Source organism: Diceros bicornis, chromosome 4 (assembly GCF_020826845.1).
Source record: "Diceros bicornis minor isolate mBicDic1 chromosome 4, mDicBic1.mat.cur, whole genome shotgun sequence".
NCBI lineage: Eukaryota > Metazoa > Chordata > Mammalia > Perissodactyla > Rhinocerotidae > Diceros > Diceros bicornis.
The window spans coordinates 79,445,420-79,517,508 of record NC_080743.1 but is presented as its reverse complement, the minus strand read 5'-3'; the positions used below and the strand labels follow the sequence as shown (position 1 = coordinate 79,517,508).

Below are 72,089 nucleotides of genomic sequence, written 5' to 3'. Positions count from 1 at the left end.
CTCCTCCTTCACTTCCTCCTCTCTTTTCTTCATTTCAAGACTGGTACACAAGAAAGGCACCAATTAAGTTCTCAGTTACTCATTCTGTTAGATATATAAATAAATATAATTTTAAATATAAATGCAATTATATAATTTACTGTATTTCATAAAATGTAAGATGCATCAATTGTAAGGCATGCCATCCTTTTACGTTTTACTAAGACCAAAAAAATACTGCCTATTATAATTATTAGACACTGTTGATTGCATTGTGCATCACAATTTCAGAAGTGTTGATATGTGAAAAAAATGATTTTTAGAATCAGCAGAATACAGTACATTATACTGTTTCTAGACTTTTTTAGTTAGTAATTTGTCTTGGAGATCTTTCTGTGTTGATATATAAGGGTCTATCCCATTTTAAAAATCATTCTATAGTATTCCAAATAAGGATATAAAATAATTTGTTTAATCATTCATCTACTGACAGATTCATTTTTTGCATTTGAAAATAATGCTTTAGTAAAGATTCTTATATATTTTTGTGCATTTTGTGAATATTTCCAGTTCCTAGATGTAGAATTACTAGATCATATTAAATTTTGATAGTTACCACCAATTTGTCCTCTAAAAAATATCTATTTATAATCCTGCAATAATATCTGAGATTGCCCATTTCCCATGCCCTTGTCAAAACTGGATAATATCAATATTTTCTATTTCTCTAATCTAATTGGCAAAAAATGGTATTATGTTCTAATTTGCGTTTCTCTGATTGCCAGTGAAGTTAAGCATATTTTCAGATATTCATCAACCAATTTTATTTCTTCTCTTGTGTTTTGACTATTCATGTTCTTTGACCATTTTACCATTGAGTGGTGCAGTTTTTTATTGATTTGTAGATGATTTTTATAGTAAGGGTAACAGTCTATATGTAGGTAATATATATTTTCTCCTTGTTTATTTTCTCTTTTTGCATGCTTTTCTTGTTATTGTTGCTGAGACGTAACTTTTTATGTAGCCATATCTTCTATTTTACTTCTTTGTGGCTTCTGGGTTTTGTGTTGCTTAAAATTTCTGCCAAACTGCAAGATGGTAGAATTAGTTTTCCAGAAAGTTCATGTGTGTGTTAGGTGTATGTGTACGTGTGTGTGTGCACAAGTGTATGTGTATGAATCTATAATTGCAACCTTTTGTCTGCTGATAATTTATTTTTGCATATGCTATGAGATGGGAATCTAACTTTGCTTTTTCCACATCATTAGCAAATTATCCCAGTGCTCTTTGTTGAATAGTTTATCTTTTCCTTCTGACTTGAAAGTAATCTTTATTCTAGACTAAATTCCTATGTCTGCCTGAATCTGTTTCTGGACTTTCTAATCTGCTTTCTTGAACTATTTTTCTCAATCCTTGTGCTAATATCGTAGTATTTAATTACTGTGACTTTATATTTTGTTTTTGTATCTATTGGGGCAAGTCACAGAAAAAATAGATAGAAATATAGATTAATTCTCCAAATATTTATTGAGTGTCCTCTATGTGCTGGGCTCTCTTGTAAGTCCTTGAGGGTATCTAATAACCCTACTGTACTTGAATGTAATTTTAATAGTTTTTTAAATTGATTCTCTTTTTATTTTTCAATACTTTCTTGGCTTTTTATTTCCTAAGCATTTTCTATTCTAGGTGAACTTTAATATTGTTTGTTAAGTTCCGTAAACAGTCCTCTATATTTGATTGGGATTGCGTTAATTTACAGAATAAAATTATTAAGCAAATTAGGCAAAATAAACTATTTATCATTTTCGCTCTTCCCATTCAAAAAGTTACCTTACTTTTATGTGTTCTAGTTTCCTTTTTTCAAAAATGAGGATAATAGTATTTATACCTCCTAAGATTTCTGAGATTAAAGAAATCATCAAGATAATTCCTGGCACATTAAAAGAATCTAATAAATGTTAGTTACTATTATTATCATTATTGTCTGACTCAATTTTTTTAGGCCTTCTTTATGTCTTTACAGTATAGTTTTACAGCTTTAATCCTAATATTTTGTAGGCTTGTTATTTTATTTCCATTGTATGTTCTAGTTGATTATTGCTAACAGGTAGAAAAAATAAATTGAAATATACATTAATTTTCCAGACATTTATTGACTGTCCTCTATAGTTTCTTCTTATTCTTTCCTCCAGTCTCTAGCTCTGGTGATGTTGGGCAGAACTAAGAGTGGAGAAACAGAAGGCAGATTCAGGAGTTACTATGTGACTTCCTCTCAAGCTTGATGTGTTATCACTCCAAAATCAAACATAAATACATTTTCAATGCTCAATTGTTTATATCTTCCCTCTAACCAGGTTGGGTACATTGGAGAATGGACTGTATTGCATATGGAAGTAATTATTGCCATCAGAACCTTTGCATACTGGCTTATACAAAGTACACATTTGACCGTCTCCTTTGCAAAGAGCCATTTTATCTAAAGGTTAGGAAGCAACTTTGTTTTGAGACACCTGGGAGAACTCAGGATGCCCAACAAGAGGATATAGCTTGGTAGATTCCAGCCATTCTCATGATGCTAAGAGAGGAAGTGCATAAGGGTTACATAATCTATTAGAATTTTTAGATATGGTAGTTTCAAACAAGAGATAGTGTGTGGGGGCCGGCCCCGTGGCTTAGCGGTTAAGTGCACGCGCTCTGCTACTGGCAGCCTGGGTTCAGATCCAGGCGCACACCGATGTACCGCTTCTCCGGCCATGCTGAGGCCGCGTCCCACATACAGCAACTAGAAGGATGGGCAACTATGACATACAACTATCTACTGGGGCTTTGGGGAAGAAAAAGGAGGAGGATTGGCAGTAGATGTTAGCTCAGGGCCGGTCTTCCTCAGCCAAAACAGGAGGATTAGCGTGGATGTTAGCTGAGGGCTGATCTTCCTCACAAAATAAATAAATAAATAAATAAAGAGATAGTGTGTGGAACTCTAGATAGAACTCAGCAGCTGAGGCTGCTATGAGTCTAAAAGAATATTACTTCTCCCAGGAACAAACTCTCCAGGAGATTTATCAGCTCACTGGGTAACTGAGTCACATCATTAATATCGAAGGAAGAATGTGATGGCCTCTATGGTGTTTAGATAAAAATTCTCCCCAAACAAAGGTCTCCACGTGAAGGGTTTTGTTGGCTGTGTCCAGGTCTAGGAAGCAGTCACACAGCTTCAGGTTTATTTATATATTTGCATTCTTTCAAATGTCCACAAAGCTCACTCAGTTTATACAGGGATCATTTACAAGTGAATATTGCTGTCCTTGACATTGTTTTCTCTACTCATTCTTACTATGATGGTATCCCCCACAGTGTCACTGGCCTGATTCCGCTCTGTCAAATGTATGCAGCAGAGAAAGGGGATACACCAGCAGCTGGAGGAGCTGAGCGGAAGGAAGGAGACTAAAACATATTAATCCCATTTTAAGCAACAGGCCTATGTTAAATGCTTTCAGATACAATACCACATTTAATCCTCATGGTAATCTTGCAAGGATCAGCATTGTGATGATTATTTTCACACATAAAGAAAGTGAGGCTCAGAGAAATTAAGATTTGAACCAGGGTCTATTTAACTCCAAAACCCATGGGTCAGAAGTGCCAGTTCATTCTGAGTTCCAGCTAGAACTACCAGAGATCTTAGGCTAGGTATCCAGGAATCCTTGAGACAAGACTTGTGTAATATTGAGGCCAAAGATGAGTCTAAATGAGTTGGACCTATCCACTTAGCAGTAGGTTTGTTTATTGGCAAAATATTCCATCAAGCTGTCCCCTGATGGGCAAGTCAAAATTCTTTCCAACAGAATGAAGACCTATGGTCATTATGGAAATGCTGCTATCCTGTTCTTTCAGCTCCAAATTCGACTTATTGGAACCAGGTCACAGACTTGCAAAACTTTCCATCTATAATTTTGCTTAGTGTGTTAAGATCAGATGAACAGGGCTGAGGAAGCTGTAGGCAGACAGAATTAGTGGTAATTCTTTCCCACAATACTGCACTCCATTCTTCTAACATACCTCAAGTGCATGCCCTCGGCCAAAACAGATCTGGCAAGAGGGAGATTAACAATGATGACAAAAATAGTCCCTGACTTGATAAAACAAATATCAACTGGGTCAGGGGACAAGAACTGTCCATAACCAACCTTGGGATTTAATACGTTCTTCATTAGGACAGGATTGCACCATCTTAAGTATTTCACCTCGTGCTAACTCTGAAGTTAGACCTTATACCACTGCCCTTGAACTTAGTCAATATTTGCAAACTGCAGAGAAAAAAAGAGGATATAGATCAGCAAGAGGGGGTAAATGTAAGATATTTTGGAATAACTTCTTTGGTTTTCTGTAACCTCATCATTCCTTATTTGTTGATCTTTCAGGACTGACCTTGGGAGACCAGGTTCCTCAGGCAGATGTTTTATGAGGTATTGTGTGCATTGTGGGGAGGGGGAAGGTGGTGGCCGTGGAGGTGGTGGTAAATTTTCATTGAATAAAATGTGGCTTTGTCTTGGTCTGGGTTCCCTAATTTCCTTTCAAGATAAAGATGAGCTCATTTGAACCTATCCAGCTCTAGATCAGTAAACACTCTGCATGGGTCAAATTCCAGCCCCAGGCCCCGGGCTCCTGCACTTCGGGAGCTCATTGATTTTCCCTTCCTGAGGCTTCAAGGTGAGAGGTTAGGGCAGGTGGGGGTGTGGGTGGCCTAGATTTCCTCTGCCTTCAAGCTCTGCCTCCATACACCCTCTGCCCAAGTCTCCATTTCCCAGAAGTGTGAACATTAAACCTCACTAAGCCCAGAGCAAGTTTCAGCATCTGAGTGTGCCTTCTCCACCATCTCCCTCTGGTCCCCAATCTTGCCCTCTATCCAGACATACAGCATGATTTTTTTGCCATCTGTTTTGCAAGTTAATATCTTTTATGATCATTCACCCTGAACTCTGGTCTTCCTAAATCAAGTTCCCCTGCCTCTTCCCCACTTTCTCCTTACACGTGGTGGGGAACTGCAAACCCTTTATTACACTATCCCAAACAACACAGAGCATATGCCTTCTGTGTATTTAATGCTCTCCCTCTCATCTGTAACACACTTGCCTACATACCACCTGGAGTGTGCTCTTTTCGAGGACAGGGCACACAGCTCTCTCCTTGCTTCCTTTACTAGGCACTCAATGAGGGTTCATTTGGGTTAAGTTGAGAAAAGAAAATGAAAAGGAATAAGGCACCCATGGTGGCATTAAAATGTCAGTGACCACCCTGTGAGCGCCACCATGTTTCCCACTCCCCAAGGAACAATAATTTTTCCTACCCACTTCCTCCTCCTCCTACCATGTATTGAGCACATTCTATACCAAGCACTTCACATAGCACATCCCATCTACTCCTCAGTTTGAGAAGTGGGTGTTATTCTGTGAAAGAACAATGACTTGAAAAGATTAAAAACCTAACAAGTCAGACTAGGCTTCAGGCGCAGGTCTGTCTGGCTCTGGGCCTCCTACCTTCTTCAGGCATCCCCAACAGCTGAGGTGAGCTGGGCAGTGCAGACTGCCCACTGGAGAACACAAACAAGACCAGGGGACGCATCGATCCCTGTCAGGAATTCGTTTCCTCTCTGCACACTTTCCCTCTGTGCTTTTGTCTCCTATACATATACCTCTTACAGACAAAATTTGTGCTTGCTCCCTGAAAAAAATTCAAACAGTATAGAAAAGTGTAAAGTAAATGTGAAAACTTCCCCCTCACCTAGACGCATCCTTGCCTGTTTCCACTTCTCAAGAGTAACTTTTACTATGGAGGTGTGTTTTCTCCAAATTGTGTGTGTGCGCGCACATTGTAGATATAGACAAAGATATATCAACTTAAAAAAAACAAAGACGAGTCATGATATATAAATATATTCCCATATTTACTTTTAAAACTCATCAACATATTATAGATAACTTTCCATTTCACTACATAGCTATAGCTCAACCTCGAACTTTTAGTGGACGTGTAATATTTCATAGGCCACGGAATTATAAAACATCTTACGACTAAAAACACAAATAAAATCTAAAAAAAAACAAAACAAAAAATTTTTGTGTGGCTGTGGTAACACAACAGGGAAACAGTTATTCTTGGGATCAGTTCTACCCAAGTTAAATTTACCTTAAAGAGGTGTAAAGTAACATAATTTGTTTTAACAGTTTATACAGTGATGGACATTTAGTTTGTCTACAATTTTCCGCCATTACATATAATTCTGCAATGAATATTCCTGAACATGCCACATAAAATTTAGACACACTAACTGAGGTCTTCCCAGCTTCAAACCAGTATTTATGACTCACTCTGTTCAGTCAGCTGCAATCACTGCTTCTAGAAGAATTCATGGAGCAAATGCAGAGAATAAAGAATCAAAGTTTTGACTTCTGAATTTCTAAATAGGGTCTTAAAACTCAGTGTTGAGACAATAGTCTTGAAAGTCAAGGTTTTTAATTTGCCAGAGTCTGGCTTTTTTTGTGTTAGAAAAGACTGTTTTTAGTTTCGAAATTTAGGCACCAAAGAAATCAAGGCATAAAGCTTCATCCATAACAAAGAACAGAGCGATAACAGATGAGGAGCCAGCCTAACTCACTCTCACTGGCTGGAAGTTTGCCTGGACTAGGAGACAATATGGCTAAGAGAAGAGAGACTTAGACCTTGTCCCTGCAAAGGGACCCTACCCCTTGTGGCCTGGGCTGAGCCTAGAACTTGGGTGGAGGTAACAGAACAGCAAAGTATGTTTGGGGTCTAGAAGAAGGAATTTGTATCTATGTTCCACCTGGCACCTAGAATATAGTAGCCATGCAGAAATGCCCTGGACCCGCATGGCTTGGCTACGGTAGGGTATAGACTTTATGAGTGCCAGGGGTAGAGGGCCTCAGCCTCAAAGTGGCTTAAGAAAAGAGTCAAACATTCCTTTGTCCACACCAAGACACAGGACAAATATGATGGGGATAAAAGTGAGCCAATGGTGGCCTGAAGATGTCTCAGTGGAAAGTGGTGTGAACCCCAGAAGCCCAATGCAGTAAAGGCCATTGTAGCAAACAAAGCATGGTGTCATGATGACAACTTGGAGTGCGATGCCTCAGCACTCCCTGCTCAAGGACCAGAGGGGAACATTAGCCTCTTTAAACATCAGCCAAGAACCAGAAGCCTCCTCACTAACACCGGGGGACTTAGATGCCCACCCTAAAGGAAAGGAGCAGAAAGGGATGGAGCCTGGTCTCAGAGGGTTGATCGTACCTGAAAGTGACTAAATTATTTTCTACCATCAGACAGAAAAAGGAGCTTGAGGTAGAGATTAAGGTGAGTTGTAGAAAAAGAAAAAAAAATCACACATTTAACCTGACTGAATATGTGCCTTTGTGATTCCTATCTGTTCATAAGTGCAAATATTTCTAAAAGGTTGATTGCTAGACGTGGATTGGTGAGGATAAACATGATGAATGTTGCCGTGCTCCTCTCCAATGTCCTGTTACTTCCTTTTTTTTTTTTTTAATAATTTTATTTATTTATGTATTTTCCCCCGAAAGCCCCAGTAGATAGTTGTAGGTCATAGCTGCATATCCTTCTAGTTGCTGTATGTGGGACACGACCTCAGCATGGCTGGAGAAGCAGTGCGTCGGTGCGCACCCGGGATCCCAACCTGGGCCGCCAGCAGCGGAGCGCACGCACTTAACTGCTAAGCCACAGGGCAGGCCCAGTCCTGTTACTTCTAATGGCAATTCTCATAAGCTTCACAAATTGCCTGGGGTCAGAGCTGCCCAAATCAACACTTCTTTAGAGCCTGGTATCTTATCTTTTCCTCTTAGAATATAAATAAATTAGTTTTTATTTTAAGTCAATATTCCAGAAAATAAAAATATCATGCTTCCTTTTATGTAGAATGAATAGACTATTATTAATTTGCATTACTTTTCTGGATTTCTTTTCTTTTTTTTTAAGTTACCGAAGGAAATTCTTAAAGGTCTACTAGATGAATCTGGCTTTTTCAAGTCTCAGAGTTCCAAAAAGACATATTAAAATGAGACATGGCCTCTGAATTAGGTAACCTGGCAAACTAAAATGGTGGAAAGAGCAAAGGCTACTTGGCTCTAGTAAAAGAAAAAATTAGGAGGCAGTAGCACAGAGTGGTTCAGTTAGCTGACAGCCCCAACAAGAAATATTTGTTTCCATTGTCATTAGGAGGTAGGAAAAAAATCACCATATCAAGAAAATTTTTCCTGCTTTTCATCCAGAGGTAAGTCCAGGTCTTCCTTGATCCCAGTTTGTTACAAGTAACGAGACTTGTTTATAGTATAGTATTTTGTAGTATAGTATAGTACTTTTTTTTTTCTGGACTGCTGGACTGGATTTGCTTATGTTTTTATTTACGATTTTTGCATTTTAATTAATAGATATACACTTCATAAAACAAATGAGGTAATCATATTTATATAATGATCTGAACTGTTTACCCAATATAATCTGTTTTTGAATATTTGATAGAATTCACCCATAAAACTATAAAGGCCAGGTGCCTTTGAGGGAGGAGAAGAGATTTTTTGGTTTTGTTTTATTTTTTTGGAAACTTTTTCGATTTCTTCTATGGCCTTGGTTCTTTAAGTTTTTTATTACTTCTAGATATCAAAATTTATACCTTCTTTTTTCTATGCCTATGCCTATGTATGAAAGGCATACACTTCACTGAGATGTCTCACATACCTAACCATAGTGTCAATTCTATAAATTCTTGAATATCAAATGGAGAAAAGGCATAAATAATACTCAGTTGGTAATATATAACTGTTCTAGAATGCAGATACCTACACTCAGATGCATATGCCTAAACCATGCTTGGGTGCATGATCATTTACCCTCCTCTGTGTCAGACTTCAAGATTCCCTGGCTCAACCTTATGTCAGTTGCTGAGCTGTGAATGAGGATTCAGGGAAAACATTTCTTCTGGTTACCAAAGAGTTTCCAGTTGAGAATGATTGGAAATAGGACCATTGATTTTTGGAATTATTTCCCAACAGTTCGAGGGTAACACAATGACAAGAAATCCATAGCTCCAATTTTCATGGTCTAGAGCTACTCACACCAAGGAATTTCCAATACCAGCAAAGCACAGAGTACTATTTACACAAGCACTGGGGAAAACCCAGTGCTTTCTTCACTCGTAGATTTATTTGCAGAGACACAGGCATTTTTTCCAGGGTGGCTGCCAAGCTATCTCCTGAGCCTGTCTAGCTAGCACCTGGGCCACTCAGCAGGGGGCTTTGCAAATAATACCCTCCCCTTTGCCAGGGTAGAGGCAGCCTGAGTGATTCTGTTTCAATCTATTATGGCACATTAATCTTTCTAAGCTGCTCCACTCCTATTCTGGGGCCTACCCAAGCATGGCTGGTTGGAGGTGAGGACACAGTAGCTATACACCAGAGGCTGAGGGCAAGGGCCTGGGGAAAGGATCTTCGTGGGACAGAAGCTTTCAGTTCCTGGAGAACTTCTGTGTTCTTCAAAATTTGAATGTCCTGGGACATTGGGATGGGTCTGGGTGTAATTCTTAGATCACAACTTAAAACAACATGGCAAGATGACAAAAGCCACCAAGTGGCGGAAAAGAAAGGGAACTAATAGCGATTTGACACAAACCCATGTGCCAGGCTCTGTGCTATTTCTGTGGTATAAAAGTTATCTCTGTTTTTGAAGGTTTGATAGAACTCACATAAGCTATCATTTATTTTAATTTTTACATTCATCCTTAAAGACATCTTACTGTACGCAATGAGTACTGTAATGGTGTTCAGCAGAGAAGTTCTTTCTTTAAATGAAGGTTCAACAGAACTTACTCATTATTTAATACTCACATTTGTACTTAGAGATCTGTTCTATTATAACCGATGAGATCATTGTTGTCTGAAGCAGAGAACTCTTGTTTCTTAAATGAACATTTTATTGCATCCCAATATAAAGATGAATCTCTTTTGGTTAAAAGAAGTCCCAATCTGGTGCCCCATGAGATAATACCACATTACCCTACAGGGCTAGGGATAAAAACCACCGAGTTAGATTATCTCTAAAATTTCTTCAGTGCTAATTATTTCCTCTGGACCAGGAAAATAAACCAATATCCAGTGGAGAAGTGTCCCTCCTTCTGTGAGTTCTTGTGAACAATTTTGGGGACATTTGGAAAAACTCTATGACCATGGGCAGGAAACAAGTCCTGGAGAGGAAGGGGAAGGAAGCCTGGGAGGTGGAAACGCCTTGACAGAGGGTGCTGAATTCAGGCAAGGTGCAGCCACGAGTGATATCACTCAAAATACCTGGGCTTATGCTTGGTGGGGAAGGCCTGCAGCCCCTACTCACTCACTTGCGGGTCTCCTTGGACCTAATATGAAAATGTAAAATGTATTCCTGTGTGCCATGTATCTTTTTATGCATATACCACTGGAAGAGAGACACACCAAGTCAGTGATACCCTAATGCTAGCTGTACTAGGTGGCTCATCCCCATGAACAGAGAGAGGGCAGGGGCAACACAAGAGCACTGAATACTTGGCAAGGGGTAGAGACTTTTACTGAAGGGAGAATGGATCATGAGCAGAGAGAAAAGGATCTAAAGTCACACTTGGCCAACTTCAGAATTTTGCCCATGCTCGCCCTGCAACTTAAATTGCCTTTCTTATGAGAAGCAAGAACATTTTAACAAACCTTTTTCATTTTTCCCATGTAGGAATCATTTGGAGAAAGTCAACATGGTGGCTGCACTGATTCTAAGAATCACCCAGCCTTTTATAATTCTTTTGATTCTCCTGGGCGCTCAAGGCGTAAGTGACTTGCCTCGTAAAGACTTTTAGAAGCGAACTGATTGGAGCCAGGTCTTCTGACACCCAAAGCAGTACTCTCTTGATTATTTTTCCTTCAGTTTAAAAAGTTACCCTTTAGGTTTTTACCCCAGTGTCTTGACTCTCCCTCCAAAGGGTTATATTGCTGGTGAGGGGAGTGTAGCAACAAAATCAATTTTTTTCTTTAATATTCTTTCACAATTTTGCTTAGACAGCGTATCTGCCATTCTCCTTTATACGTATTTCCCTTGTATTTTATGGCTTTTAAAATACAGGAGTGTTCATAGACCCCAGAACTTGGCAATCCATGGCAAATATTTGATGTTTTCCTATGACTTTTATGCAGGGGCATCCATTTCTTATGTCAGCATATGGTAGTAAACTAATTGTGAAAATGTGACGAATTTTACTTGTTAGTCTTTAAGAGAAACTTGTAAATCATTTATGGTGATAAATGGAGATAGCAATGAATAAAACCAGCCTTTTCTTTATTATTAGGTTGTGAAGCTTATCCTTTCAAGTATAACAGAGGTCCTGGCTGACATTGAGACAGATGCAGGTGGAATCAGATTTGTGATCAGGGTTCAGATCAGTGTTGACAATGGTTATTTTAGACCAATGCTCAGATAATTTAGAGTCACAAAGGTAATGATTTGAAGCTATATTTTTAATAAACCTCCTATCAGAAAACATTACCACCTGCTGCAATTTAGTCATTTAGTTGCTACCTGGATTATCCAGTCTTGTTTAATGCAGATCCCTGTTAAATAAGTACAAGAAGATGGGAAGAGTTATTATATTACTGCAAATGCCTTCTCCCTTTCAAGAGCAGGTGGAGGGCAGGATTCCTTTTTCTCTCCCATCAGGGAATAAATATTTTGGCATAGAGGGACATAGTCATGCTCTTTTGCACAATTTAGTTAGTTAGGAAGACTGGAATTTAAATTTGTGCCATTGATAGAAAAAGAGCTGAAAGTGGGAAAATACTTTTATCATTTAATAGTGTTGATATTGCACTGATTCTAAGCACCCTCGTGTCAACAGGGTTAAACTACAAAGTTTTCATCACTTAGGTAAAAGCAAAAGAAATCTGAGAGATTAAGAAGACTCAGTCTATGACCATATGGAAGACAGAAAGGGAAGTGCCGTTGTGGATGGTAAGAGGCCATCTCAAGTAGGCAAATGATTTCTCCTAATTCTTCACAATCTCGATTCAAGGATAAAGGAGACATGATTTTAAACCAAAGCAAAAAAGGTAAAGGAAATTTTCAAAAGCCATACAACCAATAGCGTTAGTATGAAGCATGCTGCCAATCATGTCTAAAGGAATATTTTAGAAAGGATTTTGGAAATTTACATTAGTACTTAGTTCTGAGTCCAACCAGAGTAGAAATAATACACGCTCTCATTCCCCATATTTCAAGCGATATATCTGCCATTCTGTGCTTTGGGAAGCAGTTCTCCTTGTTCCTAGAATCATTAAACATTAGCAACTGTTGAATTTAGCTCACAACATTGTTTTCAGCCAAAGCTTTTGCTGTTTTTAAATTTTGAGGGCTAAATAAGGTTAAATCTGTCAGAAGAGGTTTCAGAGAGAAATCTAGCCAATTGCTATAAGCATCTGAGGTAAAAAAGATCATTTCTAGGACTTGTGTGCATGGATGTTAGGTTTGTATAATTAAGAATTGCAATGAAAGGAAAACTCCATAATCGATACTACAGTCACAACTAGCCTGTTGTCCTACAATTGGACACAGGTCCAAAAATTAAATGCCACATGTTTAAAAAAAATCAAACGGCACTGAGCTTGTAATGTATATTTTATTTTGCACAAGCTTGCATATATACTGCACATACATTCAGTTTAAGAGAAGATGGAAGGCACACAAGGCAATTGGACTACTGTATCCTTTAAGTGGTACAAAGCAAAAGGTAAAAGTTTGGAGAGTGTACAAAAGCTTAAAACACACAAAGAAAAACCCCCTCCCACCCTCCCCCAACAACATTTTTTTTTCCTCTTTTAAAATTTAGTAGCTGCCAAACTAAATTTTTTACTTTTACTTTAAAATCAATTGTCTACTGCACCTTTTATTTTCTTTTTAATATGGACAGGGAGTCTCACTGTTTTTGTTTATCATATCAATTAATATTACAGTACATCCTTGGTAATACAAAATTGTACACCTTCATCAAATAAATTAGGATAAATTAAACCAATAAATTATGCAAAGTCTTCAGAACAACAGACAACAACAAAAATCCACAATTGAAATTGCCTCTAGCTAAAAAAAAAATCAAAAATTGACTTTATCAGTTCAGTTATTGTACTATATTCAAATCAAAAGGGTCTTTATTACAAAAAAAAGAGCTTAATAATGCTATTTACAACATATTGCTAAATAATATAAAGGCAGTGTTTTGTCACGGTTTATACTATATACATATGAGAAACGGCTGGGACAATATTGGGGGAAGCCACGACCTTTGATTCTTCTAGGTAGTGCTGAGACCAACCCCAAAGACATTTGTTTTTCTAATTCTAATTTTGAAGTGGTAATATACAATTTTAAAATGCTTTTTCCTCCTATGTGGAGGATTAGAATATTTTTAAAATACAGAATGAATACATTTTCACAAAAGAGGGCCAGTCTGTTTGCCTTTTCTGCTCATGTTTGTGCATTTTAGGGGGTGTGAGAGCTGAGAGAAGGGCTCAGTTGAAAAGACTCAAAGTCCAGATGCTTCCAGATTCTGTTATATTCTTAGAAGGATAATTATAAGAAGATGCAAAGGTTAAACACCAGTTTTGATCCCAGCTCTGAATATGAGCATTTTAGCTTTAGTTTTATAGATGGTTTACAACCAACAGATCTACAGAAAACAAAACGGCATTTCCTTCAACATAACATTTAAGTGCAATACAGTAACTGCTGACTCATAATAAACCAGTTACATTCTTTTAAGGGGAGCTTTTTGAAAACAATGCTTCTTGTAATTTGCAAACACAGAGTTTGTACCAGGAGGAAACATTTGTACTATTCACACCAATGAATATTCTATAATATACATGGCAAAGAGATTTTGCTCTATCCTCACACGTACACTGCATCTTTCAGGGGAGTCTGTAAATCACTTTTTCTTTGATGAATTTATGATTGCTTCTGGGGGATATCCTATTTTTAAAGCCCCCAAATCTTTAGCTTTATGACTTTGTATTAACCTGTATGTGTATGTATGTGTGTGTGCGTATGTGGGGCGGGGGGTCACTTACTAAACGTCTTCATGTACATAGAAAAGAAATTTCATAAATTTACAGAAACTGCATTACTCTTGCCCTTAACATCTGATGAAAGAGACTGTTGTCTTTTAAAAGTAGAGAGCAGGATTTTCAAGAATGCTTTCAACTGTCGATACAGTCACTGTAGTGTTCCTAATAAATTCAACAGATGTTGTGAGAATGTAGTTATTTATTAAAATCTCATGTCTTACGTAACAACAGCCATGAGGTTAAATATTTACATTGCTTTATAAAAGTTCCCCTCTTGCTTTAGTGTTTTTGTTTTGCTTTTTTTTTGTTGTTTTTAAAATTTTTAAAAATGATATTCACCCACCTCCCTAGCACAGCAACAAAGATTTTGCAAACATAAAACACTGGAATTAAATAATACTCGGAGGCACAAAGCAAACTTCAGGAATATGTGGGTGAACATTTCCTTAAATAATGACTACATTCTACCATCTTCCACGTTGTTTTACCATTTAATGTGAAACGTCCTCATTAAACAGCCAGAGATACAGTAAGAATTAAATGTTTTGTTGTTGCAAATAGAACATTCTTTTCACAGAACATAACAAAAGTCTAAAATAGGTTCTTAAATCTAGATAGGAAAAGGTAAGCTTTCCACTTCACACGCATATATATATGTATATTTTTACATGTGTGTGTATGTGTGTACGTGTTTTTATATTCACACATCTGCACACACATACATAGCACGTGGTATGAAATATTGCTTCTATACTACTTTTCATTAGGCTAAGAAAACACAAGATTTGCACCACAGTTACAAAAAATTGGCTTCTACAAGAATTTTCAAAACTCGAATGCTGCTCAAACAATTGAGGAAAAAATAATTTGCGGTATCAAACTGTTCTAAAAATTCTCTTCTTCAAAAACGTATTCTCCCGCTTTGTTTTAAAAAGACACAAAATATGCATAGCTATCAACGTTATGTCAAACAGCCAGAAAAGAAATCTAGTGTTTATTGCAGCTGTAGTAATTGGAAATAAAGTCAAAAAGATGAAATTGAAAGCCACAGAAGGCACAAGAACAATTGTACTTTGTGGGAAAAAACTGGTATTTTGAAGGATTTTTAAAAATCCCCCCGCTGGTGCATTTTAGGTCTAGGCACAGACTATAACCTCAAGTGTATATGCAAAAATAATTTAGGATTAGCAGAAAATAAGTGGTAATGTGGTATTTCAACATGGACTTTAGACTTTTTTTTTCCCTATGTAAACTGTCCCTCATCCTTCACCCTCCCACCATAGAAAGTTAACTTTCTCCCAAGCAGCCAATTTTCACTTGGTGAGCATTGAGCTAAGATTTTAAAGATGGTGATTTAAAAAAACCCTGTTAAATAGGAGTTTTGAGAGACAGGCTTTTGTCACTTTCCAATGCACTGGGAGGCACAAGATTTTATGATTGCAAAAGGGGAAAAAATTCACCTAAAAGCAAAGTGATCAAGTTCTAGTTTCAGAATGAGGTGAGTTTATCCTCATGCTATAATATCTTCTCTGAAATAATTTCTATGCCTCAGTGAACACTGAGAGGATATTATCGTAGATAAGCACATCAATATTTGGTTGTGAACACAAACTTTTGCTTCATTTGTCTATTTAAATTAGAAAGGCAGGGGAGAATAATACTAAAAATCCAAATAAGTCTGGAATCAATACTGAATTTACCCCAGACCAAGAAGATACTAGCAATCTGTCTATATAGGTGAATACACTACAGTTTTGCCTTTTACCTTGCAAATGGCAACACAATGTTGATACGAATTACATGGAACAGCAAAGACCCAGTTGTACGCTGACGTGAACGATGAATGTCACACTCTTTTACACGAAGCAAAGCAAAAGAGTGTGACCACAAGTTGAGATTGCTTCCCTATTTTGTGCTGATTGGATTTTTTTTTGGTTTGCATTTTATTCCAACGTAATGATTATCTGAACATTTTTTTTTTCAAGCAAGCTGGAACAAGAACAAATTGGATCTGATGGCTCTGAGTGCACTGTGTAAGGAGAGTGCGAGCCAGGCAATGTGTTTGGCTGTGGGTGCAGAGCGAAGCCGGTGGTGTTCCAGCCCATGCCGCTGCACTCTGTCTACACTGCGAGAGCCTGTTAGTCTCCTGAGCAATGCAGGGCATCATCATAAGACTGCACCGTTTAATTTAAAGTCAGCAGGTTTTCAGGCTTTGCACTGACAATAATTGCCTTCATACACTCCTGTCCATCAGCACAATTTATAAATGACATTAAATTACAGCGACTGGGTCAGTTACAGTTGACGTGGGTCAACCTGCATTCTCCAAAGTCAAATGTATTTTTATAAATGAAGGAAAAATGGTATTTATGTTCTATCTGATCTAAATACCAGGTTTGTTACTGTGTCATTTTAGGAGGTGTATCTCAAATTACCTATCAGGAGGGAAGGGTCTGGAAAAGCCTATTAGAATGAACCAGGAATTCTTACTGCATCTGCAAACAAAACCCATCTAAGAAAACAACAAGTGGGAATGCCATATGACTTTTTAAAAGCAAGTATGGGACATTGTACACTTCTGAGAAACTGGAAAAAGAGAAAAAGAAAAAAGAGGAGAACCATTGAAGAAAGCATAAAATAGCAGCTAGCTTTCTTGTGTGTGCTGAAATTGTGTCTTTTGGGTTAACCCCCAAACTTTCCTATGCTATACACTCTTCTCACATTTTGGTCAATACTAGCTTCTAAATTAGAAGAAACTTTATCAATTGCTTTAAAATGCTATATCTAAAATGAAGAAACACTTAATTAGACTGTCACCACTTTGAATATCCATCAGGGTAGTGTGGAATTGTCTATGAAAATAGGTCATCTTCATATGTGCTCCTCTCAGGAGGTGAAGATCAAGTCAGCTAACAGCTGTCAACTAACTTCTAGCGTTGGCAGGAATTTTATGGTCAAGTTGGGATGTCCTGTATTCCCTACTATAGAAAGATATTCAGAAAATAGTGTTTTTTGAAAAAAAGTGTTAAGTAAACAGAAATAATTCTTTTAAGCATATAAACAAAGTTGAACAAAAAGTAAATTTGAAACTTATGTGCCTTTTAATATCTGAAGCAAGATAAATAGAAAATGATAACAAGTGATAGAGGTTTTTCTCTATGAAGAATGATATATACTCACTTATTATGAAGAAGAAATTATTGTAGAATTTAGAGAGGTGACTAGAAGATCATGCATGAATTTCCAGTCTCATCTTGAAAGACTCAGTTTTGTGCAAAATTGCTTTGCCTCCCTAAGAAACGGGTACTAGTTTGAGGTGTTCGCCACTTCTCTTAGGAAAGGCTTAGTGATTTTTCTTTTTTAAATTTGGCCTTTTGGGATACTTTTGAAAAGTGAGATGTTCATCTGCCATTGGCATTATTTTTAAACATATTTAAACATGAGTTCAAACCAAACAAAATATTTAAGTTTATGACGTGGTTTCATTGAGTTTTCTGAACTTCTTAGCAGTAAAAACAAGAGACACATCACTGTCTGTGGAGTTGTGCTGTGTCGGGGGTCTCCCTCTGCCAACCGCCATTTGCAATAAACCATCAATCAAGCAGAAGCATCTTTAACAAATGCCCTTCCTTCCTAATATAGACTTTACACAGGTCAACATTCTTTTTCCCTGAAAATTAACCCTATTTTAAGTCTCCGAATGTTAAAGGTCTTGGGCAAAAGTAAATTAAAGGCGAAGGAAAATAACCATCCCCTTGCAATGGAAAACAAAAGAAAACAAGAGAAAGATGATGAGGAGGAATTACCAGCTGACTTCACAACATATCTATGCCTCCCATACACATATATATGAAATCAAAATCCAGACACATACAACTTGGACATCCAACGGGGACTGCTACTATTCATACATTCCGAAAGAGTTGTTGAAATTTCTACTCATGAAGCAGCTCTTGTAGGCAGTTCGGGGATTTGAAAATCTCAGGGACTTCACTATCCAGCTTGCAGATGACCTTGTATATGGCCTTCTTCCAGGAAGGATCAACATCTTTGCCTGCGATAATGGCATTGAAAAACTCCCGTAATGTGATCTGCGCAACTTCCAGGAATCTCTCTGGAACCTGCTGATACAAGGAGACAATGGCATTAATAAAGTTTTCAGTTTCAAGTCTCCAGTTCTTCAAAGGAAATTGAGCTAAGTTCTTTCTTTCAAAAAGGGGCTTACATGGCACCTGCATTTTCTAAAAATGGCCAGCCTCTATTCTCTTATGTAAAGTCGTTATATATAGTAGCATTGTAATGCGGGGTTGACAGCTTTGTAGAGTTTTTGAAAGAGACTTGTGCAAAGGATACATGGAGATCTATTGAAAAACTAGGATTCCACTGTGAATATTGGGGTAGAAAAAGGGGACACACTGTTGGGATTCCTCACTTCATTAAACAGGTGTATTCCAGAAGCAAGTCTCCAACTAATGTTTCAGAATTTGAGTCACATTTCCTTTTGGTTTCCATTATGAAAACAAAATGTATTCTCAAAAGTAGAATAATAAATAATTGGCCTTTGATATAAATTAAACCCACACTGTAAATGAAGAAAACCTAAAATCTCAGTTTCCTGCTTGTATCAGAGGATTGTTGACTCAATTGCTAAATTGTATATTAAAGTAATATGCACTATAAAGTACTCTACATACAAAAAGGAGTAAGATAATGACATTAACACTGAGTCCCAGAACACAAAATTTGTACTGAATCCTAAAATTCTACATTAGAAACTACTTTACTTTGAGATTAGAACTGCTTCATAAGAGAGTGATTTTGGTAGCTGATAAAAATAATAAAAATTAACATTTTTGGAGTGCTTATTATGTGTCAGGTACCGTGTTATGCACTGAATGTGAACTACATCATTCAATTCTCCCAACATCTCTATAAGGTGTTATTATCCCCATTTTACAGTGAAAAAACTGAAGCTCAGAGAGATTAAGGGAATTTTTTAATGTCATTATATTCCAAGATAAACATTCTCCAAATACTCTCTTTAGAATCCTTATTTGTTAATTCTTTCCTTCCACAGCAATTAATATATATGTGTGTTGGTGTGTATGTGTGTGTATCTGTGTATGTGTGTGCTCTTACTTGTTTATTTAATAGTCTGACCTCTTATCTAGGGAAAGGAGTAGCTATTGATGAACTTTTTTAGTATTCTTTATAAGTTACTCATGATAAAGCATGGCCTATCCTTCCCCAGGCCAAGACAACGGATTCACAGAATCATTCTGTGAACTCATAATATTCCAAGTACACACTAACACTCAGTAGATTTCTTTTACTGGGTACTTATGCATTAGTGATTACTAATGAATTACTAATACATTACTAAGGAAACATTAGTAACGTTTCATTTTTACAGTAAATGCAAACATATGAGGAAGTCAATGCACTGTAGTTGTATGTGTAGACAGATCTATCTACACATATATGAGAGGTGAAAGATTTTCATCTCAGTTCAGACATGCTACATAACAAAGCAAAAGACAAGTATTTTCACATTGAACATATTTGATCGCTTTCTCCCACTTTTTCTCAATTTGTGCAATGGACTTTTTTATAATGATAGTAACTGTTTAAAAAAACTAGAAAGATCACCAGACATCCTTGGTTTACACATTTAAAATAGGACAAAAAAGTTCACTGCTTCCAATGGCAAGTCACTTGTCCTTTGTAAAGAAACCTAATAAGTCCTCAGAAAAAAGGGGCCCCCATCTGGGGTCAGAGTCTACAAAAAGTGAAAATTTTGAGTAGCCCTTCCCAAGGACATACACATTGGGCAGTTTCTCAGGAACTGGGAAGCACAGTTCCCAATGCTACCTGGAAAATCTTCCAAGACACCACCTTGTCCCCTGTGGATGTGCAAATCCATATATCCTACTGGCCATTCCCTGCTGAGAATTCACCTGGATTTTCTACAGAACTTTGGTGATTTTCCCCCAAATCTCCTGCATATACATGAGTATTTGTGGGGTGGGAGGGGCCTGGAGGAGAGATTAGCACTCTCACTCACCTTATATGAAATAAAAAGTCATTAAGCAGCCTTTTTGATTACTCTCCCCACTTCCCCCAAAGATAAACCTTCACATTTCATCAAATGGGCATTAGTGAGAGAGAGAATCTGCCTGGAGAACAGTTGGGGAGTGCAACTACTCCCTCTAACTACTCGGTTTGGGAGCTGTTAGCCAAATGCTATGGAAACATAATCACAGGCATTTATTAAAATAAACATTTCAAGAAGTGTGGTTTCACTGGCCGTTGGCGACAGATCCATGACGAAGATCTATGTTCCTTGAACACTCGGGGACATGGCATCGCATATCAGAGAGCTGTGAGGAACAGAGGGTATGGCAGCTGCTCCAGATGAAGTTAGAGAAGGCCGGGACCCCCGCCCACTCCAAGGACCCCACAGGAGGTCTGGGGAGCCAGGGGCCAAGGGATCAGGGGCGTGTTTAAGATGGTCAGAGAGGGAGACGCATCTAGAACAGCATCAGTGCTAGAGGAGGGAGGGGAGTGTAGTTCTAGCATTTGCCTGGGAATAAATCAAAGTAACTTCTTTGGGGGTGTGTGCAGCCTCCACCCTGTTCTTCTCATTCACCATGCTTGTTAATGGTTTTTATCCTGTTTTAAACATTAATTTCTTTTGGTAGTAATCTTGGGCTGTCCTTTAACATCTTTTGTATTTGTGTCTTGAGGTTATTTAACTTTTCTCCTACTTATATCTAGTTGTAATGAATTTATCATAACCTGCCTTTTGATAAAAAGCCATGGTTTCTATTCTGTGTAGCCCCATGATGCTTAGCAGAGTTCTTTTGCATAGTCTTTGACAAATAGTTCATAATGAGAGCTTGTCTTCTGCTTTACTCCATATTGCCCTAGAGTCACACTTATCTTCTCCCTCAATACTTAAAAAAAAAAAAGGAATTTTTAAATAATGATAAAAAAAGATAGAATTTAAAGAGTTGGAATAGATCTCAGAACCATTTTATAGATAAAGAAACTACGAGATTCTATGAGATGAAGAAATTATGAGATGAAGAGACTCATGAGAAATAACTTGTCCAGGTGTCTCTCCATTAAACCATGTTGCCTCTTTTTTAATGCATTTTCAGTAATTTCTACTTATAGGAGCATCAAAACCTTGACAAGCTGTGGATCTGTGATTGAGAAAAACCACAGAAGAGCTAGCAACTTTGAAATAAATGAGAATGGTACAAAAGATTCCCAGGAGGAAACTTTGGTTATTGGTTTATGTTTGGGAAGGGATGAATTCTTTGTGAACAAATGAAATGGTTTGCTAATTTAGTTCTTACTTTGAGGCAATACTCATGCAACAGATTGGGCTGGATAAGAGAAAGTTATAACGAGAACCTTTAATACTAGAGCAGTTACTCTTTTTTGGTAGCTCCAGAGAAGTAAACTTATGGGTAGCAACTGATCTTCTGTGAGAGTGCCAAGGAATTCCATCCACAGGTAGAAATACCACCCATGATAAAAGATACGCTTACCTCTCTGCTAGAAAATTTTCCCCAACTCCATCTAATAGAGGGAAGGGGTTCCTTTCTGATATTTTTTTTGGGGGGGTGTCTTAGAATTCAGGCTTATAAGAATGGTGTTGCCCATATTTTTCTGTACCTCTTCACACCTAATGGATTTCCAATCACTAATAAACATCTGCAGAAAATCCCTTAGTGACAAGTAATCCCTTATCTAGGTTTCTTTTAATAGAACCCAACAATCTGCAGAATGAACCCTGGAGTATCTCCTCAGCATCAGGTGGCAACAGTCAATCAAGTCCCTGGAATGCAAGACAATGCAGGCTGCTGGGAGGGGGGAGGGAAGGCCATGCCTTTGGACATGCCACAGGGGAAAAACAAAAGGCTTCCAAAGTCTCTGGCTGGAACTCTGAAGCTATTGTGGGAGCTGCTGTGCTGAGTGTTCTTCAGGAGAGGAGAATGGAAACTTTGCTTTGATAAAAAGGCATCCCAATATAGGAACCTCACCCCAAATGGTCCTGCCTCTCCTTGCCTTGATGTTTGGCAGAGGAGAATATAATTGCAATGAGGTACTTGAATGCACTCATAAATTTGAAGGGGGCTGGCTATCAGCATCTACCAATTTCATCACAATTGTTTGTACTTGAGTTTCAGAGCAAGCGAGGGCCTTATGGGCTTCAAGAAAATGGAGAAAATGGGAGGATGTTTTCAAGTCTGCTCAGTCTGTGGCTGAGTTGTGCGTGTGGGTACACACAGGCACACACATGGTGTGTTGGGTGGGTGGGTGTTTTGCTGTTCTTTTTTTTTTTTTTTTATCGGAATGAGTGGCAAAGACACATTTTCCCCCCGTCTTCCTCCTCCTCTTCCCAGTTGCTTTACCTTCAAGGATGATTTGTTTTATTAAACTGACTGTCCCTAGCCTCTGCAGTACATAATAAAAGCCTGACATAGCAGGCTGCCTGCCTTCTGTGTCCTGCAGACACTCATCATAAGTGTCAGGACATACCAAGGTTAGCGGTCACTGGAAGTGTGCTCGCTGGCCCAAACCTTGCCAAACGCTCTTGGCAGCTGAATGAATGTCATAGAGAATGGAAGGGGAATTACAAAGGTTAAAAAGAAGACAGCCTCTCCTATTTTCTGGAGACAGAGAAGCTGATTTTTCACACCTCTGAAACAGCCACAAGCTCATCCATCGGCCTCTTGCAGAGGACCTAAACCTTGCCCCTTGCACAGCTCCCCATGGACACCTTTACATCCTCGATCCCCTTTAAAAATTGGTCCATAGGTGTAATTTCATCAGTGAATTGATCTTGGCTGAAACGGATGGAAAATGAAGCAGACATAGACCTCTCTCCCAAGCCCCTCCCCAATAACCAAAGGCTCAAGTAGCTTATCAAGCTTATCAATAGATTACAAACTTATCGAGGGAGGTCATCTTTTCAGTTCATCTTTTAAACTATTTTTTTTCAAACTTACTTCAATGGGGAAATGGAAAAGGAGACATATGTTTGGGCAGGAGTGGCTAACTGATGAAAAAGTCAAATCTTGGCTAGTATTTTGGTGAATTAGTTTGTGTGTGGGTTTTCTTTCTTCCTCCTCCTCCATTTTTTTTTTTAATACTATAAAAGGGCAATAAAATGCTGACTGTAAGAAGACAATGTCAAGGAGAAAAGGGTACTGGTATTTTGGATACTCTTCACTGCTCGCCTTGGAGAGAGAGTTATTCTTGTCACAAACCCTTTTGTCTGCATCTGCTGACTGCTTGCCTGTAGCCAGCAGCATACTTTAACTGTTTTGTCACCTCCTAACATCACATGCATCAGCTGTTGGGCTTTTGTTACGGGTATTGTAGAACTAATCCGCTGTGGCTGTTCTACTGTGCAGTAAATAAAACAGAAACGGGCTTCTCAGACAATTCTGCATGAATATTTCAGATGGCTTTTACAACTCCGATTCACAAAATCAAATAAATAAATAACTCCACCAGCCCCCCCCCCAGCCTCTACACACACACAGAAACAAAACCCCTCCAACTAGACCCAGATGCCTCCAAGTCAACTGCATTGAAGGCACTGACTTGAGCCTTTAAACAATTGTTTCAGAGAAGTTGAAAGAACAGCGCTCTTTAAACTTCAGCTCCGTGGTATTCATATTTATTATTAGAGTTAAACACATTTAATTCCAAAAACTGGGTAAGCGGCTTTGAAAATGTGGAGAGCTACTTCCCTCTTTGGGCTTTCTAAAAAAAATATGTAATGCCATCAGAAATGTATAGTTAGAGTTGCCTTGTCCAATTGCTTTTATTGTTTCCATCTGCATTTTCTTCCCTTCCACTCATCTGAAAGGGGTCAAAGGAAGATGCTTGTGCCTCTAGTTCATCCTAAGAACCTTTCCAAAATGTTTAACCTGTGTAGGAGCATAAAAGGAAAATCAAACTTTGGGCTGGGTTTTTCAAAACTGAATGTACATCATGAGTTCTCTTATGGTATAAACTAATCATATATAGTGAGGCATTTTTCTAGATGACTTCTAAGTGTCTTTGGAGAAGTTAAAAGGAGAAAGGGCATCTGCACGTGTACACGCGCATGCACACAAGCACACAAAGATCCTAGGAAAGGAGACAAAGTTGAAGTACTTTCCCGAGCATTCATTCACCCTAGCGTGCACATGATTCCTCTGAGCAAACTCTCCCATCCCTGCTGTTTGTTAAGTAAATATTGATCAAGGAGAGACATATCTCCTGACGGCAGTGGCACAAGCTGGGGACTTAGACTGCAGACAGAGTGGACTTAAATGGATAAACTCAGATGCTTTAGTAACTCCTCACAGAGATTATCAGATGAAAAGGCAAGAAGAACAGATACGTTATTGCTGCTCCCCTCCACTGTCTCAATCTCACTGAATTCTCCTGCCAGAGGCAGAAGAGAAGAATCATGGAACTATGAAATATGGTTACAAGATGTTGTTACTATGGGTCTCCTTTGCAGTCATGCATGCATTTATCCTGTGTGTACAGCCGGGGACTAACCGGCCCTTCAGAAGGGAAGAAATGGTACAGGAAGCTACACAGGGTGAATCATGGGATTGTATTCCAATGCCCTCTCATTACGGGAAAGGATCAGATGGGAAAGCAAGCCTGAATGTGCTTTGGAAAGCATAAAATATCATCCCAATGTAAGGTAGTGGTTTGAACCTTTAAAGAAGAGCCCGATTCCTGGGAGGCGTTTCACTGTGATTAATAAATGTGTGCAAGGCAGCCTTTTGAGAGATGCTTTCAGGAGGTTCGCTTGGGCGATTTTATTGGCTGAGTCAACAAATTGAGAAAAGTTGCTTTGTGTTTCCTAAGTTGTATTTTGGTCACTTCGTGATTGTGACCCGAATCCCTGTCAAGAGCTGAATGGCCATGTGTGCTTCCCTGGGAAGGCCAGTTGTAAAATCATCTCTAGAGGTTAGGTTTTGGTCAAAGAACAAGGTGTTATATATTTAGAGTTCCCATCAAATTGCTACATGGAGTTTAAATTTTATTAGGATGCTCACATCTATGTTTGGAAAAACTGGCATTATCTGGGGAGCACTGGCTGCAGTGGCAGGCAAGTACACCAAATGAGGCAGAGAAAGATTCTGAGGCAACAACCGGGCTGCAGACTAAAGTCTCTTTCACTCTGATGCTCCAAGTGGCATTCAGCTTTGGGGGACCTTACAGGATGAGATTAGTGTAACGCTCGTGCAGTTTTAGGCCTAAGAGTGGGCTTACTTCCTAGTTACATGTTTTGCTACTTAAACACGTAAAGAGTAAACGCTTATAGGAAGTGGCTATAGTTCAAGGCTGTCCTTAAAAAACCCCAAGAAAACAAAAAACTCCCATGCTTCCTCGGTCTAAGCAAAGGAACACATGGCAACAACGGTCTGAATCATTTTTTTTTTAATAAACCTTCAAAAGAACAATGTTCTGCTGAGCAAAATTCAGTAGCATTCTGTAAACATTAATTTAAGGAAATCAATAGACTCAGTGAGCTAAAGCCATATTGCAAGATAAACTGGCCAGAGTGCCACTTTGTCAAATAGATTTTCGTTTTCTCGGCTAGATAAAGACGGTTTCAAAACGGGGCAAACGTGTTGCAACCAAGGTTTGAAAAGTATGTGGCCTTCAAACAGTCTGCTTGTTCCTACTACAAAGCTGGATAAACATACTTTAAAAATGATAAGATGGTTTAGAATTGATTTGGCTTTCAAATTTTACATGTAGTAGATTTCTTGGTTGTCTCACAGGAAAAGAATAAAATGAATACCGCGCATTCAGAATAGAAACCGTACTTGGGAGAAGGGGTTAAATTGTCTTGAGAAACGGAGCTCTGGGGGCAGTGTCAGTTGATGCTTGACTTTAAAAAAGAAAGGAAGAAAGAAATCTTTATTCATGCTGACCTGATGGGCAACAGGCCTTCTTGCCAAAATCCAAAAGCCAAACTCTCTAGTGGGTTTGGGATCAGAGGTTTCAGCTGGTGGAAGCTGCTCCCGTTCTGTGCTCACCATGCAATGTCATGTTAATGTGCGAGGGGATGGGGGAGGGGAAGCCAACCCAGGGAAAGGCTGGGGAAGGAACGTGAAGGAGATCCACACAACTGCCCCCAGGTTCCTCTCAGCCAGACTGAAAGAGCTCCAGGGATAATTAGAAAAAGTGGCAAAAGGAAAGCATGTCTCTCTGTCTGTCACCACGGCAGGGACCTACAGTGAGCTGATGACAGTACACTTCCAAGTGAAATGGCCTGACATCCTCCAATGCCATACAGTCCTTATAAATGCCGGCAGAGTAGCAACCAGCTACGACCTGGCGGAAATGGCTCACTGGAGGAAATGTAATAAAAAGAATGAACAGTCATATGGAAACTGCAAGGAGGGAGGCTAAGGCTCTACCTTGAATGGACAGTGGAGTCCACGAAAAAGAATCAGAAGAAGTGGACTTCGGTCTATAGAGTGGGCAGTGAGGGGCTGCTACTGGCCATCATCCCTCATATGGACTTCTCTGACAGCAGCATGAAGGAAGGGCAGAGACATACCCTGAGTATTTTCTGTTTCCTCACCTGAATTTGAGTCTTTATTTTTTCCGTGAGGAAGATTGGCCCTGAGCTAACATTCATTGCTGATCCTCCTCTTTTTGCTTGAGGAAGATTGGCCCCGAGCTAACATCTGTGCCAATATTTATTTTTTATGTGGGACACTGCCACAGAATGGCCTGATGAATGGTGTGCAGGTCATACCCAGGATCTGAACCTGCAAACCTTGGGCCCCCGAAGTGGAGCTCGTGAACTTAACGGTCACACCACCGGGCCAGCCCCAAGTCTTTATCTTTTAAGAGTAGGTATTTAGAAAAAAGAGAATTCACAATAAAATTCCTACACTTTTAAGATCTAGATAACATATGTATTAATAAAAACACCATATGATTATCAACAGTGTGCTAGCAATGAGCATTGTGAATAATTGTGACTTTTGGTAATAAAAAACAATGTCTTAACGTCTACTCTACCTGTTAATAATTTGTGTATACATTTTAAACTACATAAACATTTCACTGGCAACTCTGCATATAGATATCAAGATAAATAAAACCATCTCTCCCATAGCCCCACAAAAGGACATACTAGCTTGCTGGGAAGAGAATGACAAATGTCATTATAACAAACTCTATGAGATTGTCAAAATTATTTTGTGGGACTGAAATTTGGTTCACCAAATATGATTAAAATGGCTAGTTATTTGCTCATGCCTGAAAGTCCTGGTGTTGTAAGTGTTAGGAAACACGATGATTGTCATGTTATTTGTTGTAATGGAGTCAATTTTCTTTCCCTCCCAAACTCTGCACATTTCAAAGGATGACTTAAACAAACAACAAAACAAACAAATAAAATGAAATAAAAACAAAATCAGAGAAAAAGTATTAAAAGCTAAAATCTAATACTTTCTTCCATCCCTTTACCCCCGAGATACCACAAAGATACTCTCAGATCTTAAAAACAACTGGAAGCTCTCTGCTGGAAGCACACATCTGGTAGGCTGTTTAGGAACTAGCTGGACCAAGACTATTCCATCAAAGAATCATAGTTTTGGAACTTCAGATCTAGAAGGGGTCTCAGAGAGTTCACGTTCTCCGAAAGAGCCAAACAACCTCAGCCAGGGATCAGCAAACTTTTTCTGTCAAAGGCTAGATAGTAAATACATGGGCTTTGTGGGCCACGTTTGGTCTCTGTTGCATATTTTTCTCCTTCTTTTTACAACTTTTAAAATATAAAAACCTTTCTTAGCTCAGAGTTATAAAAAACAGACTGAGGGCCAGATCTCGCCAATAGGCCAACATTTGCCAACCCCCGCTCTTAGCCAAACTCGGGGGGCTAACAACTTTTCTGAAGGCCTCATGCTCTTTTGTTCTTCACTAATCCCGTGTGACTCATGGGGTCAGCAAACTAGTTGTTCTTGCAGGGTAGCTGGGATCCACTCACCCAAATTCAATCTGCAATGTCACGCCATTCCTCAGATGCATTTAAGGCTGCCCATGTCCATGGGAATAGAGTAAATAAACCACACGCAGGGATGGTCCAGAACCAGGAAGACTTCAGTCTTGCCCTGCCCTGATTAGGAGCTTTTCGTTAGGAACTTTCCTGCCAGTAAATATTCAAACATACTAAATGGAGGAATCTATTCCTCTTTCACGACACATCTCATGAATCAGCTCGATACTTAGGTGGAAAAATAAGCAGTGTACCAGTCACTCAGTAGCGTTAACTAACTTCCCTTCAAGTCATCGCCATGAATTATGTGACATTGGTGTCTGAGTTCAAGACAGGCTGATAGTGCTTGAAGTTTAACTTTTGCTATAATTACTGGGTGAAGTGGTAAAATCAATAGGGCCAAGCTTGGTGCCATTCTTGGATGGGAGATCATCCAAAAACAACATGGCATAAACTCTCCAATATTGCACGAAGGAAAGCTGGGGCACAGATAATCCACGGTTACTCCTGTTTCGTTCCAGAATGCATGACGTGATTGTTTTCTGCAGTAGATTTACCTTCATAATTAAGCTTTGCCTAGGCTAACACCAGTGTGCATGCCCTGCATTCATGTTGATGGAGCAATGTGAGTGGGGAGCCTAGCGAGAAACTGTTAGGAAGTGGGCCTCAGCGGGGTGATGAGAACAGCATTGCTCATAGTAAGCACCAAAGAAGGCACTGTGAGATACGGATGATAATCAAACAGAGCTTCAGTGAACACTAGATCATGGGAGATATTGCCACTCTGTTAACAAGAGCTTCCGCATCCCAAACACTATTTGCTTGATTTGGGAAAGAACTGGGATTAAAGGCCTCAATCCCATCTTTGGTTTTGACTGAAAGATCTTTGTTCTGTCAGAGAAATTCTGTTTTGTTTTTCCAGGGCATTCTATTGGTCTCTCCTTCCACAATTACCCTTTGCAAAACTGAAAATGAGCTGTATTTCAAAAGCCACCAAAGAGCTTGTGAATGGCTTTGAAAATCCTTTTTAAAGACAGGTAAATAGTTTGGAAAGGCAGAGAAACAGGTTCCAGAATGGCCCCAGGAGCCTCTGGAAGTCCTCTAGACCCATACCAACACCTAATGGGACCTGAGGTCATGTTTGCGCTGGGGAGTCTTAGGACGCTGTCAAGACCTAGGATTGGCGCTGCTGAAAGGCAATTCCAGGAGTCTACATACAGATTACCTTGTCCACCTTCAGGTCACTTAAAATGATAAATCTTTGAAAAGAGTCTCTTTGTTAGAGGAAATGCAGTGGCCTTGAAACCATAGCCTTCCACCTTCTTCTACCTACTTCTGCTTCTGGTCATTTCTCTGCCTTCACCCCTACTCAAACTCCCACACTCGTTCTTGGTGAATATACTACCTTTTACCAAAAGTCACTTTTAGTACCAGATTTTATTTTAAAATGTTAAGGTAGCCTTAAGAAAACAGAATTTGGGGACAATAACCATAAGAAAGATGAAAAATACATATCCAAATGACTTATGTGAGGATTTGATACCTATCAACTACAACACACACACATACAAAATCCCAGTGGAAAAGACTTTCATGATCTAGATTGCTATCATGTTGGGAGTACTTAAAGGAAAGGATGGTATTGCTTTTGCAAAAATTACCAACCAAGCCTAGTAGTGAAGGTAGTTACACTATCTAAAACAGCTATTTCTGTGCTGAAAGTGAGGAGATGTTGTATATTATACAGAGGTTAATATATCGTCTAGGTTGAGGTGTGGCTTAGTGGAGTGCGTGTGGGGACAGGTATATGGACTCTCTCATATTTTGTTCAGGTCCATACCATCTCCTAGAAAACCCACAGGCATGAGGGCTTCACAGACAAAGGTCCTCATTGTTTGGCTGCCCTAGCCAACACAACAAATAAAGTGAGCAGCAAGTATAATGACTAGTGCCAATAAATTGTTTATTAATTTGAAAAACTGTCTCTAGAATCCCAGTAAGGGAGTTGCCACGTCTCCAAGGGCACTGTTGAGATTTAGATCTGTAAAGAGGGCCTTGGGAGAACACTAAAATGTGCACTCTGGAGATTTTTACTGAGCTAATTAAGCCACAGCAGAGCCACAAGGGTGGAAGTGGCCCCATGTGGACACCGTCTGGATTCCTAGGGACTCCACAATCACTGCCTAAAGCTTTACATCATGCCCAGGATTTATTTAGAGAATGTAGAGCGTCTTCTATTCTAGAATCACAGAATTTCAGAGCTAGAACAAAGCTCCATGTTTAATCTTATCACTTTACAGGTGAGCAAAGTAGACCCCAAGGAGGCAGGTGTTGCCAGAAGCAGAGGCGCTCCTCTCACCATACCCTGTCATCTCGACGCTGCTCTTCTCCTCTGGAACCCACGACTCCAGAATCCTGGAGCTGCTCCAGGCTGGTGTTGCCTTTACAGCCACACTTGGGGAAAGAGGCATCACTTTCTCTTTTTCAAACCAGTTTTGCATTGACTCCTTGTCCCAATTCTGATGAGAACTCCTTGTTTGCTCATTTGTTTGTTTTCCTGTTTAGGGTCAGTAGGAAATGATGCAATAGTTGGGCTACTGATAGCGGCCACAAGGTAACTTTTACTTAGCTCTACAAGTGAATAAAAGCAAATGCTCAGATAGCACTTACTTTGTGCAATATATTCATGTATATTCATTTAATTCTCATGGCAACTCTGTGAGGTAGCTGCTATTATTTTTCCCATTTTATAGATGAGGAAATTGAGGCACAGAGAGGGTTAAAACATTTGCCAAGGTTTCACTGCTAGAAAGTGGCACAGCTGGGATTTGATCCCAGGGACTGGTTCCAGAATCCATGCTCTTAAGTTCTGCACTATAGTTAGTCCAGGACCACTGAAATTGGAAGGACTCCTTAAAGGATTTCCCTTTTAAGATCTCAAGGTGATGTGTTTATATAAAAATATACCTACTTGTAAGTGAATATTTTGTTTCCTGCCTGAGAATAATTTAGAGACCAGAACTTTCTTGCCTTGGTTGTCATTTTTACAGACTCAAGCCCAAGACTAAGGCTGTGTCTTCACGACGTCAAATACTCCAATACTTTATCTACAAAAACACCGAAAACATCTGGACAGCGTGGTGGATCTGCCCATTTTTTATTTGGCCGGATATGTCCTGTAGGCACATTCAGATTTGCCAGAATACTTGCCAAGAGTCTCATAAATTGGTTTCATAGGATCATTTTTAACCAATAAGTGCTACTGAGATGCTACTCAAGAAATTCAACTTCTGAGGATAAACTTTTGCGGCAATTAAAAAAGTCCCATTGGGGGTGTGTGGTGTGGCTGCCCCACAACTGGAATTCTGCCCCATTGTCCAGGAACTGTAACTGTCCCTCAGGGAGACACAATCATGCCGGAAGCGCATTACAGAAGGGCAGCAAAAGTGATCAGGGGAAGCCCACTTACTGTATGAGATTAGACTTTTAAAAAGGATTAGAGCTCCTTAATCTGGAGAAATGAAGATTAAGAGGGAGTAATGATCAAAGTCTATAAAATCAGAAAGGAAATGGAGAATACAGCCACAGTCCTGTTCACAAATCCTAGGATATTGTAACAAGGGATATCCCTTTGGAGTCCCAGGGAAATCACTTCAAGAGCCATAAAAAGAAGATACTATTTTCACAGCAGGTAATAAATTTAGAGAATTATTATCTTGAGGAGTGGTATGTTCTGAGAATGGAGTCAGGTTTAAAAGAGGTTTAAATAAACCCATGGGTGATAAAACCATAATGATCTAATAATGAGAGGTTAGGAATGTTCTGAGGACATCCTGAGTCTTTTGAAAATGATTCAATCAGTGACAGGCGCCAGTCTCTCCCGATGTGCTCTCTGCCCAGGGCAGGGTAGTCTACTGATCTGGCCACCTCTCTCCTCAGTTTGTCAGCTAGATTGTCCCTAATAGTCGGAACAGGGCTCAGCGACTGAAGAGCTCAGGAAGCTGGTGCAATAGGGCAACTCATTCCTCAGAGGAATCCCTTATGGCTTACAGGGTCTTTGTCCTAGGATTCTGAATTAGAATTCAGGGCAATGATCTGACCATGATTCCCATAAAAATATAAACTTACTCCTTTAGGTATACCTTAAAACTAAAAACTATGTTTTACTCAAAGAGAGAGACATTTAAAACACCTTATGTTGCAGTGGTTGGGGGAAAAAAACTGGTTAAACTCTCTATTGGGGAAGCCACTCATAATACGCTAACACAGATCAATTAATTCAAATTTAAGGGGAAATTAAACTTACCAATAATGTAGTACCCATCACAGCCCAAGATATTAAGCTCTGAAATTTACTGCAGTTAATGTAGAAACCAGCACATCTTAACAAAAGCTGTGGCTCTGTTAAATATACAGAATAAAACTTTAGAGAAATGTTTTAGCTCATTTCCAAAACAGCCAAGTGTTAATCACTTTAAATATCTAATAATGGGTCATTGTTGGGGGCTGGGAGGTTATGAGAGCAGAAGGAGGGGGCGGGGGACTTTGGTAGGGGGTAGAGTGGAGACGAAGATTCCATTCAGAGAAAAGGAACCCTCACACGACTATAACATGCACAGCGAGGCATGAAGAATCTTTTCTGTACTCACATTTTAGACTGTTTTCTGAAAATTGGTAAAATGTGGCAATGTGCAGAAGCAAAGAAAGGAGCCAAGGAGAAGGAAGCGGTGGGGAGCGGTGGGGACGGAGAAGAAAGGCATTCATCTAAGAAGCAATATCTAATAACTCCAAATTCTAACTCTATCTGCCACCATAAACTGGGAGCAATCGCTTGGTATCTTCAAATTGCAAGTTTGAAAACGTCAGTCCTCATGTCAAAGTCACTATTCATCTGAGGGATGGAAAAGGAGGAAGGGGGAACGGGGCGGGGATGGGTTAAGGGCTAAAGAGTCACCTTGTTTCGCATCATAGACTTTCGGGTGATTTGGGCAAGAAAACTGGGACATCTGGAGTTCAGAAGTCGAGGAAAATGGGGAAGAAGCAGGAAGATGAATACACGATCATCAGCCACACAAAAGAACGGAGCAAAAAGAAGCCTGGATTTGGGCACTCGCGTCTGGCAAGGAGACCGGCAGCAGGGCTAATGAAGCATTTGTGGTGTGGGACGTTTGCCAGCGCAACAAAGAAGATGTGCTTGGGCTCTGCAGATGTGCCAGGGCCCCCAGAGCAAAATAATGACATAATCACCATCAGTGTCACAGACCAGACTGTACACAAGGTGACAGGGGAGGGGGAGCTGTAATACACACACAGGGAGGACTTGCCCTGGCCCACGGCGTCTGCTGCCCCGAGGCCTGGGATGCAGGCAGAACTCTCTCCCTATCTACCTCCAGCTATATCTTGAATCTTAAGGTGAGGTTTGTCCCCACCATGGGTGGGTGTTTTTTATCCAATCCCAGCTACTCCCGTTGAGGCAAGAGAAATCTGAAAAGCCTGAGAGAGATGTGGACTGGCTGGAAAAGGCTGAATAAAGAGAAGCAGGGGAGAAATGTAGGCAGAGAGTTTTCAGTCAAACTCCCTCTATTTTCTGCTAAGTTCTGTGCTCAAACTTTCAGGAACCTGACCCTGGCCATACAACCTGAGCTATAAATATTATCATGGACGTCGATGTTTCATGCTGTAAAGAAAACGCAAGGAATAGTTTTGGGAGCCTGGAGGGGGACACAGATTAGCAATATATGGTCCCTCTCAGAGTGAGCACAGAAGTGACGTGAAGGCAGGAGGAAGCCACCCCGGCCCGTTTTACACAAGGTCTCTCAGCTGGCCTCGTCACCTGCCCCTGGCTCCTGCTCGCTAAGGTGGGTGTGTTAGTACAGCTGTCTGGCTTTTAAGTGACTTTTGTCCATTTGAAAGTGAAAGTCTGTTTGAGGAGCTAAAAGAACAATAGCCCAGAGCCCGGAAGGAGAGCTTGCTGCACAAAGGACTTAGACTACACTAGTGTCCCTTTTCAGTGCTCCCAATGAAAGATTCATAAGAATAACTTTAATTTTTTATGACCCCCTTTTCGGTATGACTATATTAGTTGTGTCAACTTCCATATACAGGTTCTCTTGAAACACCGAGAGGTCTGTCGTGAAAGTGTTTTCAAAGAGCAGTGGGGACAGAACTGACGCTGGCCATCCTGTAGGTCCCTTCCTCCAGAAGAAACTGCTCTGAGGGACACAGAGCGCTCCTTTAAGATGATTCCCTCCGGCCTTGAAGTGGCCGTGAACGCTGCGGCGAAGTGATCTTCAACCTCCCTAATGCGCTAGTTCAACCGCTCCTTGGAAGAACGATTGTATTTGTTTTTCTTCGCTTCACTCTATTTAACAGGAACAGTAGTATAATAATCATTAATTGCTCTCCTTTTCCTTTACTTCTCAAATAGGTGTCTCCATACTGCATCTTTATTTTGTGTCTCAGCCAGAAGCGGAGGGGAGGTGAGGACAGATTGTATTTGTTTTATGTCCTGTTACCAAATAGCACTGAAAATTGGATTAAGGTAATCAATGAAGGTGAAACGGTATTTTTAAACTAGAATAATCTACTTTGGAGAACCAAAGTCCTATCTTCACCAAAAAGAATGTTTGCAAAAATACTTATTCTTGCAAATTTATACTAAGGTAGTTAAAAGAAATGAGCAAATGATTGTTAAATTTTCTGCCCAATGGCTGATAAAGAACCACACAGGTAACGGAAAATAAAATCCTGGAAGGGGATGGAATGAGGAAATTTGATTTAAAATGTTATCCGTCATGTGAAAAGGGATCACCAACTTTTGAATCAGCTTTACTTGGCTAAACGAGTTTGTTTAATCTAGACTCAATAAACAGGCTCATTTTCAAAAGGCTGATAGAACTTCTTCAGACATTTAATCCAGGATGGGCCGGACACAATGATAACATCCCACTGAAAGCTCCAACCACCACCAGCAGCTCTCACCAGAGAACTTGCTCCCTTTCTCCTATTGATAACTCTTTGTGGGACGAAGAAAAAGAGCCAAGGCAAGGAGAACTGAATGTCAGACAATAGACACCACTCCACACACTGTCTCTGAACTTTCCTCATCTCTGAAGGACAATTAATTATGAAGGCCTTAGGGGTAGGTCGAAGCAAGGGAAAACCTACTGCCATCCCAACACTGCGGCTGCCGCCTCTGTGTTTGCTAAATGGCTTCGCCTGTTGGGGTACAGCCACCAAGAGAGCCAATAGATCATGGGAGGGGGGGGAGTTGAGGGAGGAAAGCAAAAGATTTTTTTGTGTGTGCGCCTGCCCTTGTATAATTCTATTCTCACTGTGAACTCATCCATACACAAAACACAAGGACAATTTTTTTTTTTTTAAAGAGAGAAAAGCCACAGGGTAGGTTGCAGCAGAAACGGCCTCTCAGTGGTGTGTTAAAAAGGATGGTCTTTTCACCAAATCATTTCACAGAGGCAAAACAGACAAACACAAAGAGTTGAGACTTTTTCTCCGACATTAAATGGAGTAACTGATAAGGTCAGACATATGATACCTAAAGACACGAATCTGTGAACTCTTGAAGTCAAAGGGCCTCTCTGTGCCGAGGAACAATCTTTCAAAGGAAATAGATCATAGAACTCCACAGAATCCGCTTTAAACTTTATGAAGCAGGAGGAGAAAAAGCTCTAAGTAGGGAAGCTTGACAGAAGAGCCTTGAACTATTTTCTGAAGGAAAGATGAGACCCTCCCTAGGCTGCCACAAAACATCTTTTTTTTTTCTAAAGGCTCCTCTGAACTTTGATATGTGCCAAGACACTGCCATTGAAAGCTGTATAATTATGTGCTATGGCCACTGTAGAAAATGCTTTGTTCACCCCAACAAAGGACAATCAGCAAAGTAAAGCGACATTACACTGTATCTTTTTCTTTAAGAATGTTGAGAAAGGTCATGGAATGCTATAACTAATAAAGCTGTTGAGTAAGGAGGTTTTAAAGTCGATCTGACTGTGCTTGAATGTAACCCAATGACAAAAAAGACACAGGGAGCTAAAAATGCAATGATATTACCAAATAGATGATCAATCAATGGGCCCGCTTCATTATACTGATCAACACCTTGAGTCCCAAAAGGACAGCGGTGCAAAAATGAAGCTCTGTGCACACACACAGTTCCGTCTCTGCCCCACCCCCAACCCTCTAACCCCACTTCCAACCTGGCATCTTTACTGCTCTCTCCTTCAAATTTCAGGCAATCATTCTGTACAAGGAATATGTTCCCAGACAGCCATGTGTGTACATATATTTAGAGAACATTCATTTAGTCTCTTAAAAGATCAATTTGGCTTGTCAGTGGTGGGACTGGCAAGGAAAGAAATGATAAGGGCTTCTTTTCCTCCTCGCCACCCACCAAGAGTGTGTTGTGCGATCATTTAACCGGCTCAGCGGCTTTCAGGCCAAAAGACTCCAACAGCAGTAAAAGGTTTTCACTCGTGTGCCAGTTTTCCAAATGATCACTCATATTTAAGTATCTATTTGGAGCAGAGGGAAGCGTTTCCTAAATCCACCTGTCCTCATTTTTCTTTAAAGAGATGACAATGCGGATGAAAGACTTCCAAATAGATTAAATCTTCTTACACGCGTGTCGTGTTGAAAGCGGGAGTGGGTTGGGAATGGGGGTGAGAATGTATTCATGGTGGAGAGAATGTATTTGGCATGCGTATTTAAGTGTGTGTGTGTTTAGTTACGTGTTGGGGGCAGACGGATGTGAGAGGTGCTGCTTCTTTATTTTTTCTCTTTCCAAGAAGGAAAAGAGAAAACACTGAAGGAGGTCTATGGAAGTACCCTTCTTGCCTGTCATGTGACACCTAGAAAAAAGTCAAACCCACAAGCTCTATGATGAAGCATCTGCCCAGTGAGATATTAGTACCTTAAGTAATGGCATTTACAAGCCTGCTAATCAATGAATGAAGTTCCCCATTCTATTTATTTCTAAGCCTTCCAGCCCAAAACCTTGGTCTTTAGCAAGGGCAAGGGAGGTTAGTCACTCTTACTGGGAATTTGGACCCTGCCTACAGATAAATGGCCAGCCACTGACAGGCCTATGAGGGATGCCTGACTAACCACAGTGAGGAGAGGAGCTACCTCATGGTACCCAAGAATGAGAAAGAGCACTCAACGTAGCCTTGGAAACTGACAGTGATCATTCCTTCTTTCCTGCCACAGTTGTGAGGGAAACAAAAAAACGATAAAATCCAACTCTTATGCCCTTGAAATCAGAAGTATCAGCCTGGAGGAAGGTGTCTGTCGCATTCTTTTCTCAACTTACATGTAAGACCATCCCAAGGATCATTCTGCCTTTCTTAGCTGTGCTGTATAAACTGGCCAGCCTAGGTAATGCAGTCAAACAAGAGGGGTATGTCTTTTGGCTCCTTAAGTAGTACAATTAATCTTCGTGAGTTAGACAGGTTGGTTTCCTTAGTTGGGTTCTTTGCAAAAACATGCAGACCAGCCTTGGAAATCGACAGTGATCATTGCCTCCTTTCCTGCCATAGTTGTGAAGGAAACAAAAAAGCAATACAATCCAACTCCTAGGCCCCTGAAGTCAGAAGTATCAGTATGATTTAAAAACTGGGAAGGAATCCCAAACCTCCTTTCCCTCCCCATAAAAACAATTTTGGAAGCTCTTCAAAGTGAAGTGAGAATGAAGAATGGAAATATATACCATAACACCTGGAAAGATAAATTTATTGTTGCCAATCTCATTAAATGTGAGAAATAAAAGTGAAAGATGCAGCCTGTAATTGAACACTCCTCTCTCGCCCACCTTCACAAACTCATGTTCATAAGCGAGACACCCCACTCTACGGGATACAGCCAACTTTCTTCCCTCTAGCACAAACTAAAAGTGTAGTTCATGTTTTATCCCCCCTTCGGTGTCTTCTTCCACATTCCCTGGGTCTTCTCAAGCTCTCACCACCCTAAGTCTGAATGCTGTGCCAAGAATCTTGGCAATTGTGTAAACCGATACAAAAGGCAGAACAAGTTCTCCTGTCACTCAGAAGGTCCTGACTCATACAGGCCGGGAAACACAGGGTCTAGAAGAGGAGAGAGAGTCAAGCCACTCCCTCTTTGCTAGTGATAAACCTTCCCCATCTGCTTTATTTTCCTGTAGGCCAGGGGTCAGCAACCACTCTAGCCTTGAGAGCCATCAGCAGCAGGGGCTGGAGGGGGATGGTGCTAAGCAGTGACAGAGGTGCCACCAGCACGCTGTGACAGAGGCAGAGATGGAGCAGAAAGCTGATAAAAGACAAGGAGTTAGAGAAGAGAAAGAAGGAAGAAGAAGGTCGTAGTGAAGGAGGGAAAGCATTAGCCTCATTCTCCCTTGCTCTACCTGTCCCCACCCATTTAGAATTACTTTAAAAACAGTATAAATCTTTAGGCAAACTGAAGTTTTTCTTGTATTGATATCCATATCATTATTATTGCTCACATTAAATAATATTGGTAAAACACTTAGAATAGTATCCAGGACAGAGTAAACAGTCAATAAATCTTAGCTATTTTATTATTGCTACAAACAACTGATTGGGAAATTTAAAAATGTAATCAATGAGATGTATTATTATTTGACCAGCTAATACTTGGTTCAGTTAATATATTCCTTTGAACTAACTGGATCTTTGAGCATCACGTAGACACAACCTCCGAGTCTCTCTACCATACTCCATCTCTGCTTAAAAATTAAAAAAGAAACAAGCTATATAGTTCTATACTTTCCCAGCCTCTTCACTTGCTCGTATGAGACTGCATATTCATTTGACTTGATCTTAAGAGGAGAAACTTAAAGACAAAAGCGAAGCGGTGCACACAATAGCAGTGGAGGTACTCAGCTGCCAGGTCTACTGTTGGCTCACAGCCATGGCCCACACCGGTAAAGCTACAACGATAAGACCAGTGGCTTTTTAAGCATCTCACTTAAGCACTGACCTCCATGCACAAAGGCACAGAAAAGAAGGGATCATCTCATCTGAAGCTTTTGTTAGCAAATGCACCAAACTGAGAGGCTAAATTAAAAACTATTTAGTAATAATAGGATCATCTGTGGCAGTGGGTATGTGTATGTGCATATATATGTGTGAGTGTGGGAGTGGAGGGGGCAGGGTAGAATCCACGCTCTTGCTTCTTTCTTACCATATTTCCAGAAAGAGCCTAGTTTTTACTGAAGGAGGAATAAGATCCAGAATAGACCAATAACTTGTCTGAAGTCACATGAGAAGTGACAATATTGCTCCCCGGGCCCCATACTCCTTGCACTGAAGCAGTCTTAAAATAGACACTGCAGATAAAGGAGAGGTGGCCTGGCTGGAAGTGGATATGATTCACAAAGAGAGAAATATCAGATGTTAATCATATTAAAGGAGGATTTAGATGATGCTAAATGGAGCAGCTTGTTGGGTACCTCTTGATGCCAGCCATCCCCCGTTTCTGCCATTTGCACCATGAGTAAGGGATTAAATTCTAACCAGGTAAGGTTTAAATAACCCTAAAAATCCTAATGTGCACTGTAAGGATTTGTCCTCTCAAGTATGTCACACGGCAAAAATGCAGAACTCATCCCATGAATCTTGGGCAATTCTTTTATGAAGCTTCATGCACGCTGCCAAATGAATATTTGTCATAATAAACTGCAAACAGTTCACTAGCACACAGCCAAATTCTCTTTGCGTAAAGTTAGAGCAATAGACTTATGAGAAAAAGGGAGAAAAAGAGATGAAGCTCTTAATAAGATTTCTTTAAAACGTTTAGCCATAGTCATATTCTTCAGCTTTAAATGAAATCTGCTCGTGTTCTGTCAATATAGTAAACCAGTGCTGTTACAACAGAGACTTGAAAACAATGAAGCAGTACAAGAAGGATCCCCACTTTTAATGTGTTCAGCCAAAGAAAAACTTTGTTTATAACGCATTTGGCAAGAAAAATATGTTGGTCTTGGGTAGCAGAGAGAAGTCGGTGGTCTGCAGTATAACCATCCAAACTTTCAAGGGAAAACCATGACTTCCTCACTGCTAAAATTCCACATTCAGTTCTTTATAAGCCACCATAACTGATCTGCCCTGCTAAGAACAGTGGGAGAAGGGCCCAAACAGGGATGAGCACGCAGGGAGGACAGTGGGGGTCAGGTCCTTTTATTGACAAGGCCAGACCAAGGTGTCCCTCTCTCCAAAGTTGAGAACTTCTTGGGCATTTCTGGGTACCTATCTATGTGAGGAAAGCAAGAATATTAACCCAAGATCCCTGCATGAGCAGATGTGGGAGAAAAAATTCATACCCTTGAGATCATACAAGAAAAGGACCAACTTTGTCAAGCCACAGCCTGTCTACTCTCATCATCAGGGGGTTCAGCCTGCAGAACTCTTGCCACATTCCCACCTCCAACTATTGTTGCTTCAGCCAGCAGGGCTCAGCAAAATGCCTTTGTGAGATTTGCTCCCAGAATCTGCCTCTGGGAGATTCGCTAGTGTTGTCTCATAGAGAGTCATCAGGTTGCAATGAAAAATGTTTGCTGAGGCACCACATTAGCCAGTAAAGAAATGCCTTACTCATAGCCACACTTCTCTCACTGTTGCATCGATATTGCTTTCTGGGAATCGTCTACACTGCTTTGTGTGTATCTAGAATATGCATGTTGTAGATATATATAAGTGTGTATGAGTGTCTGAACAAGGAGCAGCATGCTTATGAAGCTACACATAAGCAAAACAAACACACAAGTCTCTCCTCCAAAAAGAACAAAAACAGAAACAAAATAAAAGATGTTGATGGTTCTCTTGTAATAAGTACTTAGTAAATTTTCATATCATTTCTTCCATAAAGGAAATAAACGCTGATTAAAGTTAGAAACCATGGAATCAACCCCCATCAACACTTCTAGACTCTTTTAGAAAACAGCTCTTGCAGCAACCATTGCACACAGCATATGTCAGCTCAATCGACATGCCAGAACCTAAATATGAAAACGGCCTACTGGAGCAGGGACCTCTTCTCTGGAGGGAATCACTGTGTGTGTGTTCCTTGCTGCCATTTTCTTGGGATTCTCCAGGTCCCTTTTTTGTGGCCCGGGTCTTCCATGCGAGCAGCAGAGCCAGGGAATGGGAAAGGAAATGGAAATGAGTCGGCCCCCCAGGACTCTGACGGGAACCAAGGGGAGCTCCTCACTACACCTCTGCCTCTTACCCTACTGGGGGATGCTTCTGTGAGATACTCAGGCAAAAAACAGATTTGGGGGCATTTCTAAAGAAAATAAGTTTTTTTTAAAAAAGAAAAAGGAGATGACCAAAAAATAAAGATGAGTTCCTACCTCAAAGTCATTTGCTTTATTGTAGTGCATGTTCAGAGCCCTGTACAGCTCACAGTCTCTGGTTATAGACAGCTCTTCAGTACTGGTGACTCCATCGTTGATGGCTTGACGCGCGTACTTCTCCATCTGAATGTAGTAAAACTCACGGAAATTGCTAAACCACTTGATGAGCTGAGAGGTAATGCATCTGTTGAACTGTTAAATTTAAACGTTAAAAACGATAAGAACATCGCCATCTTCTTCATTTATTCTTTAAGCATTTGAAGCATTTCTAAAGTTCCCCTCCCCTCCTTACTTGGAAAGGTATCTTTTTAAGTCCACCAAAATGATGGCACGAGAGGCAAGAGCAATGACATCCTTACAGGATATTATAAAACCTATGAGCGATGGAAATCACATCATGACCCTGCACATTTCAAGTGGAAAACTCACATTCTAAATCTGATTTTCCTTAAGCCAAATATCTTATTTTAAACATTGTTCTTCATCTTTCAATAGAACAAACTGCATTTGTATACTTGATGGAAATTCATTCAAGCCATAGAATCCCGAGAAGAGTTGTTACTTTGAAGTACCAGAGATGATGGGCCACCTGACTTCACCACTAGCATGTTTTATTTTTTTTTAAATGGGGGCTTGTGTCACCACATGACAGCCTCACTCAATGCTGGAAAACGGCTTTCACATAAAAGGGGAGGAATCTGGCATTTGCTTAATCTTTGGTAATACGTGATCCCCATGGCCATCCAGCTATGATTCCATTTAATGTTTGCACCGGTACTCACGTCTGGTGCAGTCTGGTCAGACCCCTGTGCCTGTTCACACGCTTCCTACAGCCAGTATTGGATAAGACCCATGCCTCCTTTCATTGGAGTCTATGCTGTTTGGGAGGTGTGGTTAAGACACAGTACACAGATGGCATAGACAGAATCTTGATTACATTTTTTTTAAATGCCAAGTTACTATAACATGATTAGGCTTTAAAACTTTGTTTACCAAGGTTTCCCGATGACCTTTTAAATGAAGATGTCTTCCTGGATTCACTGCAAATGATACCATTCTTATTGACAGTCCCCTGTTCACGTAAAGGACAGATGCATCTCAACTTGCCAAGTCAAAACCAATAAATCCATAGCTTTATATCAGGCAGGCTGACAGACAACCCCCTGCCTTTTGTCATCACAGGCATTCCCTTCCCTGGGCCCCCAGAAAAAGATGTACATTCATCAAAAATCAACAAAGACCACTTATCAAACACTGGCCATGAGAACATCCAGACTCCAACAAGATGACAGCTAAAGTGTGTATTGGGGCTGTAATTACTACACAGAAAGTTGTTTCTATCCTGGCAAAGATAATAAATGAATGAAAATTTATGGCAGAGAATGGAAGTAACAAGGAAACAGAAGCAGGGAGACTGGTGTTTCCCCCAAAAGGCCAACTTGCATCATAATTGCCATGGAGTTGCAAGGGCCCTTACAGATAATTGACCAGAAAATGATTAAGTCATCAGCAAATCGCTTCTGCTTGCAAGAGTTCAAACATGTACTTAACCTATCCAAGAATTATATTTTCACTCTGTGTGTCTGCTCTGTCTCTATTCAGCCTTGCGGGGAACCCGATTAAAAAGACAACTGAAGGACCCCCGTTATCTGATCTTCTGGTTGCCGATTTCAATAGAACTTAAACCCATTACGATTTGCTGAACTTGGAGTTCTTTCCATTTTATCTCAGCAGTAAAATACACTGTCCAAATTTCCAGACACTGAGATAAGGACTACAGGCCCCCGTGACGGCTTACTGTTCCTTTTTAATTCTTTTAGAATAAGAAACAAAACATTACAAAATGATAGCAGGCTGTGCACTGGGGAATGAAAATTGCTTTGACATGGAGATTAGGCTTCTGCATTGTTACAAGACATTGTCTCATATGGACAAGAGTACTGTAGAGGAAAAAAATAGCGGGTATTTTTTTTTTTCTAGAATGGTCATGAATGACCTAATGGGGGAGGACAAAAAAGTAAGTGCACTTGCCATTATTTAGGAATGGGACATAAAGGGAGATTTAAAGCTTATTGTTAGAGAATGGAAATACCAGAGAGAAAGAATGGGCAAAAACAACAGACTCCCCAAACATGAGACAAGTGAAATGACCAGCACAACAGCTTGAAGAACGGGGCTTCCCTCCACCAGAAGCGAACTGAAATTTGTTCGGTTTTAGTTGCTGGCTAAAAGCAAAGGCAGGCCCCCTCTTTTCCAGATATTCACATCGGGGGAGAAAAAGTGTTAAACTTTAAAGAGTTAATTTCCCCGGTTCTGTAGTGGCTTACAAGAAAAGGTTCAATTGTTCTATAAAGGAAAGCTCTGTAGTGTGTTAATGTGTTACTGCAAAAACTAATCGCTACAATAAAGAGGCTGTGTTTCCACAGTGTACGAGTCTCTGTGACTTTGATTAATGCTTCCCACGGGACATCTCAGCCTCAATATGGGCTGAAGAAACTTCCTAAATATTCAATGAGCATGGTCAAAAGATGTATAAAACAAATCAATCTGACACCTTAATCTGGCTAGGCAGCAGTTGACTCAAGGGGTGGAGGGAATGAGATACATCATTTAACACTGCCGGCTTGAAAAGCTGTGAGCGTCTGTTCTTCAAAGCTAAAATGACACTGAATCTGTTGTACTTAGTGGTCTAAGAGTTATTAGTTTATACATTAAAATTAGCACCCAGTAGTGCACAGGAAGACGATGGGGCCCATGGATTCTTGACACCTCTCTCACATTTGCCTCCTTGCCCTTCTCGAAGGATCTGAAGCCCTGATGAGCTGAGCTTGTGGTCTGGCTAAATGTCATGGTGAAGGAACTAAGTTGGACTCTCTGTGAGGACGTGGAACTTTGTTTAGAGTCTTACTCTAAGAGTTAAACTAAGTTGGCCCTGGTTTCATCCTTCATATACATCATCACTGTAGAAGAACTTCTCACCAAACCAATGTCTCTGAATTGTAGAGCATGTCCTCCTACCTCTTTCTTTCCAAAGTAATTTAAAAGCATTCGCCTCCTACCCAAATGGAAGTTACTTGGGGAGAGTGAAGTGCTGTGTCTATTCCTAAGGAAAAATACAAAGGAGGGCGGATCACCCTGGCTGGCCTGGCCTTCTGGAGCTGGTTGGAGGATTAATGCAGTCTAGCACTATCTTCCAACTGTGTCTTTGATGACACCGAGACTACGCCTTATGCACAAAACAAAATATTTTCCGCTCACGTTGTTTCTCCTGGTTTTCTACTTGCAAAACTAACGTCTGATCACTACTTGAGACAAAAGCACTTTATGATTTCGAAAGGTACCTTTGGCTAGAATTACGAATTTTCTCTTGGATGAATGCGGCCACAATGAAGTACAGGCTTGCGTCATTGTGGCAAGTATTACTTGGTCCACAGACACATGAACACGTCTTTTTCAAGATATATGATGCAGGGTTTCATTTCTGATAAAACCCTAAGGTCCTTTCCCCAATTTCTATGGATGTCTCAATTCTGTAGTGGTTTCTTGAATCCAGACTGAAATAAAATTTTGGGTTGTTTATTCATATATAGAGAAACATCTAGTTATTTCAGCCTTGCAAATAAGTATCCACATTTACATATCTAGATATAGATTTGTGTGTGTATACATATACACACACACCATAAATACAGCATAATATACATATACATGTGTATGAGTATATGCATTGTCAACATTCAAACTCTGGATTTTCCTTAATATTAAAAAAATCCAAGAATGTTCTGCCATTGTTTTCCAGAAAGTTTCTGGAACATCTTGCCTGGACTATCCTTCCCTTTCTATGCATGACTTTCTACTATCATCACTGTAAGCTCAGGGAATACAAATTCATTTATTACTAGTCAAAGAAAAAACATAATTAGGAAAGTTAAAAATGTATAATTCATTCCAAAACTAAAAGAGAAATGACCTTCGGAGATTTTCTGTGTTGCATTATATGCCCTACTGTTTCCCCTCCATTAGAGTGGATAATTGGGAGTTAACCAGACTCACGTATACTTTAACAGCCTTCTCTCCCAGTATGGATAGAGTATAATCTGAACATTAGTGCTTTTTTAAATAAAATATTCACCCAGGTATTTGTTATTTACATAGAGTGATTATTTGCAAAGCTGAATGACTAGATATATTCTAAAGGAATGGGAGCAATTTCTTGTCAGTTTACATTCCACAGTATTTATAAAGCTACAGATCAACAATCTCCCCCCTTGCCCCTCCCCCCACCACACACACACGCGCACACACACACAAAAACATGAATGTTTCTAATATTTACATCTACTATTGGGTAGTGGTGCTGGCTCAGAATGGCTGCTGCTTTCCACCCTGCAGGTGGCTGCATTTCAATGGTAGGTGAGGGATCCCTATGTATGCAGTTTGTAAAGCTCTTTGGCCTCCTTCTGGATGAAAGGTGCTATATAAATAATATAAAGTATTGTCATTATTATATCATAACACTGCAGATCATTACACTAAGAGGAGTGAAGGAGGTCACATGGACACCCACACCCACACACACGTGTGCACAATAACACTTTTCTCCCTTTCCACCCCGTCCCCCTCCTAGAACTAAAGTGTTGGGAGGATTCCCTGGGAGAAGAACTTTGCCAGGTTCTACTGGGCTCTAGAAGCTGGCTGGTCCTCAAGCAGTTGACAAATTCTCTTCAATTTGTTTGTTTTAGATGGTCTCCCACAAAGTCCAAACCCTTTTCTTGGCCTCCTGTGTCACTCAGCCTTTTTTGTGCTTAATGATTCTTAACCGGCCATGTAAGTGACTGCCTCTCTGTGCCCTCCCAATCCTGCCCCGTGTGTTGGCACTGAATGAGGAGAAAACATGCCTTCCACTTAAGGAGCTCAGCCAGAGAAGGAGAAAGATAAAAGGGTGAAGTTGATACACAATTCAAAAGCAAACAGGAGGGAAAACAGAACTTTTCTTATAAGGCCAAATAAAACATCAGCGAAGGAAACTGAAATGAGTTGGCCTGCGAAAGGGGCCCAGGAAGCAACTTGGGCATTGGGCACAAAACACACTGCGTGGAGGGGAGCCGCGGAGGCACAAGCATATTTTGGCAGCTCCTGAGTTCTCAGTGGCAGAAATAAGAACTTGTACATATGGGGGTGGGCAGCAGAGGGTGGGGGACAAAGCACCCAGCCCTAATAAACTAATCTGAGTTAATGTAATGTTTATCAAATTCCTTGGATAATGATACCATGCGTGTCATTACCATCATCAAAACCCAATCTATGTTTTAAAAAGTTACAGATGATTAACACAACATCAAGTTGATGCAAACAATTACTTAAAACCCACACACAGACACACACACACTCACACACACACACACAGAACCAGGAGGTCCCCGTATTCTGTAGAATGAGGGAGGCTGCAGCTGTAGGCCGACAGCTTTCATATCCTCATTTGAATAATGTGTCCTGAATCTGTCACTTTATTCATTCTCCTTATGCTCAGTGTACTCCACATCAACAACAAATTAAGTTGTAAATAAGAGACAATCATCACTTTTGTTTTTAAGCAGCTACTGCATAGAGAATTTCAATGTACGCTTCTTTTCGACAGGGGGAAAAAGAGGTGCTAGAGTTTGCTTTCATAAGCACAAATATGGGGAAACCAACAGAAACAAAAACAGAAACAGTTGACTGTTGCTGAGGGGAGGGAAAAAAACACTCTTTAAAGCACATCCATCCAGTACCAGCTGAAATTTCTTCCAAGAAACTACTAAGGCATATAAAGACCGAGGCTAAGTTTCCCCGACTACACTGGAAACCCATGCGTCTTATTAATCTCAGTCCTTTGGTCTTAAGATGCAAGGGGCATCTTTACTTGGCACAGCTTTAGACAAAAGGACAAGCGCTTTAAATCAATTACAACACAGGTATGTTAATGAATGGATCCCACACTCATCTCCATTAACTTCCAAGAGTTCAAATCACCACCACAAGCATGGAAAAGGAATAATTCAAAATGTCCCTACCTTCACATCGGAGAAGTAGGTCTTCAGCATATTGGAGCTGGGATAACGGGTATAAAAGAACATGAGCTTTGCTTTCTTCAAGTGATTGGGTGACAATCCTTCCTGCATGTAGGATGCAATCGGTTAAGGAAAACATTTCTTTGAACACAAAGACCTACCACCCCTCCCCTCAAGAGTCCGGAGACCCACCAAGCAGCAGTGGGAATTCTCGAAGGTAAATGGCACTGGCCTTGGCATCTATCGCTAACTTGCTGCCGCTTGCTCAAAATGACCACTGCCTGTCAGAAACTGCCAAATGTAACGGTGAGGATGCACAATTTAGTTGCAGAATCTTGGCTACTTCGTGGCGATGATGGCAAAACCTTCCCCCTATGTGAGGTCCTATCTATACGTTTACTTGTTGCTAAGGAGACAAATGCACCAAGATGTACTGCACAACTCCTTTATCATGAGAGTTTTTTTCTCCTTCACAATTACAGTTGTTTGTTCTCTGCACGCTCTGCAGTTTACATCAAATTATTATACTAATGTATGTGAAAATATAAAATGCATTATTTTGAACACAGGCAAGCTTCACATTTTACCCTTTAGTGCTAATCTAGTGGAGCATCTTGACTCACTTTCTTCCTATCTTATTATTATATCTTTTTAATTGTTTCCTTTTAAATAATAGCTAAAACTTGGGAGGGGTAGTTTTGGCACAGAGAGAACAGGGAGGGGGTGTCCCTTTTGTTAAAGCAACGATCCAAAACCAAATACAATTTGCCTCTCCTGGATTTATAGTTAACTCCTTTGAGAGTGGCACAGTGGTTGGGGCTAACCAATCAATAAATGTGGGTTAGCAGATCAATAAACGGCCACTTACCCAAAATAAGAAGGCCTATTTATCTGGAAACATCATTACCTTTTAGATCTGTAAACAGCAGCAACTAAAACAGTTCCCAAGAGAATGTGAGGCTAACCATAACAATCCAGGCTTCCTGATTCTCCCCCAGATTCTTGGCACTCCTCAGCAGACTCGGAGCTGGGATGGCTCTGGTCACATCTGTGCCGCAGCCTGGCCCTGCCATTTCCTCAGCAAATTAATGGCTTTATAATTTATCAGAAATGAAGATGCACGTGGAGAAAATCAATGTGGTCCCCCACAAGGTCAATTAAGGGTCCTTCCTAGAAGCTTCTCTAAGGATTTTCTCTTAAAAGAGAGTCTGAGAAAAACAAGACAAAAAATAAAAGAATACGTGCATGTGTTTGTGCTTGCATGCACACACAACACACACACACACACACACACACACGCTTGCACGTGCACACACACACTTTGCTACCCAAGAAAAATTCCACACCTTATGCAGAGAGGTCAAATAAACACAGCTATTTAGGAAAGGTAAAGGTTTCCAAATGACCTCCATGAGGTACAGCGCGACCAATCTTAGGAACAGAGGGAAACCAGAAAGTTACCAGAGAAGCATAATCAAATCAATATTGATAAGCTCTTGACTACATATAACAGGGTGTTTTACCGAATATTCTACTGAGAATTCGATCAATTAGCATTCCCTTCAATATCACGCAAATTTTTAAAAGATCACCTTGGTTTGTAACTAGAAAAGTTAAATATTGTGCTTTTTCTTTTCACTGAAAATAAACACTGAAGAAAGACATTTTGATTTCATATCTGTAAGCCAAAGCAGCTTAACTGAACTTGTGTTTTTGTTTGAGATCCTTAATGATTACAAAGACGATAATTTATGACTGACATACTTCTTGTGCCAAGGAAAAGAGCTGAAAGACCCTCCAGTAACCTCCATTAGACTGATAGAGAAGACTAAAGGAACCGGCACACTTCAGGACCATCTGTCCAAATGGATAAGTGAAATAATAGTTGCAAGCTGTCTCCTATTGCCTCGTGATAAGAGTTTTAGGCAAGTCCAAACTTTGACAAGCATTCTCAGATCTGGGTTCTAATCTTTTCTTTCAGACGGCTACATAAAAACAACCTCGTACATTTAATTATTAGCGAGGAAAAGTCCCAAATCTTTTAAAATTTGGGCTCATACAAAAACAATTGTTTTGCTGTGGTTCTCAGCGAGTTATAGAGCTACCAAAACTTCCTGAAGCTTTCCAATACATTTAAACTGGGCTAAGATGTTTGTGTTCTTTTTATTTAAAAAACAAAGCAAACTATCCATTTTATTTGATCAGGATGTAGAGGCTTTTTATTTCATGACAAAATTATTCTAATTTGAATTTCTCAAGTTCATTTCTGCTTTAAAGTGTTTCCTGTTGGGAATACTTGGAATTGATCAGTTGAAATGGAACACAGAATAAAGCTTTATCTCTTGCTCATCATGTAATTAAGATAAAATTCCCATAAAATATATGGTTCTAATAAACTATTAAAAATAGCTAATGAAACATTTAAAAGTCAACAGTTAGATAATCCTTTTTTTCCTCCTCAAAATAAATCTGAACTGACCAATTGGTTAATTTCCCTTTTAAGTGCTTGTGCTGAAAAGCAACTGTTCTTCCAAGAAAGCACTAGCTGTTTCCAGGATACTTACACACGCACAATGACTCATGATGGAATAGATTCAGTAAACATACAGCTGTACTGAACACGAGCTAAGCTCCATTCAAGGCCAGGAAAGAAAATGAGCACAAATAAATATTAAGGAGGTCCAGGGGGGTGGGGTGAGGGGGGATGGAACGCAAACAAGATCTGTCCCGGCAGCTCATGCGGCTTTGCCTCAATTCTCTTAGCCATAGCTTTGTGAAGACAGATGACATTCAATTCTATGTGTAATGCAAAATAGACAATAACTGCTGAAACTTGAGACAGCTGCCAGGTGTAAAAAAAAAAAAAAGAAAGAAAAAGAAAAAAAAAGAAAAGATGATAAATCCATAAATTAATGAAAGACATCTGCTGGGGAATATAAAAGATCAGAGAAGGAGGGTACTGCAGCTGAACCTAAAGCGGTGTTCAAACAACCTGAGACTCGAAGTGTTGTCTGTTTACCAAGCACAATATAGCCTTACCTAAGCAGCAGCCGTGGGAGAAGCAGCAGAGGCAGCAAAAAGGCAAAGGGAAGAATAATAGGTTGTAGAGGCTGGAGGAAGAAAATTCTTTTTTTCCAATTGAACTCTGCATTGTGGCTGGAGATGTCACAAGCTGCAGTTCCGACCAAATGGATTGGGACTACTTACCTATATTTTCTACAATACTTTGAAACCCAAAGCATAGCTTTCTCCTTATGCTCTGATTTGCTGTGTTTCTAACAGGCTTGCCCCCTAGAAACCTTACATGCGGAGAAAAGATCTAAACTCTCTCATTTAATGATCGTGATCAAGCAAGCTGTTGCTCCTCTAAGAAGTTCGACAGAACTGGTGGGATGTGTAGTTGATGGGAATTTTTTAAAACATGTACTTACTTCATGATTTGGAGGAGGGTAGGAACCCAGAGTCTTTCGGTCTTTAATATACATGTTTCCCTATTAGCTAATACGGCTCGTAGAATTACTATGGTCCCACAAGACTTCTAAAAACGTAAAAGATCAACTTCTATGTATTATCTCACATTTTAGAAATTCATTTTTCAGGTATGTTTTCCAGTTGGATTTTAGTTTCAAATTACTAAATAATATTCCTTTCTAAACTTCAAGTACTTTTAACATTCTCCTAAAAGAGGAGCAGGGAAAGCTGGCTGTCACGGAGAACAGACTGGGCTTCTTCACCCGCGCATCCTAACCACCTACAACACCATTCTTGTGCTTTAATTGGGTGCATGCAAATGTCCGAGGCCCAAACAAGGCTATTTTTCTTGAGATGCAAAGAGGATGAATGACAAGGAACATCATGAAGAAAAACAATTGGCTGGCTGTTTCTTTTGGAATTTGAATAAAACTTAATATTTGATTAAATAGATTCATTTGCAAAGATACTGAACACATTTTTTGTATCCAAGACGTGAGCTCTGGGAGCAGGTGCACTGACATTCAGCTGAACACGCACACATTCTCTAGTTCCTTCCTATTAGAAGGTAGAACGACGCGGTGTGCTCTATTGCATAGAACACACATGCATGCTGAACTTAGAATGGATTTATCTGATAAAATGGTGTTCTTAATAGTTCTGGTCTTGGCTACTTTGTTCAAAGAAATAGACCATGCCCTTTGGAGTGGGAAAGAATCGTTCCTTAAGAATTAAATTATTCATTACTATTTGGAAAGCCATGAACTAAAAATAAAAACATAATAACGACAATCATAGCGGTACCATTTCATCCCATTTCTACTCATTTCTATTGATCTTTTCTAGGAACTGTACAACAGGTTCAAATATGGCCTTTTATACCTAAAACTGAAGTAAGACATCACTCACTGTGACTCCCAGAGATTTCTTTAAACTAAAAGCTTGAGAGTTTGACCTACACACCAGCAGGTAAATCAAGGGAAGAACTCATTGCCATACAAGGATGGAGAAATGAGAAAAGTGGATCCAGTCTCCTAATAGACACTCAGATCCTCACTGGCTTCAGAATTGTGTGGACTACAGAAAAGGTTACTTATCTCTATCTTCTTCCTGAGAAATAGTATATCCATGAGATAAATGACTAAAAGTGCAATGTAGTAGAGGGGAAAGAGAAATAAACAGAAGATAGAGGCCAGAAGGTGGAAAATGAAATCATTAATTGTAACAAGAGGCCAAAATTATTTAGCTACATGAAAGAAACAACTCCAGATGTAAGCAACTAACATTTCACAGGAACATAGTTGTTTCCAAACCATCACCGTTCAACAGAATCTTATACTGGTAGGAGAGGGAAGTTATTCATCTGAAGAAGCAGCAACTATATTCTCTTTAAAGCCTTTGACACGTACAGAAATAAAAGGAACTTCTTTCAATTCAAATCCTCAAAATTCCTCAGGAGATTTAGAGAGAATGAGACCATAAGCATAGCCAACACTTAAAGCAACCTAAAAGATTTTTTTTTCCTAGAAGACCAAACTTAAAAAAAGAAAAGCACAGGCATAATTATCTGGTTACAATGAAAAGTCTAATTAATAAAAAAAAAAACATCAAAAAAAAACACATCATTTGGATCTTGAGTTTCAGAGTTTAGAGCAGACTTAGGACTTTGAAACCTGGCTTCAAATATTCACCAAAACAGCCATGTCCATTTCCTGTGTGTGTGTGTGTGTGTGTGTGTGTGTGAGAGAGAGCGAGCGAGCGAGAGAGAGAGAGAACCAACTCACCATCACTACTACTGGCTTTAAAATGAAGTAAGGGATCTCTGAGGAGCAATGGTGACCAGCCCTGGACATTAGCCTGGTATGAACATCAGAAGATGCTCTTCTTGCAAAGGGCAAAAAACCATTCAAGCCATTGTGTCTTCTCACTTGGCCTCTCTCACCACCAACAGCTATATTCCAATCATTCTGATCAATGTTTATTGCCTGCTTATAATGTGTGAGGCATAGTGCTTGGTCCAGCTTTGATTTATGATTGGTGAGTTAAATTTTAGATTTTTGAAAGGTGGAAGTTACATCAGCAACCAAACCAAGACTCAACTTCTATTTATATATCTAAGTCCTCAATGTCTTTCTCTTTCTTTCTCTCGTGACATTATTTTCTTCCTCACTGTGGAAAGAAATTCTGTGTTTAACCGCCCAAGCGCGTTTCACACTTGTCTCATACTTGTGAGACGTACTTCCATTCACCTTATCAGAAATCTTCACTACTATCCTGAGAGCTGTCTGGAAGGACGACCTTCGCTACCTAGGAAAACACATTTCCACCATAGCAGGGACTTCACACTTACGTGGCAGCTTCTGGAGTGGGTTTAGATACTAAAATGTCAATCTCTAGTCATCAAGACGATTGCTCAAAATCCTCAATTTAGCAACAGCTGACCTAATTGCTAAATTTTATATCCATCTGGAAATTTATTGTAAAAGAAACACGCTTCTACCTGCCCCCAAATGCTACTATTCTACTACCCCAAAACATCAACCACCACAAGATTTTAAAAGATTTACTGAAAGGACCAATTTACAGAGAAAAAAAATCGTCAGTTTAAAATAGCTAGAGTTCAGGACAGGTCTAATAAAAAATATAACCAGCATCTCTACATAAAAGTCAGGTTCAAAATATAAAAGAGTCATAAAAAGAGCCATTTTTTAAGTTGAATACAGCTGAGTTTTATATTTAATTGTGCTCTCTCGCTTTCCAAAATAATTTGCTTTGTGTATGTTAGGACAAAAGATTTCTGTGTATGGCTGAACAGAGGTTAATCATGCATAGAGCCAGCTGCACCAGACCCAAAGAACAGACCTTGGGTGAACGAGAGAGAGACCGATGCCGTCTGAATAAATCAGTACCTGTATATTTCCCTCAAAAACCATGTCTCACTTAAAGATTAAAGAGAGAATCTAACCCCACCCACATCCATCTTTCTCCCACCGCAGCCTCCCACCAGTAAAGTGCTCTCCATAAGACTTAATCAGGCCTTCTTTAAACGGACCAGGAGACTTGTAGACGGTTTTAAGGGAGAATTCTTCTTATGGAATCTTAGGGATCTGAAAACTGACTTTTCTCTTTACTCCATTATAGAACTTACTATCTTTGAAAATATATATCTGATAGAATTTCAATATTACAATGAGATTTTTTTTCCATCTCTGAACCTACTCTTTAAAAAAAAAAGGATAAGAAGGTACTATGAAGAACAGCAGAAAAAACACTGCTGAAAAAGCACATATTCAATACCAGCTCTCTGAGGCAATTAACAACTTGTGAAAGTTGCAAAGATGTTGGTTTCCCGTGAAGCTTTTGTGCAATCAGAAGTGCCACACGCATGTTGATAAAAGCTGAATGATAGGATGATTACTCTGAATAATAGGAAAGATTGCATTCCTAAGAAGATACTAATCTATGTTACTCTATATATTGTGTAAACCTGACCTTTTGGGAAGCCTTTTTTGTTTTGTTTTGTTTTCCTTGAGGGGAAAATAAAAGGATATTGCACTTCCCGAATAAGGTGAGATTTCGGACATGTCTTGAAGATCGCCACACTCAGACTTGATGAGAGACAAGGAGAGCCCTTCTGCGGTGCTGGGTGGGTGTGCTGGTGAACAAGGATGGTGGCTCAGGTGGTGGGATGACATCTTGGTCCTCAGACTCGTTGTCTCCCTAGTTAAGTCTAAGGATTCAGGAGAGGCTCTGTCTTTTCCCGAGAAGGAGCTGGAGGGAGCACCTAATGGACTCTGAAATGGGTAGGCCATCAAGGGGAGGGGGAAAGGGTGGCGGAAGGTGGACGTGGTGAAGCCTGCGGTGGCAGAGAGAGGCGACTGGTGCAGGGGCTGGTGGTGGCCGCCAGCGGGGGCGCCGGAGGCAGACTGGTCAGATGAGTTTTTGCGGACAACCAGGGGCAGTGCTTCCGTCTGGTCTGTGGAACTGGGCATCTGCACATTGCCAAAGGTGTCCAGGGGGTTCGGAATGATGACGTCGCCAAAGCACTGCAGGCGCTGGTTGGCGGTGTGGAAATTGTGGTTTTCCCCATTGACTGCAAATCTGGCCTGGGGGATCTGGAGAGGTGGGAAGACCTGAGGAACCTGGCGGGAGGGTTTGGCCGAAAAGACTTTGACCACAGTGTCCACAACTTGCGACATGGCAGTGTTCAGTTCCTGTTTCAAGGTCTCGGCCAAATGTTTGCCTTCTGGCTGTAAGGAGTTTGGCCCGTGATCTCTTTCTTTGTTGCTGCCTTCTCGCTTCGGCTTGTTTTCAGCCATTTCCTGCTCCCTGATCAGGGCTCGGGCTCTGTCAATGAACTGTCCTGGGTCTAGCTCGCACATCTCGTTATCTGACCTCCCCACGGAGTCCTGGGCCCTCCCCTCCAGGATCTCCGAGCGCATGCTGTCTTCAGACAGGTTACCATCTTCATCATTTTCAGAATCAGTGCTGTCATAGATTTGGTAGAACTTTTCCTGCAGCTGGCGCAGCTGTTTCTGCATGTCCTCCAGCTGCTGTTTCAGCTGTCGGCGCTCCTCTCGCTTCTGCTCTTTGCGGGCTGAAACCAGCTGCTGGAAACTCTGTTGCTGCTGCTGGGGCAGCTTCTGCTTGCGTTTGTTTTCTCTGTAACTTTCTCGGGGACTCACAGACTGCGGGGCCATCTCTCTTTCATTTTCATTGCCCCTTAATGCCACACTGGGGGAATGGCTCATACCCCGAATTATATTCTCAACCCGGGCACGCTTTGCTCTCAGGTGCTCGTCACATAGGCGATCCATGTCAAACTGGCTCACAGTAGGCCTGCCAAAAGGGGAAAGACACTCAGGGGGGCTGTCTCTTGAAGAGTTGCTGCATATATCCTCCTGATGTACTTCGGAGCCTGTACTAGAGAGACCGCTGGCTTGGAAGCTGGGCTCCGTGCCACCATTTTTGTTCATGTTATTTTTCAACAGCTGGGAAATTATGGTTGCTCCTGGAAAAGGCATCATGGCGTCTTCATACGAGTTCGCCCTCTTCAGCAGCTTGCGGAGTACATTTGACTTTTCCCCGTCTGCATGCTGCACCACTGAATACTCAACATCCTGCTCAGAACCTTGGGGATTCATGGCACTAAAAAACGTTGCTCTTGCCTTAGCAAAAAATGCAGATGCTGTCCCTACCGTCCTTTTCACTCCAATGTCAACTCTTCTCCTCTTGGTTTGCCGGCTTAAGAGGGCTGTGCTGTCATGGTCAGGCATCACTGGACAGTTATTGTGCCATCTTCAAAAGCTCGTCAGCTGGGCACAGCTCAAGAATCCCGGGACCCTGGCCAACAGAACAAAAGGACTGATGAATCATTTTCTTTAAATTTCTCCAAATTTCCTGACCTCAATCCTGAATCAAATGCAAAATGCATAGGCTCTGGGATTTATGGCGCATTACAATTATTGCAATTTATTATGCACTCTGCTCGAAATGAAACATTTTTAAATATTTCTGCTCCACTGGTTTAAGATGGATTAAGATTAAAAAAAAAAAAAAAAGCAAAAACTGCTTAAGCACCAGTAATATGATTCTCTTTCACAAATGCCTAAAATGATACTGTTTATCTTCAGAAGAAACAGTAGATTATAAGAACACAGCCTCTGACAACCAATTGATTAAATTTTGGGCATTGAGATTCATATTACAAAAGAAGATGAAAGTGATCTATACTTCTTAAGAAATAAGGTTAAATTTTGAGGCTGCGTGAAATTTGGACAAAAAATTCCATTTCTGCATTAAAATTATTGTGGTTTTAATGCTATTAGAGGAAAAAGACTCTAAAATAAATGCAAATATTTAACACACACCCTTTATTACTGAATTTTAAAATATTTTTGTCATATGCGAAATGGGAAGGAGAATGCCCCCATCAGCATCTTTCCAACATAAATGGTCAATTTAGCACTGAAATAAATGCACAAATACTCATTTCACAAGTCTGCTTATTTAGCATAGATATGCATTTTTATTAGTAAAATCACATTTGAAGATGGTATCTATTGCTATATTTTAATGTAAGTATGAGAATATTATAAATTTTCATGATGTCTTTTAATGACAAATTATTATAAAGTTGGACTTATTGCAAAAGAAGGACGTTGTCACATTTTAGAAATCAATATGTGGAACAATAAATTATTGAGTTAGGCAAGGATAAACGCATCTTCAGTACTAGTTTTCTTCTGTTAAAATCTGCCAAAATAATACTTCAAATGCCTAACACTCTTTAACATATGCCATTTGTGAATCTTATTTTTTATGCCAGACTAAAGAAAAAAAAGACTGAAAGGAGATAAATAAAGAAGAAAGAAAATAACCTCAATCAAATATGTGAGAAAGGGAAATACCTTTTCTGCATATGAACTTCCATTGTTTCTTGGGAACACAATGTAAAAAGAGAACATCCTTCCTTGCATTTCATAAAAGGCACTTGACATATTTTGTGACTTATTAACTAGTGATGCTAACCCCAAATTTTGTATAAATGTGTTACATCTTTTTGCTTATAATTAACATTTTATGAAGAAAATGAAAATATTTTTCTCACACAGGGTTTATCTAATATTAAACTTCACGTTTGCTTAACAGAGCACATCTTCACAATAACAGGGTCTATTGCCAAAGGCAGCGTGCAGTGTGTTTGGAACAGCTCCCATCTCTTTCGGTTCACCTGTAAAAACATCTACGTGCTCCCTAGGACTGCATCTGTGGCTAGTTTTAAAGAATGACTATCCATGCAAATAGGCATAATTTCAGCATGAAATAACCTGTAAAAATCAAGAAAATGCTCAATGCTTAGATGGCAACATATATTTTTTTTAAGCAACAAAGATTTCATCATGCAGTCCTTCCTCCTGGTTTCTATATGAAGATACAATATTTTAAAAAGAGCCTGTTTTAGAGTATCGTGAAAACAATAATGATGTCTCTTCATATATTTTTTGTATGCTTGAGGATAAAATACTTTCTGTATGCCTCAGAATAAAATGTCCTGAACTTGGAATGGAAACAGATCTCAATAACTTCAATAGAGGACTCAAAATCGAATTCACAATGACTGAGACCCCTCACACATTAATAATAAAACTGGTTTCAGGAATACAGAAATGCAATGACAAATATTTCACTAACACACCAGATCTGATAAATCAGGTGTAGCTGTCAGGTGAGAGAAAGAAAAAGGAGAGAGTGAGACAAAAGAGAAAAAGGATGAATTATTTCAAAGCTCAGAAAGACTTGCATATTGTGGGGGAGAGATCTTTGCAAGGAGGACTTTTTTGTGCATATATCAGCTTTCCAAAAATAGAGTTCATTGCCATTATTTTAAAATTTTACCTCATTTCTTTTCCTGTGCAAATCCTTTCCTCTTTAATATCACCTGAAAAGCATATGGATCTCCAATCCAAATGTTGAGCAAACTTTCTGAGGCATTTTTTCCTCCCCTGTTCACCTTAACACCCAATCTGGATTTTCCTCCTAACCATCCTTGCTGTGGGAAGACCATCTCTGCAACAGAGGCTCAGAAATGACACTCTGGTGTAAGAGATGAGCACAAGGTCATCCTCAGGCATCCTCCCTTTCCCAGCTGCCATTTACCTCTGCGTCAACTGCACTTCCTCTCCTCTAGCCTAGGTATCAACAGCTGCATCCCTGCCTCATGCCTGAGCCAAGAGGAGGGAGGGCTGTGCTCTTCCTAAGGTGGAAAGAAATGATACTTTCATCTTCAGTGGAGAGTAAGTGTTAATTAAACAGGCTTGTTGGGTCTTTTAAGAACAAAATATCTGGTAGCTTTCTCCAAATTTACCAAATTAAACTGATTTTTGCAATTCTCTTTGAACTGGTCAGCATTTTTAGATTAAATAATGATTCATTTTTGTTTTGGTCTAAGAGAATTTAAATATGTTTAGGTCTTGTTGTAAAATGTCCAGCTGAGACATAACAAATAGGACAAAACAAGTCAGGAAAATAGGAAAAATTATATAATCCAGCAAGACAAGGCATTATATTAATAGGCATGAATAAATATATTACTCCATATAGCTTAGACCTAAACTTGAGAATAAAAGTATAATAGTAGTACACGTTGGGACATAACCCATGGAGGCTATAGGCAAGATTAAATAATTATAACTGATTGACACAGTACTTTATTAGTATCATGTTTCAAAACAAGATATATATGTGAATATATTTAGCACATAAGAAAATGCATTGTTAAATGACCATAATGTAAATTAAATCACTTGAAAACATTTTCAAAGGCGTGTCTGTGATTTTGCAATTCAGAATTTAGAGAATGCTATGGAATGACTTTAACATTGATATCATCCTGTCCATTAAGGTTTTTAAAAATTCCTTTACTTCTCAACGTATGTACTAAGCCATTAAGTTTCAACTATAATTATTATTGATTCTTATTGTACTTTAATTTTAACACTAATTTTGAGTTTAACCAAGCGATATGAAACCTTTGGATCAGCACTGGGGAAGATCAATATCAGCAAGTACACAGAAAAATACTGATGTAGAACTTGAACCCAAATGTATTATTGATCAGATACACACATTCTATTCCTGTAAACTCCTCTTTAACTAATACAAAAATCTATATAGGATATTTTTTATTATTAAATATTTTGTTGTACCATTTGGCCTCTAACTACACAAATGCTTTAATAATTCCTATACAACGGATATCTTAACAGAGCAGATTCCTCCCAGAAAAAAGTAAGAACAAATATCCGGATATGATCCAGTCAGGTTTTAACTACTCCAAAAGATTCTTTATTAAATTCTGAATTGTCTGAAGAATGTCAGATATTTTATCATGGAGAATCCTAAAGAAGCTGATGATTTAACGTTAGTAGAAAAGAATTTTCAGAGAAGAGTTTCAAAGAACACTGCAGTGTGAAGTAGAAAGAGTTTAGGTGCTCTACTTTAATAAAGAAGTCATTTGGGGGAAGGGAGTGCAACTTTTACACATCCTTCTGGAGTCCAGATTCTGGACAAAGAGGTGTTCATTATGGTAATTATCCAAAGAGTTCAGACAAATCTTTTATGAGATGGGGAGTGCAAGGTTGGCATGGTTTCCTGTTTGGATTATTTAGATCATCTGTCTTTGTTGATAAAATTATTTGAAAAAATTGCTCAAGCCTACACGTTACTTCTTTTAGAAAACAACCTGTGCATGGGCCTCTAATCTACTTGGGTCAACCTGGTTATGAAATTTCAAATGGAGTATCACTAACAAAGAACATTTTAAATCCATCTGGAAATCAGTAATTAAAGGGGGAAAAATGAGATGATTTGATTTAGGTACTCCCTCCTCACCCTTCAACCAAATCACTAAGCTGTCCCCTTCACTGTACTCAAGAGTTCATTTCTGCTAATTAGCAACTTTTCATCTGGAGATGTTTCAGCTTACTATCAGGTTAAGAAAGCTTTGATGTTTATATTAAAGAACCCACTTGAATAACGTAATACTTCAATGAGCTAAGATTGTATTGTCAAAATCTTACATTAGGTTTTAAAATTTCCTATCATAATAAAGTTCTGAAGTCATAACCATTTCATTTAAAATTCCTCCATCTTATCAAAAATTCCATACATTTTTCACCTGCAAAATCAACACAGAACATTTTCTGAGACACGCCTGAAATATTCATTTCTACTTATTTAAAAAGTAATAATTCACCAAATTAATAAATAAAAGAGAGAGAGAAATAATGTCAAGAAAAAAACACTTACACTTTTTTCTTTTTGTAGAAAACTGAAATACTCTAAATGTCCTTTGAAGCTTTAGAACACACTAGGCAATAAGGTTTGAGAAATTCCTTATGTATGTGTCCTTTCCAATTTATACAGATACTTAATTAGAATCCAATAATAATATATCATGCACCATCCATCTTCGTATTATAAAATCGGTAACATTTTATAATTTCTTTTGTTAATCCTGAACCTAAAAATTCCTTGTTTTAGCAGCTGCAGATGCAAGACAACCCCTAAAATGACACAAGAAATTCATGAAAAAAGATCTATTTGTACTTTGAACAAATGAAGAGCAAGCCTGGCAACTAGCTTATGTTTTAAGAGTGCAAGTGCTACTTATAGAGGAAAGATGCTAGGAAATAAATAAAGTGAGAATAAAGATGCATGTTACGTATGCATGACTTTTTTTCCCACAAGGTGGTGATTAAACTAAACAGAATTCTGCATAATGGAGACGTAAAAATACCAATAAGTGCCAAGCACAGATAACCCCTACTAAAAATAAAGCAAATGAACATATCCATAGATGACATTTTAATTATGAAAGAACTTCAAAAGCTTCCAAGGAAAGTAGTGGAAAGGGAGACTTTGATGTTTAAGTCTAAAGAATAAATGACACATACTATCTCATTTTCACGAAACAATGATCATCACCCAAGCAACAAAACCAACCAACAAAAACCATTCACCATCTAACCTATTTCTATGCAACTCAAAAAGTAGACTGTTTAAGGACAAATTTAAAAGGTCAAGTTTTAAGAATCCAGACACCGTGCCTACGCTGAATTCTCAACATCTTCCCTCACACATCAAGCCACAGTCCTTACCCTCTTCTATTTTACCATTAAATAAATATGTCCGTGTTGTAGCGTCTGGACAGGTTAACCTGAATACTCCCCTTTCTTTTTCTTCCTCACCACACACAGTCCATTCCATTTTGAAAATACTCAGAAGTTCTTGCAAGAAACTCTTCACAGAACTGACTGCCTGCATCTTGCATCAAATAGAAAAAAGCACAGTTACCTCTCACGTACTTGAGATTTTCCTTCTCCATCAAAGTAATAACTAGGACATCTGGCACATGTCTGGTACAATGACAGGCTCATTCTACTTTATGAGAGTATTTAACATATGACTTGAAAGAGTTTATGCACATACCTATTCTTTCTGGGCTCGCTAAAAAGATAAGCTTTAACAACAGTAACACTTTCAAACTGACTTTGGTATTCTTGGCAGTTACACATACCACCCATGGCTGTCCAACACACACACACACACACACACACACACACACGACAGCTCTCACCACCCTCCAACACCATAGACCTGAGAGATAGGCATAAATTGGAGAGAAGCAAAAGAAAAGTCAATTTCCCTCCACCTGATGCCTGAAGTACTTTCAGCCGCCTCAGACAGGAGGCTGAGGCAGCCTCAGCAGCAGCCCACCAACATCCTTAAGAAAAATAAACATATACCAACTTGTCCCCCACCCCCAATCAAAGAACTCACATGGAAGGGCTCAAAACATAACAACATCCCAGTTCCCATTAGCCTGGACAATCCTATTATCCAGGGCAACCATAAATTCATAAACCTCTACAACCCTGGAGCATGCATTGTGGTCTGGAACTGAAGAGACACACACAGACACAGAGGAAATTTGCACCTGTCTTTCTTGACACAACACACCTGTCAGGCCCTGCCCATGCCCGCTCTCCTGCTAACAGACCTCTGCCTACCCAGTTTAGGAAAGGACATGATTTTTTTGTAAGGGAGGGTATAGGTGGGAGAAGAGAGAGAGAGAACAAGAGAAGAGACTTCTAGCCTTGACTTCGAGAGAAGGCCACTCCTCCGTGCTTGCCCTGTTTTTACAAGCGCAAGGAGACAACACAGACCTTCTTGGAAAAATAAAAACAAGCAGGTGAGTTCCCAGCCTTCCCCCAGGCGGAGTAGGGTTCTGGATTGCCAAGAACAGCAGTTTCACACTCCAACCTGCCTCTTTGGGCTTTATTTAAGACTGTCGCCCAACCCCTCCTCCTAGATCTTCTCTCCGCCTGTCTGGGGGACCCTCAACTTCCCAAGAAGCTGAGAAGACGCTGGAGACCTGGGAGTCGCTCGTAAGCTGCTCCCCCTTTACCGCCCCCCACCCATCCACACTCTCCACCAACGTTCAGCTTTAGCAAGAGGAGTAACTAGCTGGCACACCAGAAGAACCAACAACTTGCTAAACTGGACTTTGGGTGATGTCTCCCCCGCAACCCCGCCCACCCCCGCGTCCCCCTCCTCGTCTGTTCAGGCAAGATAGCAGCTCTTCCCGCCCTCCTCCCTATTCTCCCCAGTAACAATTACTCTCACCTCTCCTCTCCTCCCTCCCCAGTCCTCCGAACTAGGGCAAAACTGTAGGTACCACCCAGACAAGACAAGATCGAAGCAGCCCAACACCACAGACTGCCAGCGATGACTGTGAGAGTCTTCGCCTCGCATATCCGCTGCCCAAGAACATCCCCTACCCCCACCCGGACCGCGATCCTTCCGTCCTCTCGCGGCGCTCGCGCCCCAATCCCTCCACCACACGACCCCCTGAGGCTCCCGGTGCCGCCTTACCCTCCTCAACTTGACCTAGGAGGGTTCAGGTTCCTTGGAGCTCAGGAGAGGGGCGCCGCGCTCGTTTCCCGGGACCATCTCTCCACCGCACCAACCTCGATTTCAACATTTCGGCTTCGACAGCGTTTTGAGAGGAAAGTAATAGAGCGCCCCCCTCCTCCCTCTCCCCTCCTCCCCACTCCCTGGCCCTCTGCTGGGGTTAAAAAGGAGAAGTGAAAGGTATGCAAATGATAAGCAAATTGGAAGAGCCTGGAAGAAAGGCAGCTATAATAAACAAGACAAAGAGAAAGGACGTGGGGACTAGCCCAGGAGTTTTAACCCGGGGAGATGGGAAGGATGAGGCTTGGCGGAAAGCGGGGATCCAGACGAACAAAAAGCGACCCCGTCCCCGTCGCGGTCCTCTCTACTGAGAAGAGAGGGCAAAAGAAAGCAGGAAAGGAAGCAAACGCCTCCTCACACCCCAGAAACAGTACACAAAAGGTGACAAGATCAGCGACAAGTCCAGCAATACCAGCCTGCCCCCATCGCCAACACCAGCCCGAGCCAGCAGCAGGAAAGAGAAAGAAATAAAAGCCAAGCGGATCACTTACTCTTAGGAACTGGGAGGAGCGGAGCGCAGAGTTCCACCGAGGCTCCTGCTTAGAAACTGTTTAGAGGCTATTTTATTATGATTCATTTAAATAACACCATTTTCTCCTAGAAAAAAAAAATGTTTACATGGGTATGAGTAATGGGAGTCTCTTTTCTTTTCTTCTCATTCAAGAACAAGCCAGTGCAAGTGATTCTGGAAAAGGGGAGGGGACTCGCGAGGGGGAGAAGATACTTACGCGGTGCAGAGAGCAGTGGGACCGAGCCTTTTTTTTTTGCCGGCAGAGAGAGGAAAACACGCGCGCGCACACACGGTGATATCTTGCGGGTGATGAATATGATAATTGGACAAGGGCCGGTGAGTCTGTGCGAGAGCGAGCGAGCGGGGCGAGTGGGAGAGGGAGAGGGGAGAGACAGAAGAGGGTGGGGAGGAGAAAGGAGAGGAGAGAAGGGGAGAGGAGAGGAGGAAAGAGGAGAGAAGACGAGAAGGGAGGAGAAGAAAAGAGAAGGGAGGAGAAGAGGAAAAAAGAAGAGAAGAGGAGAAGAGAAGAGAAGAGAGGGGAGGAGGAAAGAAGAGGAGCTAAGAGGAGCGAAGCGGAGAGGGAGCAGGCGGACCCGGCGAGAGCTCTTTTGCGCCGCTCTGCTTTCCCCGGCTGCAATGGTGTATTATTTCAGAGCGCTCCCTCAGCTGAGGGCTCCGCTCCACAACAAGATTTACTTTAAGACACAGCTGAAGGAAACAGGAAGACTGCACGTCACAGTCTGACTGACGTACCCGGCCCCACCACCCAATCGCGAGGCGCCTTCGGATTCAAGGGGGGATAGCGAGGCAAGAGAACTTGGGAGGAAAAAAAAAATATAAAAGGGGTGGGGGTGAGGGGCTGGGAAGAGAGGAGGGGAGAGGGGCCTCGCGCTCCCCCTCCCCCGCCTCCATCCCCGGCCCCCACCCCCACCCCCGCCCTGCCACTGCTTCGGGGCGACTGGATCGCCGCGCCGGGGCCGGAGCGAGCCATCTGCGGGCACTATGCAAAGCGGGCGACGGCGCGAGCAGCGCTCGGCTCACACTCGCTCTTTCAGGACGCAGGTCCTTTTTTTTTCCTTCCTTCATTTCCCAGATACAGCTGATCGAGTTCACCCAGTGGCCAAGCGAGTGAACGCTCCCCGGACTTGGGTGAAGGAAGGCAAGGAAAAGTATACTGGAGAAAAAGTGGGGGTTCTAGGGGTGGGGTGGTAACAGGACGAGGGAGTGAGGATCCTCAAATCATTCCACTTTTAAAATGATCATAGGTAGTATCAAGAATATAGGTCACCCTTGGTTTCTTTTAAAGGGGAGGTGGACAATAAAATACAGGTAGGTCTGGGATTAAAATAATAGGTGCTAGAGGTTTCACACTGGCTCCGATGCATGTGTCTGGTATTAGAAGACCAGTGTTGGCTGAGTCCCAGTCAACTTCCCGTCAAAATTATTAGGAAGAAGAATGCTCGCCCTTGGTTACCTCTAACAACGTTATTTGGATTGTAGGTACAGCAGGCTTTTTGGAAAAAAAAAATGTTACTAGCATTACCTCGCGATTACCCTTCACTCACTCACCCCAGAATGACCAAAGAGAGAGGTTTCATGCAGGATTTACGCAGGTTCGACGCCTGGGTAACAAACTTTAAAGTTTATTAGGTAAGAAATTTCAAACGTTTGAATTTCGAGCTTCAACGTAAAGCCATAGAAAATTCACTTTGGTTGGACATTTCTTGGCTGAAAAATAACCAGCAAGATTTCTTTAAATAATGTGGCTCTTAAAGAGCTCCTTGGGGTTTGCAAGTTACAAATGCTCAAGAGCCTCCAGCCGCAGCTAGAACGTTTCTTTCACTGGGCACAGTAAACGGCTTTTAATAAAGCGACCGCGTTTATGACTTAAAGATCCTATAAAAGCTAGGACTTGCAAGGGCTGCAAAGCAGAAACATTCATACCTAGTCGATTAGACACTCATTTTTTAGGTAGGATGGGGACAAGTATTTTTCGCGTGTCCCTCGAATTTGATCCGATCAAAGGTTGAACCATGTTGCGTCGTGAGAACAGGGTGTTTATGAGGTGTGTCACAAGTACACTGGCCGGCCACTACCACCGTCTTCTGCAACACACTCACACACCTTTCCTAGGACATTTACAAGTTTCAGCCCCGAATTCATCAAACTGTGAAGAAGTCTTCTCTTTAAATAAGAATAGCGATGATAACACGTCCCAGTCTATACCCTGCAGGAAACTTCTGGCACAGGTTTCAAACATTGAAAAGAAGAAAAAAATCAGGCTGGACAGGTTAGGTGTCGGGGATAAGAAAAGAGACTTGCTTGAGCATCCCCAGCCTCCATTTCTCCCCTTTCGCCGCCCCCAGACACTCCCCCTACCGCATTACGGAACAACATAGACGCGCGCAAACACACTACTCACACTTTCAATGATCGGCTATTGTATCAAGTGTTCTAATCGAGATGTGACAATTTAGGCTGGGAACAAAAATAATCTATCAACGTGCCCATTAGAAGCAGGATGGAACAATGCTTCTATTGGTTGGGTCTTTCGAGGTAAGCGGGTGTACTGAGCGGGGAAATTTGGGTTCTGCGAAAGGATCAAGGCTACTTCCTTTCTTCTTTTTCGTCCTATTATTTTCTTTAAGCATCCCAGTTTGTACATATGTTAGCGCCAGCCCACAAATAAACCGGTAGAAGTAAAGGATATATGCCCTCCACACCTTAAAACCATCTGCTCAGTTTGACATTTAAAAGGGAGGAGGGCAGGGAAGGAGGAGGGGGAAAAGGGGGAAGAAAGGAAGCTGAGAGAGAGAAAAGATTCAGACTCTGGAAGGAAATGGCCTGAACTTTAGCCCACAAGTTTATGTCAATTGCACCTAGCGCTCAGATGCACGTTTTGCATACACTACGCCGGGGAACTGGCGGCGGGAAAAGTTCCCTGCGAGCCCCAATAAGTCCTTTATCATTGCCGGGGAAATGCAGGCCCGAGCCGAAGTCGGGGTCACCCGCTTGGCAAACAAGGAAACTCCCCCACCCCCGGCCTCGGCGGCGGAGGCTCGCGGCTCGCCACGCTCTGCCGCGGCAGTTCGCAGCCCGCATTAGGGCGCAAGAGCGGCTTGTTGAAATAGGAGCGCGCGCGACGTTGGGCGGGCGGGCGAGCGAGCGCGGTCCGCAGCCCAGCTCCGCGAGCTGCGTACGCCGAGCCCTGTCCTGTCCCCTGCTGTCGGGGCGACGTACAGGCCAGGCTCCTGGCAACCTCTCTCGCCAGAGCTGTGGCTCTCTCCCGGGTCTCGGGCGCCCTGGAGCAAGGCGTGAGGCCCGAGGCCCCTATCTTGGGCTACTCCGGGTTTGTTTTCTGATAGGGGAGAAGCGATCAGTCAGCCAGAAGACGAGAAGTCGCCTAGATATTGGCTTCACCTCTGAAACCACCGGCCAAGCCTAGGGTCAATCCCTTCCTCCCCTCTATCGCCAACACAACCCCAATAACTTAAAAGTTAACTCAAGTTCTGACCGGTCTTCCAACAAACCCCATCCGCGCAGGCTGCATTTACTAATTGGTCTAAACTGTGATCTGTGCGTTCTTAGTCAAACTCTTGCAGTTATCACCTATGCACCTGGTTCTGGGTTAAACACACATCGCCTTGACATTTCCTCGGTGTATTTTCCCCCTCCTGTTTTTTTCTTAAAGCCGTTAGGTGGAGGTAGGAGTGAGGACTGCATATAAGGAATGTAAAACCTTACAAACAACCATCATCAGATCCTAAACAAACCAATTCTGCGATGATTTCAACCAGATCCAGTCGAGAGACAAGCGTGGGCGTGGATTTCAGGAGAAGAATGCTGGCGATCCTGCCTGGACACACACACACACCACCATCCACTATCCACCATCACCACCACCCTGAAGAGGGGAAGAGAAAGAGACAAAAACCAACTCCAGGGTGCAGGCCGGCCTGCTTCAGTCTGTCTAGATGCAGACTGACCGCCATTCTCTCTCTGTCTCTCTAACGTCCTCTGTGCCCAGTGTGACGCCAAGCCCAACCTGGATTTGTTCTGAATGGGGGGGGGGGGAGTGAAATGCCACAAGATCAGTAGCAAGTAGCAGCTGCGCCGCCGTTTCTCTCCTGGGAACCCCACTGCTTAGAAGCCTTCCAAGTGATGTTTGTTTAACCAACAGCTTTCAAAGTAAACAAAAGCAAATCACTCCAAAAGTTGAAATATAACCCTTACAAGAATTTGGGGTCAGGGTAGCTGGCAGAAAAAATAATTTTTTAAATAATAAAACCCCCAACCACAAATAAGGGTCCACCACAATGCCTAAAGGAGCCTAGAATTGTCATAAAAATATAAATTCATCGGAAGGATTCATTACAATAAACTAACCTCGAAGAAAATCACTCTTCTCCCACAAACACACCCCCGCGGGGAGAGGGGATTGGCTGTCAGTGATTGAAGGGGCACACTACTACTTGATTTTATGCAAGTGGGCGAAAACAATCAAAGGGAGGTACGTTCCCTGCCCTGGAGTAGAAAGGAGTGGGCTGGGAGCTCTGCGCCGCCAACCCTGGCTTTGCCTCAGGCACCGAACTTTCCAATATCAAGATATTAACAGATGGTGGTGAGCACATGGAGGGCTGTTACTTACATAATCCAGCCACTCCGCCCGGCCGCGCTGAGCCCGGCGAGGCGCCGCCAGGCCGCGCGCGCGCCTTCCGAGGGGTGCAGTTGCTCCCCGAAATAACTTGCCTTTCTCCAACCCCAACCGGCTCTTTGAGGGCTAGGATTTGGAGAGGTCGTGATTTCAGAAAAAAAAAATACACATCGATCTGGTTGTGCTGTATCTCCTTCGTCCACAGTAGTGAAGAAGCTGGAGACTCAAGGGCAGAGGGAAGCGAAGGGGACACTTTTGGGGAGAACAGGGCGCCCTCCCTCCGTATCTGGGGGTGCCCGGGAGTGGAATTCACGCGATTCACACCCCTCCCTCTCTGGCTCAGATTAGCATATCTTTCTCGGTCGCTGAAATTCAAAGGCAGGCTCTAGCTGCAGCCGAAGGGGAACGGGGTAGGGTGAGGGTGTTGAGTGTGAGGGGACGCCTCTGCACGCGGGGGCGCAGTGGGCAAAGTTACGCAAAGCCTCTGGCCACCGCTACACTTCCGAGCGTTTGCAGGTTCTGAAGCACTGGTTCTCGCTCGCGGGGAGTCCCTTTCGGCTGTGTGGCTGCCTGCTTCCTTCACGCCCTCAGCCACCTCCCCAGAGGCCCAGTCCCTCCCGGTGTGCCTGTGTACCTCCGCCGGTGTGCCGGGGGACGTGTTTGTTTGCCGAGCCTTCTCCCTGCTGGCGACTCGGGGCCGCCAAAACCTGCGAGGAACACGCCTGCGTGCGTTGGAAAAGTTTCGGGTTAGGAGGGAAGGCTGGGAGTCTCCTCTCCTGACGCTCGGCGGGAGCGGGGCTTCCTAGCCTTCAGGTTCCTCCTGGTCTCCTCCTCCCTCCGTGCCCTTCCTTCCTCGCCTCGGCCCCGCGCTAGGTGTCGCGGCCTCTCGGCCCAGAGAGAGAGAGAGCAAGATGCTGCGGCGGTGGCGCCGCGCTCCGGATGGAGGGCACGCCCCTCCCGCTCGCGTGGTCCGTGGGGTCCAGGCCGCCCGGCCCGGGCCCTGCGGCCCTCGCCTCCTACGGGGCTGGCGCCCTGCTCCGCTGGCCTGGGCTCGGCGCACGCCGGGCGCAGAGGGCAGCCACCTGCTCCCCGCGCGGCGCGGGGCCCGGGAAGGTCCGACGCGGCCGAGGAACGCCCGACGCCGCCGGGCCCGCGCAGCCCCCTCCCCCGCCGTCCTCAGGTTGCTGCGGGGGCTGGGGGGGGGGGGGCGCACCCGCAGCAGGTGGACCCGCTCAACTTGGGGGGGCGGGGGGCAGGGGTGGCTCTCAAGGGACCGAAAGAGGGGCGGGGACGTTTCAAGGGATGGAAATCTCCCCTGCTGCCCACCCCCTTTCTTTTGTCAGTCTAAGGATATTTGGCACTTACTCCCAGCTCCTCTTTAGTCTTTCAAGTCAAAGGTGTGAATTCGGAGGAGGTGCTCTATTTTCAGGGGCTTTGATAATAGGACTTAAGTTATCCCTAAAGTTTATCTTACAAGACTTGTATTCAGGATGACGAACGGGTTGGAAAGAAATAGGTGTAGGCCGGGCACAGAGGGAAAAGAGAAGGAAGTTCCCAGTTTAGATTTATTTGAGGGGAGAGAGAGTGACTCTGGAAAGTTGCTTTTTGTTTAAATTAGAGCAAGACAAAGTTGAAAGCCAGATTTCTATAATTTTTCTGGTAATATTTCTTTTATGAAGTATCTAAGTGTCTGTTTGTCATCATTTTGAGATCAAAAGGAAAATCCATATGCTGCATAGTTTTTTGAAATTGCTATTTAAATATGTTTTAACCAACGTGGAGAAGAAGGCTGCTCAGAGGCAAGACTGGTGACAGGGTTAGCGGGATGGTTTGATGTGGAGCTCAGCCAGTCACTGATTCTGTGACCTTGGGTGTGTTACTTAATTTGTCTGTCTGAGCCTCAGTTCTTTTTATCTGTTAAGTGGGGATAATATCCAACTCATAGAGTTGTTCAGAGACTTTTTTTCCGTAGGTAAAATTGTTCAGCACGTGTTGGTGCTCAATAATTGGAACCTATTTTGTCTACAAATGTGTGCATGTTTGTGCTCACCGGTACTCCTAAACAGATGACACCCTCTCCCAAATAGTTGGGTGAAGCCAACTGGATTGTCATGTGATATGTACATGTATGCACATTTTAGCTCATGCATAGTTGCAACTTTGGGCACTTTATATGCTCACCTCCCACCTTTTAGGCCATAAAAAATAGAATTGGCGCATGTACGAAAGCTAGGGCCTGTGCTCTTGGACCTAGAGCTGTCCATCAGGCTCACTGGCAGACAGCAGGCATTTACCAATCTGAAGTCTGCTTTTTTCTTTCTTTCTTTTTTTTTGGTCCTTTCGCCTTCCCTGCTTTATAGATGGCAAACCTTTCTACAGAAGCTGCCCATCAGACCAATGAAACCACAGGACACAAAGTCCTATTCAAGGAGGGAACAACAAGAAGGAAAAAAAGGTCAACATTCCTAGGTAAAACTGAAACAAATGTATATCATCAGTCATCTGTCTTTACATATCTGAATGAACAACTCCCCCAAATCTATGTAAAATACAACTTTTCTTAAAATTATGTTCAAACCAATGAATACACGCACACTCCAAGGTAGTGAAGGGAGAGCCCAGCCAAAGACGGCTGTGAGAAGGGAAAGAAAGATAGGGGGGACTGTGCCATCCCTGGCAGTGACTCTGCAGTAGTGTGAGGGGAAGAAAGCCAGAGAAACGGAATACACTGAACCAGCAGAGAACACATCAAGAAGGCTGGCAGTTTTAGAACTGGAGAAGGCTATGAGTGGCTAATTAAACATCCCAAGAAAGGTGTTTTGCTGGTACCCTGGGAAGGCTTGAGATAAGTACTCCCATGTATTCCCGGGGAGGGGTAAGGAAGAGATTGCCAGCTTGGGGCATCTGTGGGCCCAGTCCCTAGTGAATGAACCCAGGGGTTGGGAGCCAGCTGCTCCCTGAATGAGGGACAGCCCCAGCATCACCTCTAGACGCCTGTCCTTCCAGGGTTTGTGGATATTTTTGGGCAAATGTGGAAAATTCCTGCTCTGTGGCTACTCTGTGTGTGGGGGGGGGGCGGGGGGGAGGGGGTTGTGACTCTTGGGGACAAAACAAAGGACCTCAAGACAACTGCAGAGAAACACACATCTGGGGCCAAGCTGTAGGGAGACAGGTAACAATTTCCGGTTTCTTACTCCCAAGCACTCTCACGGTGTGGAAGGAGCACTTTCCCCAACACTTGTGGGGGAGGGGGCAGGGGCAGAGACTGAGTGGGGAAGAGTGTGGGTGGGAGACAGAGTATGGAGGGTCAGGGCTGGGTAG

The 72,089-nt window shown here is 41.3% G+C and overlaps 1 protein-coding gene across 3 annotated transcripts; it reads right to left on the bottom strand.

Annotated features, from left to right (window-relative positions):
• Nucleotides 1-12,878: 12,878 nt before the first annotated feature.
• On the bottom strand, nt 12,879-64,754 carry PROX1 (prospero homeobox 1). Of its 3 annotated transcripts, none has more exons than XM_058539842.1 (6): nt 64,332-64,754; nt 64,095-64,200; nt 54,618-56,409; nt 47,599-47,706; nt 41,543-41,737; nt 12,879-18,256 (listed from the first exon to the last, which is right to left on the bottom strand). In XM_058539842.1, exons 3-6 carry the CDS (start codon nt 56,340-56,342, stop codon nt 18,068-18,070), a joined length of 2,217 nt encoding a protein of 738 aa, XP_058395825.1. In that variant the 5' UTR covers nt 56,343-56,409; nt 64,095-64,200; nt 64,332-64,754; the 3' UTR covers nt 12,879-18,067. The 3 variants fall into 3 exon arrangements, with proteins under 3 accessions (XP_058395825.1, XP_058395827.1, XP_058395826.1); XM_058539844.1 differs by having other exon boundaries at nt 12,879-18,253; XM_058539843.1 differs by lacking the exons at nt 64,095-64,200; nt 64,332-64,754 and adding an exon at nt 63,505-63,577.
• Nucleotides 64,755-72,089: the final 7,335 nt, after the last annotated feature.

What these genes read in the sequence shown, in the direction of transcription:
- PROX1 (XM_058539842.1), bottom strand. Translation starts at nt 56,342, where the DNA reads ATGCCTGACCATGACAGCACAGCCCTCTTAAGCCGGCAAACCAAGAGG. An exon ending in CACCTTATTCGGGAAGTGCA is followed by an intron (nt 47,707 to 54,617) that starts ATATCCTTTTAT and finishes ATTGCATCCTAC; the next exon opens with ATGCAGGAAGGATTGTCACC. An exon ending in ATAAAGCAAATGACTTTGAG is followed by an intron (nt 18,257 to 41,542) that starts GTAGGAACTCAT and finishes TCCTTGTATCAG; the next exon opens with CAGGTTCCAGAGAGATTCCT.